Source organism: Rhopalosiphum maidis, chromosome 2 (assembly GCF_003676215.2).
Source record: "Rhopalosiphum maidis isolate BTI-1 chromosome 2, ASM367621v3, whole genome shotgun sequence".
NCBI classification, from domain to species: Eukaryota; Metazoa; Arthropoda; class Insecta; order Hemiptera; family Aphididae; genus Rhopalosiphum; species Rhopalosiphum maidis.
The window spans coordinates 64,720,759-64,792,847 of record NC_040878.1 but is presented as its reverse complement, the minus strand read 5'-3'; the positions used below and the strand labels follow the sequence as shown (position 1 = coordinate 64,792,847).

General features: G+C 29.7%; 5 protein-coding genes across 6 annotated transcripts; 2 read left to right on the top strand and 3 right to left on the bottom strand.

Annotated features, from left to right (window-relative positions):
* The first annotated feature begins 16,607 nt into the window (after positions 1-16,607).
* On the top strand, positions 16,608-49,632 carry LOC113551406 (peroxidase). Its single transcript, XM_026953636.1, has 13 exons — positions 16,608-16,771; positions 44,393-44,504; positions 44,631-44,757; positions 44,871-45,043; positions 45,211-45,387; positions 46,889-47,082; positions 47,233-47,428; positions 47,521-47,866; positions 47,954-48,110; positions 48,195-48,365; positions 48,439-48,637; positions 48,709-48,814; positions 48,890-49,632. Exons 2-13 carry the CDS (start codon positions 44,393-44,395, stop codon positions 49,014-49,016), a joined length of 2,085 nt encoding a protein of 694 aa, XP_026809437.1. The 5' UTR covers positions 16,608-16,771; the 3' UTR covers positions 49,017-49,632.
* Positions 49,633-51,365: 1,733 nt separating this feature from the next.
* On the bottom strand, positions 51,366-53,400 carry LOC113553408. Its single transcript, XM_026956723.1, has 3 exons — positions 51,985-53,400; positions 51,694-51,897; positions 51,366-51,611 (listed from the first exon to the last, which is right to left on the bottom strand). Exons 1-3 carry the CDS (start codon positions 53,260-53,262, stop codon positions 51,444-51,446), a joined length of 1,650 nt encoding a protein of 549 aa, XP_026812524.1. The 5' UTR covers positions 53,263-53,400; the 3' UTR covers positions 51,366-51,443.
* Positions 53,401-60,363: 6,963 nt separating this feature from the next.
* LOC113551004 (hydroxyacid oxidase 1) lies at positions 60,364-63,047 on the bottom strand. 2 transcript variants are annotated; one of them, XM_026952993.1, is made up of 10 exons: positions 62,932-63,047; positions 62,752-62,860; positions 62,539-62,690; positions 62,336-62,456; positions 62,111-62,245; positions 61,924-62,046; positions 60,989-61,121; positions 60,816-60,932; positions 60,634-60,745; positions 60,364-60,570 (listed from the first exon to the last, which is right to left on the bottom strand). In XM_026952993.1, exons 3-10 carry the CDS (start codon positions 62,669-62,671, stop codon positions 60,503-60,505), a joined length of 942 nt encoding a protein of 313 aa, XP_026808794.1. In that variant the 5' UTR covers positions 62,672-62,690; positions 62,752-62,860; positions 62,932-63,047; the 3' UTR covers positions 60,364-60,502. The 2 variants fall into 2 exon arrangements, with proteins under 2 accessions (XP_026808794.1, XP_026808793.1); XM_026952992.1 differs by having other exon boundaries at positions 62,752-63,027.
* A 345-nt stretch (positions 63,048-63,392) lies between these two features.
* LOC113551007 (60S acidic ribosomal protein P1) lies at positions 63,393-66,884 on the bottom strand. The gene is made up of 4 exons (XM_026952995.1): positions 66,687-66,884; positions 65,645-65,801; positions 65,481-65,570; positions 63,393-63,525 (listed from the first exon to the last, which is right to left on the bottom strand). The coding sequence occupies exons 1-4, from the start codon at positions 66,759-66,761 to the stop codon at positions 63,512-63,514; spliced, it is 336 nt and encodes a 111-aa protein (XP_026808796.1). The 5' UTR covers positions 66,762-66,884; the 3' UTR covers positions 63,393-63,511.
* A 300-nt stretch (positions 66,885-67,184) lies between these two features.
* LOC113551006 (protein archease-like) lies at positions 67,185-69,595 on the top strand. Its single transcript, XM_026952994.1, has 4 exons — positions 67,185-67,645; positions 68,663-68,687; positions 69,107-69,311; positions 69,391-69,595. Exons 1-4 carry the CDS (start codon positions 67,594-67,596, stop codon positions 69,568-69,570), a joined length of 462 nt encoding a protein of 153 aa, XP_026808795.1. The 5' UTR covers positions 67,185-67,593; the 3' UTR covers positions 69,571-69,595.
* The last annotated feature ends 2,494 nt before the right edge of the window (positions 69,596-72,089 follow it).

Below are 72,089 nucleotides of genomic sequence, written 5' to 3'. Positions count from 1 at the left end.
ATAGGTATGTGTGTATAATTCACAAGATGAAGTCGATATTAAAAAATCAAATTTTAGGATAAAAATATATATACGTATAATATACATAAAAAAATAAGTTTATATCGTCAAAAAATACTATTTGAATTCCATAAAGCATCGTGTATTCAAGTGTTAGAAAATTATATGATCCTTAAATAGCTATATAGTAAGCAATTAAAAAATTATCATTATAATAAATCAATTACTAAAGAAAAATTTGGAGGTGAGAATGTTTGGCGAATCTTCTTACATGCTAAAAATTTACCATATGCATTAGCACCTTTAACGACCTTAACCTGTGTTGGTTTCATATTATATTTTATTTAGGTACCTATTAAGACACTATAACATTAAAACATATAGTTCATAATTATAAAATTACATTAAGTTAATCTTGATAACAGTTATACTTTATGTTAATAATAATAAAGTAAACATTTTGTAGAACTAACTCAACTAAGTATCCATTGACAATTTAAAGTGAAAATTATAAATAACAAAGAATAAAATTAACAAAGCGACGCCAATGATTTTTTTCATGTCTCGAAACCGTTAGAATTTGTATAAAGAAAGCAATTTTATTTTTATATTACCAATAATCAACTACAGTAAGCATAATACGTATTTACAAGTGATTATTTATTAGGAATCGAAAATAATAATATTATACATCAATACGATATAATAATAATTGCTTAAATATTTTTAATAGTTTCTTATGATGGCTAATACCATGTTGTCTTAATAAACGAGTATATCCTCAATTTTTTATTTTATTGTATAATAGGTATGATACAATGTATTATTTTAATATTCATATTACCATATTAGTTATTATCTTATTATCTATAGGTATGATGGAATTAATTAATTTTATAACAGAATTGTACCTATATTTTTCAAAAGTATTTTTACATGCTTTACGGCGAGTATATAAAATAAATTTTACCAGTGGTATCAATTAAAGTTGCAATTATATAATATGTACAAATTAAAAAATAAAATAAAAAGTGAATCAAGTCAGTACTGTTTATTATGAGTTATTCGTTTATTATTATATATACACTTACTAACATAATATATTATTGTAACTGTTACGAATGTTACGATATAGTAACATAGTTGGACCTAGTTATTAAAAATGTGCATGCTTATATATCATTCATATATATATATAGTTCATACTTATTGCAAATGTCAAATATTATATGATTCGCCTATACAAACCGCGCAATACTCGTAACTTTTTGAAACCAATTTTCAAAATGTATATTTATATTAAAACACATTCATCTCAATAGTTGACGTAAATAAAAAATAAAATATTCCCATTTGACGACTGTAAATGAATTTCTTTAGCTTATTGTTTCAGTTTTTCGATAATAATCATGAAGAAATGTAGGATATAGTTTTGTCTACATATCCAGCCGATAGACGCGTAACAATCAATTATGTGAAAAGATGCGTATCACTAAGAAATTTCATCAGCTGAGGTTTACAATAATAATAATATAAAAATACGACGTTGAACAAAAAGCACACTTCTGAATGATTTACGACATAAATGCGTTAAAGACGTTTGTGATTATGTGTTCAATTATTGGCTAAATACAATTAAAATTAAATTGAAATCTTGTGTGCATTGTATTGTGCTATAAGAGTTTTTATTTTCGTTGGTACGTTATTGTCAGACGGAATTCGTATACGCAAGTAGATAGGTACTTTCTTGAGTGCCTCTACCTACAATAATAAAACCATTATTTTTATTTGTACATATAATATACTCTGAGCGCCACTTATGAAAATATTTTTTATATATAAATTTAAAACTACATTTTTGAAAAAAAAATTGTATTTTTTTATCTTTTTTTAAGCATATTACTATGCTTAAAAACATACATTTTTAAATTCTTATTAAAAACATAAAAGTTTTATAAAATTAAAATTTTGGATGAGTAGTTTATGAGATAACTTTATAAGTATTAAAATATTCGACCGAAATTTTTTTTTTGTACACCAGCCATCGAAATACTATACTTAATAATATTTTACTTTGGAATATGAAATTAAAAACGTGTGCTGTATTGCTGTTACTAAATATTAAAAATTATAAAAATTATAAAGATAATGTATTTTTTTTAAATGTATTGCAACGAAATAAATATATATATTCAAAAACGTCAAGTACCTAAAAGTTTTTGAAATAATTAATGTTTTATGTTAAAGCTGTTAGAATAATACAATATGTGACTATTGCTTTTGCATACAAGATAAATGTTTTGATAGATCAATTTTTACAGTCATAACAAAATAATAAAATACCATGATTGAAAATAAATCAGATGGACTTGCACTAATGTAGAACGCCAACATCGGATTCACGGTAACGGGGAACATCGTGCAAGCGACACAATATTATGATGATTATAAGTCATAACAAATTATGTATAATAATACTATCGTATAGGTAAAGTGATACAAAATTACCGGCACGGCGGCACATTATATGGGCTGCTAAGATTTGCACAAGTCAGTGTTATGTACAATATAAAGTTCAAAATGGATAGGTACATCATAATATTATATGAAATAAAGTTAAACTCTCGCTCGTCACCCATAAAACACATAATATCATATTACTCGCGTTGCGCATAATATATATAATTATATAAATATATTATATATATATATATATATATATATATATATATATTGTATTAATGTGTTTTGTAACTTTTAAAACGTTCATAAGGTCAGTGAGAACATGATAGATTCCAACTTTGTTGTACTACCGAAATGTCAAACTATAAATAATATATTAATATATATATTATAATATTACGACTGTCAATCGACTCGTATACTTATTTTAATAATCACGTAACGTCTAAGTATACTTAACATTCGTATAGGTTTGATTCAAATTTACATAAACATTTCAAAAATGTCATTACGATATGAGAGCTTTGAAAATATTATGTAATGTATTTGATACATCACCAACGTACATGCTGAACGCGAATGTAGTTCTTAATTTGTGTTTATAAACATTAACCAATAAATACGTGAATGTACATTTTTTTTATTATTGATATGACTTAAAAAAAAATTCTTTACGAATTGTAACGATTCGTTGAATATCGTTATCAGGGTTGGGATTCTATAGCACTTAAAATATATATATATATATATATATATATATATATATATATATAATATATATGCGCTATAATATTACTTTATATATCAGTTAAAGTTTTAATCACTTAAAAATTATTCGTATCAATAATTTAGTCACTCTGATTAGAATCCTAAAGGGCTGTAAAAAAAAAAGGCGAATGTGGACTGTATAAAATAAATTGACTACAACGCATTTAACGCTCGTTCGTTGATAATCGGCGATTAATAATCACAGTAGGTAGTAATCGACAAAATCAGCAGATAACAAAGATTAGAACCAAATACCTAATACGAAATTATCGTAATAATTCGATTGACGAAAATTTAAAAACACATTTACTAAAATATAATTTCATAAAATGTGATCGATTTTGATTCAAAAACATGTAAAAATGCAAAAAATTCTCAAAAAAGTCCAAAAAACACTAAAAACTGAAAATCAGAAAATATACAAAAAAAAGCAAAACAAAATTTTTAATTTGAGTTCTTTGTACCACGAAACACATTTTTAGCTTACTCTGCTATTTTTTAAGCACATCATAAGAAATATGCAAATGCTATAAAATCCCAATCTCGATCATTATTCATTATTATACAAATAGCCTAAAAACTATTTACAATTAGGCATGAAATATATAACGTTTAAGAGAGGGGAATAAAAACCATTATTCACGAACTTTTAATTTCAAATAACATTTGTCTAATGAATTTTATATAAAACAAACTATTTTGAACAACTTTCTAAGAGAAATTTTGCAATAACTATATGATTACTCAATATGGAGTGTAAAATATTATGTTATTTAACTCTACATAGATCATTATCATAAATAAGTTGCCTACACATTACGGTTTTTATGAATTATGTTATCCTACATAATATTAGTACATAATAAAAAATTATGATCGAATTTAAATTTCGTGTTTGTTATTATTATATTGATTCTTAAAAACCGGTTAAAAACTTGACAAAAATTAAATATACTTGAAATATTTTTCAATTCAAACGGAAATCGATTACACTAATTTTACCGAATCGTTAAGTGTGCCCAGTGGCTTTTTTAAACAAATAAGGTGGGTGGGTTTTTATCAGTTCCTCTAATTGTGATTGTAATATAATACTTAATCGGTAGTCAATACTTATCTGAAATATGATAAATTGTAGTATATTATTAATCATTATTTAATAATTATATCAGTTGATGTTAGCCGCCCCCGTAAAAGATGGCTTTTACGTCTACAGTGGTGGGTACCTTCTTAGAATACTTATTTTTTCTTGACTAGAAATTTTTCAGCCACGTCACTAAGTGTGTTCAATACTAACAATTTTAACGATATAAATTTATCACAATATATCTAATAAATAATTATTAAAATTATATATTTAGATTAAATTCTCTGATAAACTTATTGCGCCACGAAAATGTAATATGATTGTATAATAAAATTTGAAAAAAATGTCTTTATATCAATATTATTAGTAAATAATAAATATAAATATTACATTGTAGGTAAAGATATATTTTTTTGTACCTTTATTGTATTAAAGTATTCCAAACATTAAAAGAATACCTACACTTTAATGTATGTTAGCAGTATGTTGAAACTTCAAGTTGTATGTTACCTATCTATTTAATATAAAATAGTCAAAAGTAGTCCTGAATTTGACAATATACTAGGTAGTGTAATGATATCAAGTTTTTATATTTTATTACTTCCAAAGCAATATAATTTGAAGGCTCTTAGACCTATAAACTGTATTATTTCTTGCGCCTACCATAAACGTTGACTATAATTTAATACACATAATAATATTTTATTTTAATGTCATATTAAAAAAGAAATAAAATACGTTTAATGGACAATCAAAATATATATCAATAAAAATTAAACTAACCGCATAGTTAGTGAGAAAAAAATTAGATATTATGTCAATATAACACATTACCTGTACGCATTTTGAGTTGGAACGTGTTTTTTATGTAATTAATCTGAGAAAAGTAGGTGTGTTCATTTATTTCGTAAATTACACTTACCGTTTTAATGTGTTAGAAGTTGGACATTTATGTTCGACGTTTATTTGAACGACGTGTAAACATTTTACTCTTGTCTTATTATAAACATATTATTATTTACACTATAATATATTTTTTCCAGAAAAAATGATTAGATGTACCTATTATTATTGTTATTATTTCATTTTAATTTATTACAAATATATAATTGTAGTGATTTTTTGCTATAAGTATATACACTTATAGAATCGAAACGTCGTTTAAAAGTCAAATAATTAGTATGCATAGATAAAAATGATTTATAATGCATTTGTTGCATCACTAAACAAAAAACATTGAGACTATTAGAAGGCCTCTTTATAATATATTATACATAAAGCATAGTAAGTACTTAATATTTACCTAAATCTGAAATCTAAATATATACTTTTGATCTAAATTATGGTTTTTATACATTTATTTAAAACAGGTTTTTATTTTCTATTTTTATCACTAAATCAATATTTATGAGCAATAAAAACCTGTAGTTTTGACACAAATTATTGTTATAAAAAAAAAAAACGGTACAAACAAATATAATATCTATATAATTGTATTTAAAATTCTCTCTCCATTATATAATTTGAGAATTATATTTTTCTTGTATAAAACTGACTATATAAATTACTAATTAATATTCACTTCAAAAATGATTACTCTATATTTACATGACTGCTTGTTATTCGAATAGGAACTTGAATATAATTTGTAAGGCGTTTTCTCTAAAAAGTATATCATAATATGACTCGATCGTACCACCTAATATCAATAATTTCCAATTTGTTTAGAAGGACATTGCTTACATAATCTGCTATACGCGAGAATACGACAATAAAAGACGAATTTATAAAAAATAGTATAATATTTTCACTAAATTAATAATTGATGTTAAATTGTAAATTGTATATACCTAACTACTATTCAATAACGGATTTTTTTTTTTTTATATCATAAAATTTTAAAGAAATAGGTCAATCAGAAAACAAATTAAGTCGCTAATTCGCTATCCATCACACTAAATAAAATATAAATAAATCTATCCAACTATATTATATATATATTGTATAAAATTTAAATATTGCTTTAGATGTTTATTTAACAAACTTGAGCAACATAACTACGTTCATATGGTAACTTTTCCTGTACTGAGTTAAATACTGTAAAATGCAGTAGTAATTATTAATTAATAAGTATACAATATACAACTATTTAAAAACAAACAATTTATGTAGTATATACGTATATGTTTACTAGGGCTAACTGTGCATGAAAATAAAAATTATCATAATATGTTATGTCTCGTACATTCTTCGAGAAAAAAATCATTATAATTAAACTCATGGTATTAGTTTTTATAATAGTTATAACGTTATAATATAATATTATTAAGGCCACACACGCACATACTACATACGTGTATATACTCATAGTATGGATATTTTAAGCGAATCGCCTTGATAATAACTAATAACTAATAATAATATGTAACGCAAAATTTAAATATACTTTTGAAACTAGTTCAATATTGCTTCACAGCGGTTAATATATATTAAATACTGTAAAAATATTTTTAACATACCTATCGGCTATCGATACTGCATGACGGATATGTCATATTTTGTTAATTACGTTGCGCACCATATAAAAAAAGTGTGTGTGCCGTGTGGTTTGTACGCGCATTGTGAAAGCTCGCGGTGTAAATAATAAATACATACAATGCACAATACATCGCAATGTACGATTTCGAAAAATAACATGAAAATCGGTAACAACATTATAACATTAGGATTTTGTGTGTTTTGTGTGTCTTCCTCTTTGAAGTGCGGTAGTGTTAAGAATTCAAATACCTATATATAATCATACACACATACGTTTATACGAACATCGAAAAACTTCTCCAACCGGTACGGATCGCCAATCGTTTTAAGTCATTATACATAGTCATTAGTCCATTACAGTATATAGGTACATCGCGTTATTCGAGTGAAACATTTATTATTATTATGATAACGTCTTATTACTCGGTTATTAGGCACGGTGAACTATGGGTTTCCATATTATAACCGTTGTCTGACTACGTAGATAACTGAACTAAACAGTCAAATGTGATTTATATTAGTTATTATAACATTATAAAAACCAAACCCATAGGGCATAGGCAATAACATAGGATAACTTTACTAATAAAACGATACAAATAATAATTATAGATTGTTTATGGATATAAAAAAATAGTTATAATATTTTTTTAAATAAATGTCGTTGAGAACATAGTTTCAATAAAAATAAATACGTAATATATTATAGAAAAAAATGTATTTTATTTTTTATAATTAAATATATTATTGTATATATATATATATATATATATATATATATATATAGCACTCGAGGATCGTAAATAAACTATACAGAGGGAGATTCGCCGTAATTATGCCTTTTTATCTGTTATAATAAAATACGACTATTTATTAAAATTCAGATTTTTTAACATTTTAAGAAGTGGCTTAATTTTTCTTTTAATCCATTTTTTCAAACTATAAGCTCTTTATTTTTAATGTAAATTGTTGAACATATGATTTTTTTTTCAAAAATGTTAATGCATTTAAATCAAAATTGAATGAATAGTTTCTAAGTAGTCAAACTTTATGTATACTAAGGATAAAGTTCTTTAATAATGATTTAAAATATAATATATATATACAAAACAGTTGTAATATTTAGTAGTACATTTAGACGATATTTATTTTTTACTAATTATAAAATGTTAGTAGGTTATTATTATTTTCCATGCTTTCATTAAAATGTAATTCGAAAATTACTTGTTTAAATGTCAGCTGACAATTTACACTATAAAAAGGTGGTTTTTATATTATTTAAAAAAAAACCATTAGTTTAGACACTAGCCTATCTTAGGTCTTAATAAATAAATTATTAAAGGAAAAATGGGTTTGAGCTGATTGTAGGTATTGATGGATAATTTTTCCTCAAAAATGGTTGCATTTTTCATTTTTGTTAATTATAATAATTGTATTGAAATTTTATATGTACTACAGTCAGTTATTTCCTACTCTCGATAATAATTTTAAAATATTTTTTATAATTCAACATTGAAATCAAGGGCGTACTTACAGTAAAACATTTTTATTTATTTTTGGGAGGGGGGAGTTTTAACAAAACTGCAGATTAATAGGTACTTTATTATAATTGAGAGAAAAATATTTCGGGAAGGGGTTCAAGAACCAAAGTCCCCCAGCGTTTGCCCTTGATATAAATAATCGCATATTTATTTACATTGAAATAACTCGTAGTTATATAACCTGAGGTGTTACACCCTAGACATGAAGTTGCTCGTTGCATAGGACAAGAAGTAGACTAAACGATAAATTTTGGACAACAACTCGTGAATTGTGAAATTGCCAGTCTACTCAGTCTAGTACCTACCACGCATGACCTAATGATTGACAACGAATTTTAGTTTTTGTGTATAATATGCTGCGGTTTTAGAGTACTGCGCATAATTTAAAATTGTCCACAATGAGATTGTACATATGAGTAATATTACACGTCTAATTAAAAGTAATCGAGACACAGTAGCTCATTCTATTCAAGTGAAATGTATTATTGTATAAATACCCATGCATATACTATAAACCTATCAATTTCACTTATCTATATGTATACGATTGTTGAAGTTTCCCGTCTATCGCCTAGGTATTTATTGTACTAGATCGCGACCGGAAACGCATTTACCTATATAGGCAAAAAGTAACAACAGATGAAAGTTGTTTGTTTTAGTGGGTTTTAAACTTAGCGCGCGCGCATAATGGGAAGACAAGAATAATAATTATTGGTTTCAGTTGTATATGATATAATAATTATGGGAGGTTTACGAGCATTTATGTATACCATAAGAACGATAATACATGAAATGGAAAACGTGTACCTATACGGGCTATATCTACCTAGTGAAAAAATATCTTATATTATGGTCACAAATGGAGTCCTCACGATGTAATCCAGTCCGAGCCCACTACGAGGCGATTAGAATCCGGTCCGTCTGTAATATAGTATACCTATACGGTTATATTATTAATAATTTATAACAATTATAATCATATTGTTGTCCGGTCCAGTTTCTAAAATGTAAATCGTGTGTGCTCAAGGGTAAGACAGTTACATACTATAATATCATTCACATAATATATTGCACGGGATAATTGAAAAAAAGAGACGGACGAAGAAATGTTATTTTTTTACGGAAATCCAAAAAGCACAATAATAAAACGGTGTCTATTTAATTTTGCCGAAATCAACATCATAATAATTATAATTACAGCGAAACGATTTACATATTGTATTATGCGGGGGCGATCGTGCGCACAACATCGAACTCGTAAATATAATATTATTATACTCATGGATTACGTAGTGCTGTAACATATTGTAATAATATACATTGGTGGCTTAGAGTCTGCCTACGCGCAAAAATATAATAATAAATCGTAATCAACGAATATTATAGGTTTTCGTGCTATAAAATCTAAAAAACGAAAGCTTATGCGATCAGTGGTACTAGGAAAGCACTAAAAATTGTACTGGATGTATGCTATAATATGACATAAAAAATCTTAAAATATAGGTACGTTATTATATAATATGCCCTAAAACCAACAAAAATAGGAAGAAAAGTGATATTTAAAAAAATGTATTTATTATTTTTAAGAAATATATAGGTGTATAAAATAAATTATAGTCAATAATTAATAAATGAAAAAAAATCTGCAATCAACTAGAACGAAGACATCGATTGAATTCAATACGATGTGGGTATTTTCTTATCTATATTCACATATATTATTTTCTTTCTACTTTCATTTAAATTACACGATTTAATCATAAATATAATAATAAATATAGCACTAAAACCAAGAGAAAAGTACTAAAAATCTGAAATGCCTAAAATATGCAATATAAAACGTTATCCTACTACTACTACTAATATTACTACTAACAGATTTAGAGGCAATTGTGTCATTCCACAGTAGTAAAACAAACTTCTTAAGTTCTTCTCGTGTCATCTCTCTTTGCAGAGCTATTTCACTAGCATTACCTATCCTTATAGTTTTCTTAATTTATTTATGCTTTTACCAATCCATTTTTACTTCCGTCTTCCATTCAGCTTCTTACCCTTAATTCAGTTTAGTACAACATTTGTTATTGATTTAACATTAAATATACATGACCGAGCTAGCTCAGTCTTTTACGTCGTATTTTAGCTATTATACCTACTCGGTTTAAAAAACAATTCTTGGACTTCAATGTTAGATCTAGTTTCATATGTTTAAGTCTCATCTCTTTATATTATTTTTTTTTTTTTATTGGTCGCCTGTAAATAGTGTGAATCCTTCTAAGGAATTTGTTCTCCGTGATTTTCATCTCCCTGAGTTGTGAACCATATTTCACATGCGTACATTATTACTGGTCTTGCTAATATTCTATAATAATCGTTCTTTTGATTTATTTGATATTAACTTTGACCCCATTGTTTTCGAGAGGACATAGAAACATTAATTGTTCCCCTATGTGATAGGTTTTTTAGTTTCTTCGTGATAATAGTTTACTGACGGCGCGAGTGTATTTAGTTTTATTTAATGTGTATTCATCATAAATATATTATGACAAACACACCTTGGTTTTATTCTCGTTAATGTTTAATCCCAACTGTTTAGCACTTTGTATCAAAAATTCTAAGATGCTATCCTCGTAACGTAAATAAATGTACAGCTATTTTACTGCTATTTTCATCTGTATTATTCTATCCTACATAATAATTGACGAAACATACCACAGAATCCGAACTCTATATCGACCAGCATAGTTATATTGTCTTAGGACGCGTTATTCGAAAAGCAAAAAAACCCAATCGGTTTAATGTAAAAATGTATCCGTACAAAACCACTCGGAATGAGGAACGAAATGCCTTGATATTATATCCGAGTGTTTATTACTCGTGTTATTATAATGTCAAGTCACGTGCCCAAAACGGGGTATGTAGGGCTCGGGAATTTATACAGATGGATGGCGGTAGATAGCGAGCAATCTTCGTTGGAGCGACGAAAGACAGTGTGAAATTAGTGACATAATCATACTATGAACATTAAGTAAACATATACCTTTAATAATACAGGGTACTTTTTTCGTAACGAACTCTGACGATGTATTTTCGCGGTCTCATCATTGCGTATTATTTGATTTTTTTTTATTATTTAAAAAATTTACCACTGTGAAAAATAAATACTGTAATGAGAAAATTACGTGCCTATAAACGTAAAAAAGTGTACTCTAATGTCGTAAAAAGAAATGATCCAGTCTATTTAAAATAAAATGTACCCTGTACACAACATTGCGGCCGTGGACATGTTACTGCACACGCCGTGCGTATATTACTCTCTTATTATTTGATATTATTATATGATATAGGGGTCGAAGAGTCACGTCAAATCGCGTCGGGAAAATCATAACACAGACGAAATCACGGTTGGTATATTATTATTATGTACTGCACAGCTGTATAGTGCTACACATACACACACACATACATAGTAATAAAGTCTATAATATATATATATATATATATATAGTATATGGCTTAGTGATTTCATTAGGATAACAAAGCGAAATCGTTGAGACCAAATACGCTTATACCGCGTGTACGCGACAATATGATATGGGCTGTGACGTAGTATTACCTGGTGTATATAAGTATGATGTCATTACATTTTATTATTTTATACATGCATATAGATAAAAACAGATCTGTGAATGCGATTTGATATTTCCCGACGCGGTTATAATATTATATAATACATTTTATACTATACAAGATGATTCAACAAAAGCATTTAAATTTTGAATTCAAACGTATAATGCCAGAGTTATTAAACTATGTACATACTAAGAATAATGATTCTTGGTCAAATTACATCTACGTAAAAAATAAAATAAGGAAAAATTAAGCTGAGCAATGCCCGGCGAATCACTCTGTATATAAACATAGACTAACTCTCAAATTATAATATTACACGAACGGAACCACAAAAAAAAAATCAGTACACAATAATAATAACGGGGATTAAATTACACAAGAGCCGATGCGTATAATGTAAATATGTCTCCGCAGTTTTTTGGCGTACCTACAATTTAACGACCCTGCTTGCATCACATTAATTCGCTCGCTCCAACTGACAATGTCATATTGAACTTGGACTCGTGGGAATGACTTCTACCCGACCGAATCCGGTAAACATTTCACACGTGATAATATATTATATATTTTTTTTATAAATATCTACTGCTTACCCCTGAAAAGTAGTGTATAAATTACGACCTATATATTATTATATGTTTAAATTATTTCAAGGCTATGCGCAGTCATTGACAAGTCTGCAGAGAATAAAATCAAGTTAAAATTTGAACCGATATTATATAACGCTTTACTATTCAGTTAAGTGATCGATGAAGATTATAATATGACATACTATATACATGTTATATACATTATAAATAATCAAAACAAATATGAATGATTTTTCAATTATTTATTATAGTTTAGTTACCTCCTAACTTAACGCTTTTCCAAAGCAGGTGTATGTATTATAATTTATTAATTTCTTCTTATAAATTAACCTGAATTACGAACATTTACCTAAAAAAAAAACATAGAGCATATTTTGAAACAAATAATATATTATCAGTTAATTTAGTTGATAATTTTAAGTTTTCAACTTAATCGAAAATCCCATTATTAACAAATTGAATTGGTCTAAATAATAGTTTTTAATAATCTTTTTTATACTTTAATAGATTAATTTATATGAATAATTAACTGGATCAGCCTTGTATTACTTTACAATCTCGTATGATGGTTAAAAATGTAATAAATTACATTATTATGGGTTGTAAATAGAGCTATCGAATTTGAACGTAAATTAAGATTCACGTAATCACGTGATTTTTTTCACGTGTATTTAAATTTAAAAATCTATGAACTTAATTCGCGTGTAATTTATTGGTAAATCACGGTTAATTGTTTCATGTGTATTCAAAACGTAATATTTATTAAATTTATTAAGCTATAATAGGTAGTTAATAATTTTAACATATGTATATATATATCTGTACCTGTGTACCTAATATTCTAAGAAGACATTTTTCATAAACAGTATTATCGTAAAAAGGCAGAAGAGGTGAAACAACTGCTTCTGGTTCGAATTAAAAAACTGTTCACCGATCACCGTTGCAGTGCAGAAACTAGAAACCGTTGAAATGTACTTAGTATATTGAAAATAAAATTCTACAATTAATAATAAACACTTGTATTTAAAAAAATTCACGGATTCACGTGAAATAAATAGCCGTAGTCATTTTCCTTCAAAAACGAGATACCGTTTTCCTCCAAAAAAGGTTGGTTTCCATTTTCCTCCACATTATTTTTGACCAAAAATATGTCTATTTTCTTCCAATATTTTAGCCAGTGTTGTATTGTTGCGTTCACCGTTCAGTTTATAAAAATAGAGTATGGCTAGGATCACATTTTGCACTTATCCGTTGATTAAATTCTGGTCGCTTAATTTCTAGGTATGTAATTAAAAAAATTTAAATAATTATTCATATTATGTCTCATTTTTATTTCCTTTAAACAGATATTAATTTGTTGCTAAAATGTCTTATAATTATAATAAAATAAATATAATATTATATACTGCAGTGATTTTATTATATTTTACATATTGTCTGGTCGCGTTATCACCAACCACTTATTATTATCTAATTTTTTATTATTATTTTATTTATTGATTGATGCATCTTTATCAACGTACGCACTTTTCTATTATATTCATTCTCTTTTTTACTTCTCGCCAAGTTTGGCGTATACGGTGTATTATTATATTATAATTATACTTGAAATATTTAATTTGTTATTTTATTTTTTATTTAACATTCTGACAACGAATGGCGATTTTATTATTTTATTTATTGGAGGAAAATGGACCCACCTAAATAAATTTACAAACTCGCGTGAATTCAATTATACACAAAATAGAGACTTCTAGCTGCAACCCATTCAAAAATGTATTATTTTTTACTTAACAATTTTACAAAGAATATTAAAATAACATACAAATTACATAATAGTAGTACTACAATAGTCATATTGATATTATTTTTACTTTTGTTCAATACCACTACGACTAATCCTACAGGTAGTGAACACCTATACCTCTCAGTTCTCGATGACATTCCAGCGAGTTCTTCAAGTGTATGATCAAGGACGGTACGTATATGCGAGTATAATTACTATTATACTATAGAGCCAACATTGACGTATTAAGTAAGCATACGTGAGCAGCGACAAAGTTTGAAATTATATGATCGCAGTGTATTATTTTCTAAGTAGTACCTACCTACGAATAATATTAGACCGTGTGTGGTATGGTTAAGGTTAATAGCTATAGGGTGAGATAAAATAACAATTACTAAATCATTTCGTGTGAAATTGATTTTTAATATCCCAATAGATATCTATGTAAAGATATAAAATAAAATAAATATATTTAAGCGCACTTGTAATGTTTAAGTATAACATTTTCATCTGTGTAATTTAACCCTAAAAAATACAAATGTATAAAAAATCATTGAGAGCATACCGATAAAACCGGTGTAATAATTTTTAATACGAATAAATATTGAACTTTTATACATACAATACAAAATAGTGAAAATAAAATAATTTTAAAGGTAACTAAAACATGTATTTATGATAAAACTTGTCATAACCATTACAGTTGAACAACACTTATAGTTTATAATAATTTTTCGATAAAAATAAATCATTATGGACTATAAAAAAAAATTGCAGCAAGCTTTACCAGCATATAGTAGATAAAATAACTCCAGCGTTTGCTTAGGTATATAATATAGTCACTATATACCTATTCTGGCTATTCCATATAATATAGATATATATTAAAAAGGTCAATACTAAAAAAAGCGTTTGATTATATAATTCGTTTAATGTTCGTAGTAAGAATATAAAATGAGTAAAATGTAGTATAGCATTTTTTTTTCTGTATGTACCTATAATTGATATCACTAGAATAAAACATATATTATACTACACATATTTATTTACATTGTCATAGTTCCTTTGATGAATGTAGACATTTAACAAAAAACTTGAACATAATATAACCTATATAAGTCCATTTATATTATTAAATTTTATTTTAGGTATGTGCTTAATTATTTACAATCTACTATTTGAGTACTTATTATTATTTATTTACTATAAAAATTAACAATATATTGTCGATTTGTATAAACGAGTTTGCCATGAAAAAGACCTTTGTTGTAATAAATAAATAAAAATGTATTTAATTATTTAAATTATTTTTATTTTGGATAATATATTACTAATTTTTAATTAGTTAATTTTAAATTAATAATACAAGTAATATACCATTTAAAAAAATTAAAAAAATAAAAACTTAAAATAATCGTTAATATATTCAATTTCCAGTCACAATAATTAAATTTAATACATTCGTAATTAATGATTATTTGTTGATATAATATATTATACTACAGTGTATTGTTATAAATATGTACCTATATCACTTTTTGTAATGAATAAATTAAAAATCGAAGTATATAACCGAAATCTGAAACTTAAATTTCTGAACGAGTCTAATTATTAACAATCTCTACGAAATAAACCTAAAATTCAGTCTGTTTTTCGGGAAAAAAATGAACTTACTATGCTTCTTGAAAAAAAATATTATATAATTAGATACTAAATTCTCAAACGGCCTTTACGACGTATTACAATATATTATAAATACTTTTGCTTTTATCGTGTGTACAACGCATCTGAATTTATATAAAAGCTATATCCGTTTTACAACGTTTAAAATGTTGTTGGAAAAAATTGTAATTACAATTTTTTAATTTTTTATGTCTTATATGTATCTGGTATTTATATATTTATAATAATAATACAATTTATATAATATACACAATTTACACAAATATTAACACGAGACACACACACACGAGTGCGCGCGCGCGTTCGATGTCTATTATGATGTCAAGAGGACAAGGTGTGTCGAGTCGAGTGTATAAACCGCATAGTTGAGCAGGACCTCCACGGGAAAAAAATGCACACCAAAAATCGAACCAAGAACCGAGCAGCTGACCCTGCGAGATGAGAGAAAAAAACACACCACCAAAACGGCGTCACAATCACCTTGGTACTTTCACAAAACTGATATTATATGAACAGAATCGCAAATCCCAAGAGGTCCATTCGTTTCCGAACCGGTGTTGTGGTTAGGTTACGACGCGCGCCGAACGTTATAGTATACAAGACGTGTGAGGAGTAGGTATAGTATTATATTGTGCACCGATATTTTTGCCGAACACTCAGACGACAATCAACGCCCAACCGCATTAAGGTAGGCAAATCATAATGCAAAGTCCAAGTGATATGCTTTATTATTTATTATTATCATAATAATATTAAATTTATAAATTATTAAAAAAAAAATAAAAAATAGAAAAAAATAAATACGAACAATTTATTATACTTATTGCTTTAATTTAACGGTTTTCTCAAAACGAGTTGGACAATTTGACAATAAAAGGTACGTAAGAAATTTTTGATCAAAAATTATTATTTTACACTTCGTATTTTTTTCTTCTATTTTTTTTTTTTTAGTAATTCTAAGACGTTCGAAACTTTAAAACTAACTTATGTTTATGAACAAAAAACTACCTAATTAGTTTTACACCTTTATTTAATTAATTCGAGTAAAATTAGATTAATATATTTGATTTATGGAATACATAATTAATTATAAAAAATGTCTATAATTAATTTAGTCCTTCGTGTTTTTATTATTTAGATTTTTTTCGTTATATTTTACACCACCATTATAATTTATTAAAAATAACATTTACCAGTTCATAATAAGTAAGTTTAAATAATTACATGATTCGAACGTTTTAGTATTAAGGATGTTACGTTATATTAAATCTTTATGATATAATCAATAATGGACGTAAGCTGTAAGAATATAATACGATTGATAAAATTACAATTATTGGAAAATGAGCTTTTAAATGAAATATTATATTATTTAGGTAATTACAAAACAACCAATAAGAATATTTAAATCGTTAAAAAAAATAAAAATTGTTGTCTTATAAAATAAATCAACATTGTGACTATTGTAATATTTCAGCGATTAGAAATTTATTTTTTTGATTAAGAGGACGCCATACCCGCATGTGTTGTTTCTGTCTTACTAACGTACATCATAACAAATTTTCGTTCAGTAGAATACGTTTTGTGACGTTAGCTTTAATATTAGAATAAATTTACCTATTATAAAATTTTAAGGTAAGAATATTATCCAGACATGATCAATGACATATGCTTTTAATGATATTATCATTTTAAAGGGAGTTATGAACATTTTAAAGTTGTTATATTTTACATAGCTTTAATTCACTTTAAAATAATGATATCATTAAAAGCATATGTCATTGTCTGGATAATATTCTTACCTTTAAATTTTATAATAGGTAAATTTACTCTAATATTTAAAGCTATCGTCGCAAAATGTATTCTATTGAACGAACATTTGTTATGATGTACGTTAGTAAGGCAGAGACAACACATGCGGGTATGGCGTCCTCTTAATAACGAAAAAATTCTCACGCACCTATAGATATAATAAAATAATGGTATATTATTTCCTCCGATATAACTATACAGTATAGATTGGTCTAGGAAAAGAAATCGAAATCCTGTCTTACCACCTTATTGCTCCTATTATCAAATGTCAATCACACATTTACATTGTTATAATGCATTAGTGAACCTATCACCTTTTCTCCGTCGGCATGTCAATATTCCCAACGTAACCATATAGTTTGAAATGTTATAAAAGGAGAGTTGTAAGTGTGTGTAGTGTGTGTTCAGTGATTTCGCAGTCGAGTAAAACCCGAACGATTATGTTATTATACATAAGTATAATATATATATTTTTTTTAATGAACTAATAGCAATTCAAATACATTAAAATTGAAAAAGTTCTCATAATGATTTTGGTTTTTACTAATTTAATTGTTAAACACGCATATATGGGTACTAGCAATCGGTAATAAAAGTGACATCTAAAGTGTCTAATATAAAATTCGCATATGATTTATATTACATTAAAAAAAACTTATGCAAAAATACTAAAAAATAAAAATAGAAACTTTCACATCTAATAATACCAATCGTCTACCGACGTTATTCGTTATTTTTCCCATAAAAATCATCCTAGTTATTTTTTTAAAGAAAATTTTAGTAGTTTCTATATCGCGTTTTCGAACACTAAGTATATAGTTATAAAATTTCAATATTAATAATACGTTATAAGAAAAATAATATCCCATGCATAATAGGTACTTATTTACTCGTATATATTAATTATACGCACCTACGTCAATAATTACGGTTTACAACGGATAAGTAAATATTCTTAGACAATTGAATCTTTGAGAAAAGAATAAAATCATAATTGAGTAATTATTAATGTTTGAAAAGTTAAAAATGTAAAAAAAATTCATAAAACGTTAAAAGATCACGTAAACTGTAACGCATTCTGTAAACTTCATTTTAAACGTAAATACGCGGAATAAAATAGTCATTTACGCACACTTCTATGTATAATCATTTATCAAATATTAGACTATTAAGAAGAAAAAAAAAGATGCAAAATATATGTTTTCGAAACTAATAATAAAACGCACAGTTTATGGCAGGAATGAGTAAACACGTATCGACCAGAAAAATATTATATTATATATTTATGTGTGCCCAGCAGCCATATTTCACATTTTTGTAATGAACGCGTGCGCGGATACGTTCAAAATACCGTACCCGTAGGTGCCCGTCGCGGATGAAGTCATATCGGTAAAAACTGGACTTTCACTACTTACGTACATTTCGACGTTTTAATAATATATTACACTATTTATATACATGCATAATATTTGACGTGCACCGTCGCGGCCGGTCGGCATATGCACCGTGAATTTAGGACCGCTCGTTAAAGTCCGTGTACGTTCGTATAATATATTTCGTATTCGATGATGATACCTTCGAATAATTTTTTTTCGGCGTATTCACTCGAAATATAATATCATAACGGCATATCGAAAGCTAAACGATGGGCGATGAGTTTGCCCGCGGACATGTACCCGTAAGGCAAAATTAATTTGTCTGCAACAATTCCTCACAAAACTATACAAAATGCACTAGTCGCCCTAAATTAATTGTATGTACGACCATAACATTACATCTGGCGTAAGATAAAAGGAAGGCAAATATGTGTCAGCGTGACGTCGTGGTCGCGAGACTTAACTATAATTATTAAATGATAAAAATTAAAAAATCATAAGGTGAAAGAATAAATACAACATTTTCAACAATAATAATAATAATTGGCAAACATTGTAATTTGTCAAAAAGAAATATTTTTACGTTAAAATTACTCGAGTAAGTGAAATTATCTTCTTTATATCCGATGCGTTATTTTATTTTTTGAGCAATTATTGATACATTCACGGCTCAGGGTAACTGATATTGGTTAATACTAACATTGCTAACTGGTATTTTACAAATATTAAAAAAAGCCGCTGATGGCAACTGGTCAACATCCTGGCACGCACGTGATATAATAAAATTATTAGTGTAGTACCAGTACAACCATTGGTACTACACTATAGGTCCTGTGTAAACAGTACTGCACACGCATAACATCACAGTGGAAACAAAATATTTACAATATTATTTTAATTATAATAACAATATTGTAATGCGGTTGAAAAAAATTGAATATATACACGACTTGTATATAATTATAATTTTCTAACGTACACAACTGCAACAGGTACACATTATAAATGCGTTTGAAAACGGCGTGTGCCGATCCAATGTAGATTGTATAATACACTATATTATATTTGCCGACAGCCATGTATCTGATTAAAATAATACGTTCATAAAAGAGATTAAAAAGATTAATAATTAATAATGATCTCTGTTGTATACTATAATATATAAGATACTAAGATGATCCATTTAATTGGTGGATACACTTATTATTTCGAAAAGTAATAAATATTACATATTTAAAAATATTATTTTTTTTAACATAATTAATATCATCGCCAGACACTGCAGCTTTTGGTTAAGTATTTTTTATAACCATTCAAGCTTTCGATTTTTTTTAGCGATATTACTTACATTTTTATACAGTTTAATATTCAAAAACAGATATTTTGATTTCTGAAAACTGAATTTCTTTTCAGAATAACAAAAAATTTAAAAATTATATTGATAAAAAATATAATTTTATTAAAAAAACTTTATTTTTTAATAATTAAATTATGTAAAAATATCCATAAAAATATTAATTATCATTATCGAATAAGCGAATAAATACTTAAATGGATCAACTTGTATAGTATGATATAGCCATGGGGTTATAAAACTGTTTATACGGTCTCCCCATCACGGCTATATATTTATCATATAAATATACGATCGTTACATTGTTTAGGTACAGCCACCGATAGATAGACGCGTAGTGTTATTGCGCACTTGTACGTTAATCGACGATCCTTGAATTTCGATTTATATGGCTACAATATACGATATCGTTTTATGTAGTGCAGTGGTCGTGGGGTCGAGTCAATGTCGTCCAATATCGGGTCAGAGCGGACGATTAAATATCGTTCAAGTCTCCGCGCGTGGATGACCTTTATTTTTCCATCCACGTTAATGTGTTATAATTGTGTTTGAAATCAATGCATTTCACGATATTTATGCGTATAGAACTGTCGTATGTGTGCACTCGGACACACGAATTCATCAGTCCATGGATATTATAAAATGCCAAAAATGAATAAGTACAATATAAGCGTAATTTAAATAATACCTATATAATATATTAATATATATGTATATAATATCAAATATACTATTTTTGGTGCTTTACGGAATCTCAAAGATTAGGATCCAATATTTTTAATTTTATTCGTGAATATATTGTAACACACGTTTGGCTTCAAGCCTTCTTTGCGCCGATTCCCGAACCATTTCGTAGTTTGTGCTAAGTTCGTGCGTGTGTCTACAATACATATAGCACACTACCCAACCCAAAAAACGCGTTCAATGTGTTTATATTTTAGTTTTTACATTCGAGGACGTTACCGCATACACCCGAAAACACACACACTTACACACGTGTAAATAGTTTATGTGTATTGTACATAAAATATTATATCGGGCTATTATGATCTTAGATTTTGGCCGACGGCGATTCGCTCCGGTTATTGTTGACGAAATCGCTACTAATCGAATATTGTTATGTTTGTTTATCTAAGCATCTGCGTGGCCATTAGCCTCGGGCGCCGTGGCCTGTGATATTGCAAAATTAACCTTTCGCTCGTTCGGACAGACCTGTATAAAATATACGCGTTTTATTACGGGTAAGTATGTGGTGATGCTGCGTGTGTGTATATTATATACTGCAAGTGCCTAACCTGTACAGATGTTTAAACTAAAATCCCACACGAAATCCAATATCGTCTTCATCGTATTATAGCTATAGATTTTAATATACTGCGGGCGTATGCCTATATTAAACGCCGAAATACTGTAGAAAAGATAAATCGTAATAATATTCAATAACGACGTTATAATAATATATTCTATTGTTTGAGTAGAGATTTACTTTTCATTCTTAATCTCGTACGAGGTATAACGACCGCTCACAATGTCACGTATATATATATAACGAGTAATAATTAAGATATATACGAGTCTATAATTGATATTGTACCACACCGCCGTAAATACGCTGTCCCATCGCGTGCGCGAATATTTTATTGTTTATTTTATTATATAAATCGTTTTGACGTCGATCACAATTTATAAAAATATTTATTCATTTTTTTACAATTACGCCTTTTCCGTTCACATAATAGACATACTAGTCATACTACTATTACTATTATGTATAATATGTGTATGTGTGTAATATATATTTGCAATTAACACGGGGGGGCCAATTGATTTTTGTTAAAACCTTGCTGAACAAGCGCAGTTAGTATAGTAACGGGCATTGATTAATTTTTTTAATTGGAAATTTCATAACGTTTTCAAACGTGTTATTAAAATAATTTAGAAATTTTATATTATTCTATTATATACCTACATATATGCTGCTTCAAACGGATGTGCGATTATCAAATTTTCAGAGACTATTCACTGTGAATCCCTCGCGAGTTACGCGCGCATGCAAGATCCCGGTACGACATTGACAAATATAATATATAGGTATTATGTTTTGCCGTCGTTTCATAGTCATGCGTCTAAATTGACAGTCGGCGTTGGGAAACACACTGAACCGAATAATTACATAGGTCATCGCGGCAGCTATTGTTCCGCGGGTTATAAGGATGACTTGAGGACGCGCTGTAGCTTAGCGGTGTTACGTCACACATACATTTTTTTATGTTTATATAGAGTGCTCGTGTAAAATTGGTACATGTACTAGCCTACCGTAAATCGCAATAACTGTGTCCCGATAAATTGTAAATCTGTAATAACTAATCATCGAACGTAATACATAATTTCACTGTTATCCTGTGTACTGTGCACCTGCGCAGGATGTAGGATTTCTAATATTTCTATACATTACTCGATGAACAATGCAGGACAACATGTGTTAAATTAAACGAACAAAAAAAAAGAAACGTCACATCATCGTTTGGTCCATTAAAAGAGCCGAAAAGAAGAACAGGGTTTTAAAATATTGGATTTCTCGGAAATGTGTTTTTTTCCAACAACACCTCTATATACACACGTTTAAGTGCTACAGATATAGAGTCACTCATTACACAACCCGTCGTAAAATCGTAAAAAAAATGTTTTATTTTTCCCGAGATAGTTTCACTCGACCGTTGTCATTATATTTATGTTATATATTTCATATCGCTCATAAAGTCATAACTTGCAGTTGTAGCAGTTGCACCAAATCGTTTGCACGATCGTGTTACTATAACTCGCGTGTGTTATTAACGAACACTTAACATTTACAAGAAAAAAATACGAAAAACCCGTTCCTGTAGTAATGCAAACACATATTTTCATTTTTATTTTTCGAAAAAGAGAAACCTACGATGTCATCGATGAATTTGTTTTTAGCCAACCGATACTTGATGATGTCGGAACGGCGTACATCAAATGCGAATCACATTAGATATTACAGTTTAGAAGGTGCTGTTAGGTTAACCTATGACCCAACGTAACATAACCCGACGCGCGTCCGAGCTACGCGACCCATTTAGCGCATAATACACACACTGCACACATTGACGTATACCGAGGGCGTACGTTGGTTCGTATAAAAACAATTGCCATGTTCGGATCGCTCGTTAATATATACATTTCTTCTCTACCGCGATAATCCGGGCGAGGGCCGAGCTAATTGTACAGTAAAGTACGTATAACAGTGTAGTATCTGTGTATCACAGCGTATACTGTTATAAACTTCAGTATTATTATGACGTGTATTATATGAATACGTCTATATAGTAGTCGAATGTAGGAGATTTTTTTTCCAACCGGGTCATCATCAATCACACGCCAACCGGCTGATTGCAATCCACATATATTATAATCAAGTAATATATAGGCAATGTAGGCAACCACTACTGCAGCACGGTTGCACAGCTTCTGGTCTCGAGGCGTGGCAAATGTCGAAACGGATAATTTCTTGTAGACGACGGACATCGATGGGTATGTAATCGCAATGCAATAGCTGCAACACACGACAGACGACGACTGCAATGCGATCCATTGGTATCGAAGCAGAGTAAAAAGTTTACGTTGAAGCTCATCTTGACGTGTCTGTACTGATAATCGGAGCGAGCTTATTTACACACTTGTAGCCACAATACAACGTACACACGACAATACAATCTTAACAAATTGTAACAATATTGTATTATAATATACAATAATTATATATGGTATTGTCACAGAATGCATTATACAATTATTTCATTTATTCTGTGGTATTCTGTGAAGAATGGAAACGGAAACTACTCGGGGACGAAATTATATATGTCTATATTTATGAATTTATGATATATAGGAGATATTGATGCGTTATGACGACTGATTGTTCGATCTCGAAAACACAATATTGTCATTATATTATTGGGTCCATTGTCGTCCGGAAAGAGTAAACCTCGCCGGAGAGGGATGAGCCTGTATACATGAGCATTGCGTCTATTAATATAATGCACGACCGTGATACCGTCGCCTAAATAATAATACCCATGTGTTATAATATCGTTATACTGTTGTCGCTGTTATGTACAAAGCCCTGGCCAAGTGAAAGGACGTAAAATGTTTAAGTAGATACGTAGCAGGTGCAATAATATAACATACACGAGTTACCTGCAGACCTATATGTACAACTGCATCATAATGCAGCGCAGTAAATTCGGCCGGAGAACCATCGAAATGTCACGAATATTTTCTTCCGTTTTTCTATATATATATATATAATTAATAATAATTATTATTCCCGTGTAAGCGTACACTCGAAACACACCGCGGTCGTCATGTAACATATCAGTATACGTCTGCATGAATCATGATGATATATCATATACATCATACCGACAGATGTGAGTCCCAGCGCCGTTTGTATATACATCACAGACCTATAATTTGGTCCACGGTGTACATGTAACCTAACGTGTATACTATATAAGCAATATAATAATATGATATATGACGCGTCTCGCATAGTCATGTACACCATAAGTCAGGTACACCGAGTACTCCAAAAAGACATAATACGGCGCCCCGTCGTATAATATTATATCATAATGGACATAATATACTATCTGAATATAGCGCCAGTCACGTTTCGCTGTTCGTTATCATTTAACGCCATTGTTTTGGACCCAACTCGCGAGCAAGCGCCGAGCTGTGTGTACTTACACACACCGTCGTCGGTCCAGTGCTGAGCACCAAACATTTTAACGCCCGAAAATATGATATAATAATAATAATATCATAGTATAAATCGTGGGCGTTTGAATAAAGCACTAACTCGGGAGAACGAAAACTATTATGATATTTAATTTCACGTGCTCTGTCTCTCTCGTAGTGTGTGTGGACGTTTTACTGATTTACTTTGGCGTGGTGTACGCAGGAGAGCGGGTCGATCGTCATATTGTTATAATCGTTCTGACAGACATACTAGCGCCGCCTGCAGAGAAGAAAATACCAATTCAAGTATTCAAAGATAACAATATATTATATAACAGTCATATAATTACTATATATTGAAAACAGTGTTTGAATTTTCCGAGATAGCTCAACCGTACACTATTCAACCAAGGTAATAGTCTGTTCGTTGTACAATAACGACAATACTATACAATCCGCATCACATAAAAAATCTATTTTAAATTTTTCCAATAACTCTATTAAAAAATACTTAATGTATTTTTTTTTTATAAATATAATATTATTATAATTTATAATCATTATGCAATCATCGGTTTCCCCGAGGTCGGGCTTATTATTGTGAGTGAATACGAACAACTGAAAAATTCGTCAATTCGTCATTATCCCCGCCACCATGCGACATCGTATACAGTGTTGTATGCGAATTAAATATATTTGATGTTATTGCTTATTTTGCTAAATATAATATTAATTTATGAAAAACATTATAAACTATAGGCCATAGGGCGTCAAATCTCTAAATACATCTCGATATAAGAGTCTCGAAAAAGAAAAAGTTAAATGCGCAACACTTCTATACAACGTATACTAATATTTAATAATACTGTATAATGTTGACGATTTCCGCTATATCTATGTATACGTACAATTAATATAATACTATGTGTCCGTATACCAGACAGTGTGTACGTGTACGAATTAAATCGTATATGATACGTGCTGTTGCTGTAATCTGTAAAGCTCTTAACGATCGCGTGTACAGAGGTGCTTGAGAGCGAAATACACGATGCGAGTACGATTGAAAACGACTCGTCCCAGAGTTTGATATACGACGACGATTATCGAATTATCATCATTACTTTCAACAATCAAATTTGCATTTTATTTTTCAACGATTCCGTTATTCACTATACATTATAATATGTCATCCGGCGTGTATAATATACGAAATCGGCAGAGACGTGTACAAACGCAGCAAATTATTATCATGACTGATTTTTAAAATGCTATAATATAATAAATTAAACTTTTATGGAAATGGTTGCTATTTCTATGTAACTCAGTCGTTATGGAGAAAAATACAAAAACTTACAAGATTATCTAACGATAATTTGTGTACAATTTAAAAACAGATAATACATTATATTATATAAACAATAATTGAAACGTGTTTTTTTCTGGAAATTACGGGCTACTAGAAATATTTTAGAAATGTTTAGACATTTCTCAATTGGAAATTTCTTACAACACCTGTCTGGCTATATTATACACGGTTTGCACTTATTGCTAAAATATATATATATATACCAAAGCGTATTTATATTATTATTAAAATCGGTCGTATTGAGACGTCGTCGCGGCCGACGACGGCCCAGAGAAAAGCTCCGCGACAATAACAATAAACATGCGCGTTAATATAAAATTATACATGCCGCAGTCGTTTGGGCGGACGCATAAAATTTACATGCGATTATAAATACTCGCGCATCTTTGTGTATATGTGTTTACGAGGAAAGCGTCGTGTTTTTCTGTATATATATATATATATATATAGGTGTACTGTACCGCACACGTATTATAATGACGTAAGTATACATATAGGTACACGCGAAACGAATATTATGCGCACACGCTGCATTGGATGATTGTGAGCAGAGCGTCGTAAATCCGTAACATTCATCACAAAAAAATATTGTGTACACGACAATATGTATACAATATATAATATCTATATATATATATATATATACATACAATGTGTATATGACCTCATTCTTAACACAGCTGTATATATACGAACACGCTGAAGTGTATAGGTACGCAGCACACGACAAATAACGTATGAGACCGCGCGGGTCCCTGTACCTGCATAATATAATAACGATCACGACTATAACTCGGTCTTGGATATAAGGCGGTTCCATTTATCGGCGACTTGTTATTATAATATATATATATATATATATATATTATCGTTATTGTAACATCGTCTTTATTATCTGTACCACATCATCAGGAAACGTGAAATGTTTCTGAAGTGGTCCGCGAATGAGAAAAATTTGACTGCCCGTTAAATTTGACACAATTTCAATATGATATATACAAATCGAGTGACGCCCGCGGCCGATATGCTCGACCAATCTATATATGCGTGTATAATAACGACATATATTTTCATCGTTTACCGTCATATTACCATAAAACGTTTTAGACCCGTAACGCAGCATAAGCACACGATAATAATGTACCTATATAACGTGAGTGATACATAATAACGCGTATACTAAGCGCTGCAGTGATGATCTCATACAAAAGTGTTTTGAAAGTATACATAATATGTACTAAGCCGTCGGAGTGTCCAACCGCACAGATGTTGACGATCACGAATAAAATTCAAGCTAAAATTGTTCTGAACAGTTAACACCTATGTACTATATTTTAATAAAACCAATGAATTAGATGAATTGACACAGTAAGTTATATGATCATCGAACAAGCCAAACGATTCATTTTTGCTCGCAGCCGTAACAATTCCAAGTTATAATCCATTCGGAGTTCAGACGCGCGAGATTAACCGCCATGAGTTCGGTGGGAAACACCGGCGGGACCTGCATCGCGTCAAAGAATTATTTTTTGTCCGACATTAATTATCATTTTGATCCATCAACAAAATATCGAAAACACACGGCGTACTATGCAGTAGCTACCTATACCTATATATCCTATGGGAACGCACCACTGCGTGTAATATATACAATCATATAATATGACGCATATACAACGATATGTAATAACATTTCGATCGTGTCCCGTGTACAGCAGCATTATCTAACGCTCGCGTGATGCATTTTGACGAGATTTCGCGCTCGGCAGCCGGAAAGCAATACATTACCTATCGTTTGTCTAATGAGATTTTCGGGAAACGAACGACTACGTAATGTGGCGTGTGAGTAACCACATAGGTATATTTCGTATATTAAATGAAACCGACGTCTCTGAATAATAACAGTTATAATAATAATAATAATATGATTTACTCTCATATCCCGATCTGAAAATCCATCGTACGCGCACATACTATATAGATCGTTATAAATACGTTTACGGACAACGGACACGATTTTATTCGACGATTTCGTGTACGCTAATATATAACGCTAGGTACAATAATAATAGACGCAAGTACATGCATTGTACCTATATTACATGCACACATTATTATATTGGTCGGATGACGTTTCGGATTAACGAGGAGAAATTAGGAGCTCATTAAAACGGATTGTTCGCACTTATGCGCGCGTTTCCCAATTCGAATTTACCCGTGTATGCATATATTATACATAATAATTTATTATATTCACGACTACGCAAATTATTGTATAATAATATAATATATTATATACATATACATATATACGAAAACATTTATCGCTATACGCGTTTGTATGTATACTATCGATATGTGTATGTGTGGTTGAAAAGTTAATTAAATCCGTTGTGTAATAAATAATGTATAATATAAAAGAGCACGTGAAATATTGACGAACGATGTAGTAAATACATTTAGGCTGCACAGTATACACGACGTGTGTGCTGCAGTACGCGTGTGCGGTCGTGAGAACGTCTCGTCGGCGGCGAAATGGCGCATTGGCCAATTTAAATACTGAATAATAAAACGTATTGAAACAACATCGTAATCGATCATTTTTTCACGAGCACATCGCGCGCGGCGTGCTGCTGCTGGTCCTCGGCGGTATTTCGAAGGACTCGTTACAAAATCAAATATTTAGAAGAAAAAAATCCGACCGGCGGTCGCGACACGCGAAAATTGTGTTTTCGATTCAGTGCGGTTTTCACGACCCGTCCTTGGGCCCGAAGACTATTGTATAGTAGTTATGTGTTTTACAGTTCATATTATATAGTCGCTGTACACACACATACATTTTGCATATATATATATATATATATATATATAGAAGCAAAACCTACGAAAAATAAGAAAAAAAATCCAATCAATAAATAATATCTATGATATCGTTGCGATTATGATATCTGCATGAAAACCCGCCGAGTATATTTATTATGCAACGCGTTTAAAAAATATGAATCGGTAGCGCAGATTTTCACGTTGTCACGTTCGCGGATCATATTCTATTATATCGCACACCGCGCTGAGAGAGTATAATATATATAATATTTAATGAAACATTTTATTTCTACAATATATATCTCCGCAATACTATTATAGGTTTATAATCTATATAGTTCAGTTTAATATCGCTCTCGGCGGGAGCAGATGACACACACAGCAAGCCGTATTCAATATATACCGACATTAATCTACATAATATATTATACATGCATGTGTTATATATATATATATGCTGTCGTGTGTGTGTTCATTTACGGTGAAATATACATGTATATAAACTATATGGTATTACAAAATGGGCGCACTCACACACACATATTAAAAATATAAATAGGCGTTATTACAATATTACCATGTTACAACTATGATGAAACCGGTGCAAATTTCTTATGATACACAGCAGCTCGGACACGATTTTATAAGATAATATATCAATGTAAATATATAACTGCGGCAGCAGCGGACTTCGATCCCGGCAACGGCCGTGCCCGCGCGCTCTCGGCCATCGATCGCAGCTGTATAGCTAGTATTTATAATATACTGCTTAAAGTATTTGTGCGCACTAAGCTCCGGGGTCATTACGTTCACCGTCGGACGACATTCCACATTTCCACTGCGTGATAATAATGGATATCACATAATATTATACACATACATTTATAAACTATAATATATATATATAAGTACGACATCGACGTCACCGCTCATTACCACGCACGATACCGACGGTTTATATTATTTCACGGTCGAGTTGGGCGCGAGAGATATTTCCCGATGACAATATATATATATATATATATATATATATTAAACACGTGCTATAATATATTATTGGGTGTATTAACGCACACCTCGTGCTGACGACCTGCAGAATTTCGCAACACGCTGCGGAAGAATGTATACAGATTACATACGTAATTCAGATCGTACCGGAACGACGACAACATATATAATGTATTATTCTATATAAAAGTTTATATTAACTTATATATTATTATACATATTGTGTATTTTTCGTTGCAAAAACGTTGTACGTTTTCGGTAAAATGTTGTGTCAATTTTTGGTGTTTTACTTTTTTTTAAACAAGAATATACCTTTACGTATACCTTCCTATTCAATTCATATAATGTTATTATTTATAAATTTCACTCCAGCAATTACATTATGAGTTTATAACACATACGTTGGTTTAGCGGCACCCACTTGTCACGCCATCCTGCTCTCGTATATATTATACATCATCGCGGTTAGATACAATAATAGTAGTTTATAATATGATATAACAGTCGCTGGAGACTTCAACGCTAGTCTCGTTTTTGTCACGACGACCGCGACGTTGCGGCACACGCATGCCCGCAATTGCGGCAGCGCGATAAACACAATCAATCATCTCGACGTAGACCACATATTATTATTATTATTGTTATTATTATTACTGCACTTGTCTAATTTGCAACAATTGCAACGTTGCGTTGCGTTGCGTAATGGGTATTGTCAACGGGCGCATATTGTAAGTTTATAGGTACCTATATAGATGCGTGCCCACACGGCCACACGTACATATTATAATAGATACGTCGGCGGGCACGCGAAACGTTTCGTATGTGGGTCTTATAGGTTCCCTCTGTCGTGGTCATCGTAATGCGCGGCCTGCGTGACGGATATAATATTGTTATGATTTATGAAGTATCTGCATATGTTATCGTTAATGCCACGCTGCGGGATGAAAGACTATACTGCGTGTGGGGAAGTGAATGATAAAATTAGTAATCAGAATTTAAGTTCCGTCATATACTAGCAAATTAATCGATTATTTTTTTGACATTACATACATACGTAATAGATAATATTTTATTATATTATTTAAAACAGTTGAAAGTCAGCAGAATGACCCTCTTTTTATTGAAGGTTTAGAAGGTCTTAAGCCGCGTATGTACACAGATATCCTAGGTTGCGCTTAAGGTTGCAAAGTGCGTGTCACCAAATACTTCACGGTGATCCGAAATGTGTTGACCGTAAGAAATCGAAATTTATCGTTATAATAATATATTCGCATGGACCGTAATCGCTATTTTATAAATAGTAATTGATATTAAATAGAATATAGAATATAAAATATAATAGAGATACTCTATATATTTATACATACAATTAAATAATAATAAATACGAAAAACCGGACTTTCATTGTTAAATGAAAGTGTAAACGAAAACCGGTCCCGGCAAATAGTTGTTTGATCAATGCCCTCTTGTTTGTTTCATTATGGAATTGTTTCAGCTAAGTGATCCGATTGTATAATATCCAGGTGATAGTAAAAACGATTGTGAAAAACTATACCTTGGGATCTATTCTGTGTCCTGTTTAGCGTATACCACACACACGCACGCTCACACCATTCTGATGTAAATTTGATATTAAATACTCTCAACTTACCTATAATGTATTGCACGTCGTATAACAATATTGTATAACATGTAATATAGGAACACATCTGTTACTCGATAAGCGTTAAGGATACATAGACACATAGTTATTAGTTTTACTTATTGTTATTACTTATAAATATCATAGTGATATGACGTATAATATACATTATATTATTCTAAAGGTGTAGTATATCAACATCTACATATATATATATATATATATATATATACCTATAATATAATGTATACAGATCATTTATAGTATCCAAACAAATATCTTTCATATACATGACTTACAAAGCGTTATGTTTCTATTGGTTGATAAATTGCATTGAAAAATAATCATATATAAATAATACGAGTATTTTACGAGTCAGTTTGCATTACAAATCTATAATATATAATGATCGATACACATAATAATAATATATTAATGACCTTATCCGTGTTCCATTTTTTATTATATTTTCAATAATTTGGTACTTAAATTATCACCGCATACCGATAATAAATTACATACTCTATAGATATACAGGCACTTAGATATATAGGTCTAATCGAAGCGATAAGCATTTAAGTCTAAGGACATTATATTGTAAGGACGCATATAATATTATGTACGATTTTTTTCATTGTATAATTACCGATATCACCCTCATAATAATCTTATTTACACAATGACTTTGTTATAAAAATGACCTTATAAAGCAAAACTAACCAGTGAGATAATTTTTTATGGTATCATAATTCATAATAATATTTTTCGTCTAATTTTCAATTATTTATAAGTACAACATATTATAATAATACATCGAGTAGATATATACAAATTACGAGGTTTTTGTATGTTATAACGGTGCGTAGCATATTTTCAATACCATTATTAGAATTTAGAACTATAATATATATGTAATAATGACTTTTTACTGCGCCTTTTTACAAATATTTTTAGTTAGTGATATCCACGAATCACCTCATATATCAACACAAATGATTTATCTATTTCACATATTTTAGCTTTATGTTGCATATTATTGTATATTTTAACTAAATAAATACGAGGAATGCATATTACGCCTTGCGATTTATTTCAATAAAATACGCGATAGATAACACGTCATATTACGCTGATAATGCAAATTCCATAAAATCAGTTACTCTGTCTTGGGCATAAAATAAATTTCTATAAAAAATTCTATGGATTTATTAGAGAGTACTTGAAATGATTTAATTTTAAGAGTAACTTTGGTTTTTCCACACAATCTACATTTTAAAACTATAGAAAATGCTTCACCATTTTTACTTACAAGTAATATAATATAATGGAAATTATTGATAATTTCATGGTATATTTTTATAACTTTATTTTATATTTTTTTTATTCCATTTTAAGAAAATTAAATACATATTTAAATAATTCACTATTTTATAGTGCACATAAATCCTAGCCCTATAATCATTATACATCATGTACAATTAATAATATAAATAATATGAGTATATTATATAATCCGTTGTCGACCGTGCTTAGTTAAAAATCGTGGGCTCGTCATTCTACGTAATAAATCAATCACGCATTGGATTACCCTACATTTACTTTAAAAAATATAATGTAGTGTACTTTATGTACAATGTACATAATATATTGTGATATAATAAATAAACACAGAAACGTTTACTAACAAGAAGATTATATTGTCGTTATTTTTTACGACACACGACAACAGATTATTTTATAATGTTCTTATAATGCCCATAGAAACACACATATACACACGCATATTATGCACATATTAATGTATATTATATACCTATATACATGGAGAGAACACAATAACATAATGTTATGCTCGGAGCGCACAACTTTTATTCACGCTTACACACGTCGCATTATAATAATAATAATAATAATAATGATAATATTAGATACACGTAAGTGACAGTTTATAATGTGTAAATCATGCGGAAAAAATGCCCTAGGACTACCGTACAAGAAAATAAACGAGTTCGATTATGGGTCACACAGACAAGGTGAGCTATGTCTCGGCGACTCGATCGGTATCTCCTACAAGAGTTCGTATATATATATATATATTATACAATATAATTGACGTAGATTAAATCGTTTTGTTTTGAAATTAAAATTACAACAGAACAGTAGTAGTTGTTACACATATTATAATCTCATATTTTTTTCGACCTCGATACAATTTATTTCTATAACCTTGTCGCGAGGTAGGTTTGTCAATAATAATTAATAGCTTCGCATAAATTCTTTAAAATGTTTTGCGGGTCGAATATTAATTATCACAATGGAATTCTGTCCAATTATATATTTGCGATATTCAAGTACAACCACAAAGTAAATAATAATATAATATAACTTTACCCGCAGGGTATCGATTTCCGGGAGTGGTTAGTTTTTATTGTGATTATTAAACAATAATTTCACCACTTAATAATCTGAAATACTTATCTTACGGTATAAATGAAATATGGCATTGCTAAAACGGCACTGAAACGCCTTTTACGTACACGCATATAATGTATAATATCATTATATTTATATTTTTTACAATCATTAATTATTAACTATATACTCGTACATAAGTCATTATATATCATTTAAATAATCGTACAGTAAATTGCCCCGATTTAATTTTTTGCTCAATTAATTAATAAGATTTAAAAATATGACCAAGGAAAATAATATAATACGATCATAACTGATCGCAGAAATATATAATATTGACAACGATTAATTTCTAAACGAATCAAAAAATAGTAATAAATCGCTATTATATTTTTACAGTGTGCCATCGTTTTTCTAATAAATTATTTATGACATTGTTTGGTGGTTTGGATTAAAGTGTACTATCTGTCTATCACTTGCAAACATCAAACAGGTATTCTTATTTTATGGTTACTTGATCGCAATAAATCGGTTGGACAACAATAATTGCGGTTCGCAAGGGATTATGCCGGTTATGGGTTTAAACGTCAATTATAATAAAGTCACTTGCGTTGATCGCAAGCGCGTTTCTTATAACTGTTTTTAGCGATTTAAGCCGCGATAATCCTGGTAACACGTATTTGATTTAACCTTATTATTACAAGCTCGGGGCGAACAAATATTATTCAATGACTTGGACTGGTCCGACGAAAGCCGGTTCAATGCTATGAACTTTTGGGGGTTATACAGTTAAGTACTGTAATACATTAACGCAATATGGTGCCAGTTTATATATTATAATATACTACGCACACATACGAGTATTTCGTAAAAAGAACATTAATAATTATAATATAAAAACTCGCGTAATTGCGTAGTCAATTTTTTAATTATTACATCGGTCAGCAGGTCTACATGTACGAGTTTAATGTATATCATATTATATTAATACGTGTTCTATACACATTACGATACCCATAATACGAGTATATTATAATATATAACAGGTCACAGGACTTTATTACTCTACAAGTTATTTGACAAAACGTTTGGCAACGCGGTCGTATACCATCGTAATATATTATAATCATATTATATAAAATAATATTTATTAAATATATAAGGAAACAAAATAATATACTGTGGACATTATTATGAAACAGTAACACATCAATTAAAATACTGCCGCCTACGGGTAATAATATTATTATGCATATTAATAAGTTATGCGTATGCTAAAGAAATGGGTTCCCGAGTGGTTTTGAATAAACATCAATGCACCTACTTGACTACTTAAAGATAGATTACCTATACCGGCTATACCTATTACATTGCCGACGGTGTGGGTCATCGTACCTATACGAGTATATATAGTTTACGCGCGTAAAATTAATGTATACAAGCCGATCCAGACGAGGCTGTTCGTCTGGCAAGGATACTGTACTCGGTACAGCGCGTCTAAACTACATTTTTCGCTAATAAGAAGGCGAAAGCGAATCTCCCACAACGCGTGCGCTTCGTCAATGCTTTTCCCTCTCGAATCCTCGTCCCCCGCACGTGGTATATGCGTACATCATCATCATCATCACGATACCCGCACACTCGTAATCGATAACTACAATAGTACACTCAATAATAATAACAACATCAAAAATCATAATAATATTATTATAATAAATAATAATAAACGAACAGTTGGTTTTAACGACTAGAGTTCCACCAGTTAATCGATCGACCGCCGCGCATCGCATTTTCACCGTGACGACAACGCACGTACAATTACAGGAGCGGGGTAGTGTCAAGTTGAAGGCCGACTGCCGTTAAAACGCGTGTCGATTATCCTTCCATAACATAAAATATTATATTATTCTTTTACGTACACATAATATCCCGAGTCCACCCACCCCTACTCACACGTTACGTATCGTATTTATGTGCGTAACAGCAGATTCCGTTAAACGATTGGAAACGATGACGACAACGTGTGACCCTCGTCTCGGCGAATTGTGCAATCCTGCGATCCAGTGGTAGCGAGAAATTGTCGCCGTGGTAATGTAATATTGAATCCTTAGATTTTATTAGATGAGTAGAAAATGAGTTTTAACTGTCAACGCCTACCTTGAAAGCTTAAAATTGTGCATTCGTTATTCGTAAGTCCAATATTGGAATATGACTCTAGCCTTTAAGACCCTAGTGTAGCTCCTACTTTTTGTCAACTTGAAAGAGTCCAGTGTACATTTTTGAATTTTCCAGCCATGTTCTTAAAATGTATTCCTTCTACCCTCTCATTGTGATCACTCTCTAGTTTTAGAAAATCTAGTTTAAAAAAAAATTATCAAATATCAACATTTTACATAAATATATATCAAGTTAATTAAATTTAAATCATTTTCTCATTTCACGTACCAATGTTTAATCCTCACTATGATAAAATCATAACACTGTCGTTGCACGTTAAAAACTAATTTGGTCCACTCCTTTTATTTTTCTAAAAATATTAACTTGTTTCAATTCAATTATTAATTATTATAATATATAATATGTTTTAGGTATTATTTACCTACTTAAATTGTATTACTTTTTGTTTTTTAAAAAGGCTGTATGGCGTTTATTGCAGTTATTTAATATCTAATAACGTCGGCAGTCAGAACGGAACGATCGGGCACGGTCGTTTCGGGACGGAAAAAACGCCAAAAAATAAATCTTGAGACGGGAGAGAAATAAAAACATTTCGCTTTAGGGCTGCCTCGCACTCACCGCTCGTGTTGATTTCGAATGTTGCGCCACTATCGAAAACCCGCTGCGACCACACGACGCGCCCCTTCGAAAATTCGTACACGCAATATACGCGCATATATGTGCGTATACATACAACATGCATGCCGCCTCAGATGTATTATGACGACGGCGTGTATCGACCGATTTTAATCTGTCTGGGGCTCGGGTCACACGTCGTGTATGAACGTGTTTTTTTACTCGCGATTAAACGACAACAATGAATTATTGTACGTCTCGTTAAGGCGCGATTACTGTGATTACATCACATCAACTGGGTCGATTTTCGTAAAAAAAAAAAAAAAACAAAACAGCCTCGACTCATGAACCGCCGCGGCGTGCACGATCTCAAACCCGAAAACGGCAAAAATCTGCGGACGTACGTCTACGCCTCTCGTGATATTGATTTTTGTCGAAACTACGACAATCTATTGCATCCGACCTATAAAATTTCGCGAGTTTCGCAAGTGCCCCGCCGCAGAGCAAACACGAGCGAGGTTTAATATATGTGCATGCTGCGTATATATGATGCGGCACTGAACCAATGACCGCGGCTTTAGATCTAAAGCCGTGACCAATGACCAACACATATGACGTTGTAGTTGTATCATTATTATTATTTATTATCGTGTTTAATCGGTGAATCAAAGAGCCCGGGTGTGTTCGTATGGTGTACATACTACGCGCATAAACCTATACAGTTGACCACAATATAAAGGTACCCAACTACTTATAAATATATGTGTGAATTTCAAATATTCATTGCTATATTTTGTCAATATTTTTATTTAAACAATTTGTACGACTGTACACGTGTATTCAACACTTATAACAATTAGGATATTATAATATACAACATGATCAAGGCAGTCCATAATTTTTAGCACAGATGAACGTTGATTGACAATAATAGTCAATTATTGTCAACCTGCACAGTCCATGTAGCTAGTCCAAGTCTGCGAGGAGGTTTATCAGGCATATTGAAGTCGAAATCAAATCAAATCACTATATTTAAGTTGATTCCGTGACGTTTCTTTTATACTATCAAGTCATTAAGCACTGATAGAAGTTTGTCAAATATTTCATAAAAAATCAGTAATAGTGAGGAAATCTGAATCCAAATTCGAATATCATGTATGAATTTATTGATGGGGCGTGGTCTATCATTATTATTTAGTCAAATCGCGGACGAAGTCTATGGTTGTATTTTTTATTTAAATACTTTTGTTAGCACCATGTAGACATTTATAATAATACATAGCATCTGATAGTATTGCTGCTAGAACATTTCACTTTTGTGCAAATGAAATCTTCACTTTTCGCAAGCCTTTTCCGACAGTTGAAATCCGGTCCCGTCATCATCTACGCCTACTTTCGTCGCCTCATCTATCGGGAGATAGCATGCAGACACTATCTATAAATAATAATTTATACCTATACAGTCGACGCAGTCGAGACTACGAAATCGTAAAAGTAACGAAAGTAATTATTTATATATAAATACCTATAGCTATTACATCGGCTGTCCCGCAAATTGCAGTGGTCTTTTACCTATACGACTTGTATATACGACTGTGCGCACATACAAGTAGCAACGGCCGACGAGGAAGTCGTAGAATTATAATTGGCACTGTCCATGCGCGCAGCCATCGTATATCTATGTTATATACCTATTATATTATACACAGCCACAACACTGAATGTTGGCACATTTCGAGTTTAGAACTGGTTAAACAAAAAGTTTCCTAGTCGGGCACGCCGTGCGACTATAATCCCGCCCACCCCGGGGATTCGAACCGTATAATGATATAATAATAACTTTTTGTATTTAATCACGTTTGGCCGGCAGTATTTCAGTCACATCATCGCGGTTTCTCAAATCCGTAATAAGGTTGATAAATACGCGTATACATACGACTAACCAGTAACCAGTATTATTAAACTAGAACTGAATATGTACTACAGTAATCATATACCATATACCTAGTACAGCCTCAGTGTACGCCACCACGCACGTATTATAATATATTGTAGGCGTTTTGAAGTTTCGGGTTAACTGACGTTCAATTACATACAAGACAAATGGGCGAATTCATAGACATAAGTAGGTACTATAGGGCTAACCAAGCGCATACTTCTGAAGCCGACGTCATGAATCTTACAAAAGACGTAGTATCTATATGTGTTACTTTTGTTTCTTACATCACACACGTAACATAACAAATACGTACCGGATTCTAATTACAACTCAACATTAAAGCAAATTAGCATATTATTGAATTTTCAAGAGAGAAAATAAACTGTGCTCGAACTAAAAGATTTTCTGTGAACTCGTTTTTGTTAATATATACACCGTCTCAACGATCCCTAAATAAATATCGGACAGTAGATTAGTGGGAAAGGGTTATGCGCCAACTAGAATATAAAATAATTAATTTTATTATAATTTTCAAATTTCATACCGAAAAATCAACACCGTGCATTTTATAAAACATTTTATTATTTTCACTACCGCTCGCAGCAGGTGGTGACCTGCATTGGATCCCGTCGTACGGAGTAGTAAATATTATAATTTATATTGAAATGTGTAGACTGTAAATCGTGTATACTTACTATTAGGCCCTTCTAACTATGGAATTATATAAATATTATAAATTATAATTATATTGTAGTATTTGCCACTTTACCTGATCGATTACGAAACGATTTGGTCGTCGCTGCCCGTAACCTTGACACTGCGTCACTTCTAACCCATAACCTCCGGCTGAGTTTTTATTGAAAACACTCCGCTAGGTACTTATCGCGTACGGTAATCGCGGATAATGAATTATTATAGCCATAGTCTAAATTGCGCGCTTTTTGTTATATACCTATATTATACGTGTATTGCCTATATATGTACAATGTACTCTTATAATTATCATCGCACGCATAAACATGCACGCATACCTTACCTATACGTGTGTAATATTATTATACTTAATATAATAGTGACCAATTAGCATAAACACATAAGCTGTAAGCGGCGTTTTGTAACGAACGGAGGCGAAACTTGTTACATGTATATAATACATAGACATTATGTATATGCAGCTGTTGTATATAGTGTGACATAACTAGGTTACCGTCATTTTTGAGGTGAACGTGTTAATAATACCTATGAAATTATTATTGTCGTTCATCAAGACAAATGCCGACACAAGGTATACGGTATACCTATGGGTGTGTGATGGCTTTGGGCTATTAACACTTTCGGTTGTCTTGGATAATAAATAATTCTCTGCTAAACCGCGAGGACTTAGAAAACGTATTATTGATCATGAGAAGTATATATATATCGGAACAACAACATCACGCAATTTTTTTCATTACGGTTTTATTAATACGCGTTTACGGAATCCTTATTCGCTTTTATATATAATTATCATAATTCGGATTCTGCAATGAACGCATGTGTTTCCTGCTGTTTGATTCACATAATAAATACCGTCCCGTATGTATAAACACTGAAATTCGGTTCGCAACCTAGCCGTCGTACAATATAATACATAGGAGATATGTTATAATGTTATATGTATAAACAATATTGTATTTTATTTTAAATTTCTCGTGGCCTAGATTCCTACGACAAGGGGACACACAGTCAAGGACGGAATGCGCGCGACTTACCGTTTTGTTTTTTTTTTTTTGGTTCCGTTCACAATCCGTTTGTTGAGAAGGTCTACTCCGACGAATACGGTTAATGTGTATTTAAAATCATTTTAAGCATTATGCGTACAATAATGTACAACTCGGGTCGTCAGTATGACATAAGCCAACATAGTAACAACATAGCTATAGTCTTACTATTATAGTATAGGTATTTTACACCATTTATATACTTATAAGTTATAACGAACTTATAGTGTTGTTGTAATACACACGCACGATAAATCGCAAACGACGTTTAATAACATTACAATTTTCAATTTCCATCGTGCAGTTGGGTACCTACTACCTATGGAATTTACAATATGCATAATTAAATGTATCTAAAATTGTATTACATACATATTATGGACCGTAACGAAACGGGTTTCTCATTTTAAACGTTCAAAACTCGGTTATTATGTTGCAGCGCTACTCGATATTTTATTGTGATATTAATAGTATGATGAGTCCCCGATAACTATAGACGTACGATACATAATATACAATATTTGGTATCTATACAAATTACGGAAGTCAATGATATCATAGTCAAAGTATTATACACTAGCTCAAATTTCACTTTCTAAAATGTTTAATAATTACGACAACACTAGTTTTCAATTAACGATTTCAGTGTCGACGTGTAGTTTACTAGCTTTCAATCTAAACAATATGTCGCGCTAAAAAGTAAGACCGTCTATAAGATTACGTACTTACACAAATATTGATAAAATTATTTTATCGTTTGAAGATATATCCTACCTAGGTATATTGTTATGGCTGAAAAGAAAAAACATACGTTTTCATCGCTCAAACAAGATTATCGTTTATAAAAAATATATTTAACGTTCGCTTTAAATAATATTTTTTTAAATATTATGTTCGTCGCAGTTCATAAATATCATTTAAGACTTGATCGATATTTATTGCGTGACGGAAGATCTGTAATACCTACTAATATTAATACGTCAATATGATATTATTATAAGCAATTATTCGCTCCATTTTCAATATTTTATTACTACATGCACCGCTACAGTGTCCGTAATGATTAATTGGACGATTAATAGTATATTTTTTTTATTATTAGTAGGTATCTACTGAGAATTATTGTGGCGGAAAAAAATTAAACAACTTTGTAGTATGTACCTACGATATACCTATACGGGTGCTTTATAATATAAAATGCAGTTTATTCCTTTCAAGTACTTATATACTAGGACGATTTTTTTCGATCCTAAGATTGTGTAATAATTTTACATTTAACCGTAATATTATTACATAACGCGTTTACATGGCGAAGCGATTTTTTAAATGCATTAAACATAATATAGTTACCGTTTAATTTATTCGATACATATTATGATAAAATAGCTGCACGATAAACGACTACCTATATACGTCATATATTATAATTAGCACATGCACCACGTCTCCCGTTCGTCGAACCCAAAAATACGTATACTTGTATGTGTATATTGTATACATACGTAGAATAACATAATATAATAATATATATATATATTTAGGCAGGGCCTTATATAAAATTAATAACGTAGGAGCCTTTATGAAAAAATTAAATGTTCACAATACAGACTTATTGAATATGAAACTATCGCATACAATGTATGTAATTTTAAAATGATAAATATTTCATAATATTCTATCATTAATACATTTACATAATATAGTATGTGCATATTACAGGTATTAAATTTGTTTTTATAAAAGACTAGTTTAATGCAATAAATTAGAACTGAATCAACAACAATAAGACATCAAACTCAACTTATTATGTAAGTTAATCGAATACAGTTATAAGTTCAAAAATAAAAATACAAAATAATTAGAAACTAAGTAAGGTATAAAAAATAAAAAAAGTAAATAGTAACTTAAGTAGCATTTAAAAATTGGTACGTATCCAAGGATAAATTATAGCCTGAATAGTAGGTAATAGGTATGTACTATATATAACATATATTATGGGATACAGCGAGTATAATAAAATTGGCTCTAAGTATAGTAGTCGATTATTTAACATACTGATATCTTTATTAAATTTTATCGATAAAAAACGTTTGCTGTTTACACGGAACCAAGTATAATTATGTGTATGTATATCAATATAAAATAATAATTTGAATGAAAAATTGAATATTTGTTTTACACTATCATTACGAATGCGAGTATGGGACCCTGAGTTAAAGCAACTGTCCCCCATCCTCTTGGAATTTAAGGTTGGCTAAATCGAGACGTCATCGTACCGAAATGGAAAAGTACAGCGCGAGCGTCATTATAACTACAATGCAAATATAAATAATATTATAATTATCATTATTGATCATTTGAAACGATACGAAATCGACGACGTATATAATACATGGTATTGAAGTCTTATGTATTAGAACTTGTGATTCTATGTATATTACCTATATTATGCGTAACACGCTCTGATGTTTAGATATACAAAATATGATCGGTGGGAAAACGATCTACTCGCGGTTCGGGCTATAGCAACGACAATAATAATAATAATTATCATTATTATTATAGAACACCGCGCTAAAAAAAATATTTAAAAACACACACACCCAAATCGCAGGTTAATCGCCCTTGACATGATTATTAATAGCCGCACGATATTATTATATATTTATTTTCGTGTACATTTGCAGATCATTGGGCGTAATTCTTATTGTTGTTGTTCTCTGGCATACGAAATATTATTTTTTTCAAATAGTTACACTACCCCATATACCGATCAAAGTCGTGAGATTCCACATTAGAAAAAAGTCTATTATTATAATATTATATGTTCATTTTGCTTGTTTTACAAACGACGAAATGGGCGAAAGTAAAATGTACTTTAAACTAGCGATTAATATCGTTCAATAGATTTTTACAAAATTGACGATCTTTATCGCCGTTTGTTGTATATTTAGTACCAACCTATTATAGTATACCTATTATAAGTATAAAACATCTATTACGAGACAGCTACATTCTCAACAGCTACGTTATAACGTGAATCATATCGCATGATTGTGCGAGTGCGCAATACCCTAAGAATTTTTGAAACCTATTAGAAAAAAAATATAGAATTAAAAAACGTATCTTAAAAATAATAAGTAAATAAATCAAATATTGAATCTCAATGCCAAATTTAATATTTCGTTTTAAAAAAATATATATAATTAATTTGTTTCATAAAATTAATTATACTATAACGTTAATTTTACTTACAGATGACGCTGAACAAAATGGTCGTCTTGTTGACGGCAAGCCTGTTCTGTTCGGCTGCAGCCATATTCCACCAGCCATCGTACTACCCGGCCGCTGATCCGTATAACTTCACCGGTAAGTTGCAATAGTATACATAATTCACGCAGGCGGTTGTAGATCTGATAAATTATCTACATAACTTTTGTAGCATATGTTCAAGATCGTAGGTATAATAATAACTTTTGTATTGTGTGATTCGAGGTTATTTGCCACAAGAATCGTACGGACAGCCCCTAGTTGCGTCCCCGTACCAGGCACCGCAGCCAGGTTTCGGTTTCGCACCGTCGCCCGCTGCTCAAGGTCTTGGACCCCGTCCCGGACCCAATAAGTAAGTTTTATATACTTACAATACTTACATATATTAATATAGGTAGTCTTAAAGTCAAGTGTTTTTCACGGACCGTTGTAAAATATTTCACGCACGTATGCTTACTTTTATAGTTTTGGTGAGATACCCACAGCTCCACAAGGCGCCGGATGCCAGCCACCGATCGGCCCTTGCCCCAACAACAAATACAGAACCATTGATGGATCTTGCAACAATCTTAGGTACACCAACTGGGGTATTCCCAACTCCAAATATGCCAGACTTTTGCCACCCAAGTACTCTGACGGTAAGTTCGAGCATATATACATACTAATGGTGTAGGTACTCACGTCTATCAATAGACGCTTTAATCAAATTTGTAAAATCGTTTAAACGATAGTTAAATAATAATAATAATAATAATAATTAATAATAATTGTACGTGTCTAATAATAAAATATATTAATCGTTAAGGCATCCACGCTCCACCCACGTCTGTCAGCGGTGAACCACTGCCCGGTTCCCGTCTCATCAGTATTGTCATGTTCCCGGATGTCCCAATCCCTGATCCAGTATGGACTCTCATCACCATGACCTGGGGTCAAATCGTAACTCATGATATGTCCATGTCCATGGGTACAACACAAGCAAGTAAGTGTATAAAAATAAAACTATAACTGAGTAATTCATATAATCATACAAGGTATTCTAGATAATATATTATTACGATTGAATTTCGTACGTACTTGCAGTGTAGGTATAACGCCTTTTAGTTTTTTGTTCTCGACATATGAACAAGCTTAATGATGAGTAGGTGGGTATTTTATTGCTTATATATTTTTTCAATTATAATTTTGAGCTTCTAGCGGAGAAAGTGATTCTTTGACACGTACCTAATAGCATATACACTACGCCGTATTACGAAGATGTATACACATTAAATATAGATGAGCATGCAATAAATGTTTTAAATTTATATTTTTCCCAAAACCAGCCTCGGGGCCGGTCGGTATATTACAAAACTGAACCGGTTGATTTTTGCTTCCTATTCGAAAGCCAAGTTAAAATATAGGACATTTAAAGATTTGCGAATTTAGAATCAGCTACCTATAAAGATTACAATATTTACCCATAAACACCATGTTATGTCCTAAAAAATTCATATAAATCTTGAAATTAACATGGCAAATCGATTTAATGGCGTAATGTACATTACGTATGGATGACCGACAATTAACATCAGATACGTTTAATTTTTTTTTCTTGAACACGAATCTTTGATAGACAAGTGTTGTTTTGCTTAACTCGTTTTTCATAATAATTTGCTTCTTCTCCTTGTCACGCAGTAATTACACAGCGAAAGGATTTACTAACAGCATAGGTACAAACATGACACATAAGTGATAACTAATTTGCACAGTAAGATTGATTTCGTGACGTCAAAATTTTCACAGCAATATTATACCGTCTCAGAGTCGCGATCATGTTAGCCTGCAAGAACTGATAAAAAAACCTATATTATACGTTGTGACCGTTGTGTTACGGTCATTGTAGGTGTATAATATAATATATTCTACAGGTAATTATATGTTTAGACATACGTTCTACGCACGATCATAGGGTATTTATTAACTAAAATTATTAGCTATAGCCAAACGATAGTTGGAACATGCCAAAGCGGAAGTAATGACCATGTTCATGTAGGACATTCGCTCGGAATATTAACCGTATTACGACAGGGAATCAAATTCCAAATAATCTTGCGTCCGTCGATAACTGTATCTAATGATAGTCGATATAAACACTCGGATAGTATTTAAAAAAACGATAATATACTTAAATTATTTTATAATAATGTTATTATTCAAAATGTTATTTGAGGATAACTAGAAAATTATGAAACATTTTAAATATTACCTATACACAAAGTATAAATGTCTAATGGTCAGACCAGTCGTAAATTGTTATTATAATTTTAAAAAAATAGTTTAAAATAAAGGCGCTTCCATATAATTGTGAGTCAACCATACTCTCGATAAGGACGTTTAGTGGATTCGATTATTATATTATACTAATAATACCTGTTGGTTGTAGTTGTTTTGCACTTGAGATCGAAACACATTTACATGTATACATTTTCCTTTGTTTGTAGAACGTCACTCAATCAGATGTTGCGACGACAACGGCCGTTTGTTAAGTAACAACCCAGATGTGCACTGTTTCCCGATTACGATCCCCGAAGATGACCCAGTATTCTCCAAGTTCCACAGAGAGTGCATGAACTTTGTCCGTTCGACCACTGATCAAGAAACTGGATGCAACGCCGGAAACAAGCCCGCTGAACAAGTAAATAATATATTAATAAATCTCGTCTAAATTGTTCGTTTTGATAGCCTCGCTCAACAGACTATAGAATATTACCAAAATAGCTACGTTGTGTTTTTGGGACGCGAAATAATGCGTAGTTATAATATTACTTTTTTTTGTTATTTACAGTTAGTAGTTGTTTCGCACTGGATGGACGCTTCTTTCGTGTACGGTTCAAGTCAACGGTTAGCAGATACGCTCCGTGAAGGAATTGGCGGTAGGTTGAGAGTGGAATTCAGAGACGGAAGACCGTGGCCTCCAGCAGCGGCAAACAAGAGTGCCGTATGTGATCAACAAACAGATGAAGAACCATGCTACCAATTCGGTCAGTATTTTTGATGTTTGAACGACGAATGGTATTGGGTAAACAATTAAAACTGTTTTTATGACACAAATCGTTTTGTCTCGTTGTTTCAGGTGACCGAAGAGCCAACCAGAACCCACAGCTGACTGTTTTACAGATCTTGTTCCTTAGAGAGCACAACCGCATCGCCACAGTGCTGTCACACATCAACCCTCACTGGGATGACGAAACACTGTACCAAGAATCCAGACGAGTGTTGATCGCTGAATTCCAACACATCAACTACCACGAATGGTTACCCATTATCTTAGGTACAGAAAACATGTTGAAATACGGTCTGCTATACAAAACCAAAGGATACACAAACGATTACAAAGAGAACGTCGACCCTAGTGTCATAAATGCTCATGCCCACGCCGCATTCAGATATTTCCATTCGTCCATCCAAGGACAATTCCAGTAAGTTTTTCTTATCATATGAGCGTCAGCCACGAGAATCAAAACAATTAAACGGAAGTATTTTTTTTTTTTTTTTTTATTCTATAGTTTAATTGGAGAAGACCGTAATCTTTTGAGCGCTGTAAGGTTATCAGACTACTTTAACAGGCCGACAATCATTGAAAAAGGATACAACTTCGATCATTTGTCGAGAGGTTTGACAACACAGAGCCAAGAAGAAGTCGATCCGTTCTTCACCAGCGAAGTAATTATTAGATATTTAGATACTTTAAGACAGGTCATAGTACGATAATTATACCATGATAACTTATAAACATTGTGTTCCTAGATTACAGACTTCTTATTCAGAGCAGGCCGTCCATTTGGTCGTGACTTGAGAGCTATTGATGTACAAAGAGGCCGAGACCATGGTCTTGCATCTTACAACGACTACAGAGAATTTTGTGGACTACCAAGAGCACACAAATTTGAAGACTTTTCCGATTACATCGATGTTGAAGTGAGTACCTATATACTTATACAACTTGAATATTCTTAACGACTTAATTAAATGTATTTTATTCTTATTTTAGCGTATTGAAAAACTCGCTCTTCTCTACAACCACCCAGACGATGTTGACCTTTCTGTCGGTGGTTCTTTGGAAGCTCATGTACCAAACACATTGGCTGGACCAACATTCTTGTGTCTTTTGACTGAACAATTTTACAGAACTAAAGTTTCAGATAGATACTTCTACGAACTGGGTGGACAAGTTGGATCCTTCACACCAGGTAATAAAATACACAATTATTATCAATTCTTAAATATTCTTAAACAAAAATATTGTTTTTTTGAAATTTAGAACAACTTAACGAAATCCGCAAGTCTAGTGTTTCAAGAATATTCTGTGATAACAGCGATGATTTACACACAATCCAACCTCAAGGTTTCTTGAAGATTTCTGAAAAGTGAGTAGTCAATATTAATAATTATAATAGTATAATGTTATCGTTACTTACCTACCACATTATTTATGTTTATAGGAATCCTTTAGTAAGTTGCAATGATTACGATAGAATTCCATCTATCGACCTCAACTTCTGGAAAGAAGAAGCTTACAGTCACGCAGCTCCGCAATACGGTTACCAAGAAGATTATAAGAAGAAATAAATTAAACCAAACAACCAGTATTTGTAAATAATATTCATTTTCTTCTATAAGGTTTCTTTAATTTTCTTTCTTCTATTTTCATCTTTAGATTCTTAACGTTCTTTAAAATTTCTTTGAAGATTCATCATTTTGTTTTTAACGCTCAAACCATATTTTTACGTATATTAATTATTATTTAATTGTTTTATTTTACTTAATATGAGTATTATGTATATAAGTATTTTTATACTTATGTCATTAGTTTGTATTACATATTGTTTATTTGTACGGACAAATCAGCAATCTTAAGCATTGCTGCCACAACCTCTATGATATATATAAGTACCATAATGTTATTAAATAAAACAAAGTATTTTTATATATATTATAAAATATATAAAAAATCTAAAATAACAATATATAATAAAACATATATTTTTATTCATCAAAATCAATTTTAAACCTGTTAAAGTGCCAGTAGACGTCCAAACTGCATATTCTTGTAAAGAGCATTTTTCAAAATTAGTTGTTTGAATGTAGATATCTACATTTATTATGTAATTATATAATTAAAATTAAGAATATTTTATTTAAATTATACACAATTGAATTTGAAACACACATCTGTATTATACATTATTAGACAAAAATTTAAATGTAATAAAGTATAAATTATACATCTTATTACGTCTGTTTGTTCTTTATTTATAATATAAATAATATATTATATTATTATTTATTAATTAATTGGTCTGTGTATGAGTTGTAGATTGAATCTGTTACAATATATTTACAATTCATTGGGTCTTCTCAGTTGAGTGGTTTAAGTTAAATATTTACATGTCAAATTGTTTCATAATAATAATAGTTACACCTTACACAGTAGGTCTATACCTACCTAATACATTTTTGATAGTGATAACAGATTGATAAATTATTATTCCACAATAATAAAAAAATGTTTGATTATGAAATTTACACTTATGCACATGTATCATGTATGCATTTTTCCAAAAAGAACAAGAACCTTTGCAACCACAGCGCAGCCTGTGGCCGTTAAATCATGTGACTCATTACGAGAAATTTTTTAAACATTAAGTCATTAAACTTTTAGGTATATTAATATATTATTATTATTTATTATACACAATGCAATTTTTAAAAGATTTAGATTGATTTTAAGGTTTTGCTTATATATACTACGAATCAATTTGTTCCCAATCTACGGTAATTAATTATTGACTACAATGTTAATAACAATAATATAATAAATGCATAAATGCAATGTTTTTGCCAACAATTAAATCAACCCACTTTATAAGTGATTTACTAATAAAATAAATTTATTTAAATATTTAATAAAATATACTTAGTAGTTAGTAATAATTTCATCTATTCTGTGGTAATGAGACTCACAAATTGTCTAAGCTCAGAATTTTTTTTTATAGGTATGCAATGCTTTTTAGATGAACTTGACACCTACTCTATGTTTCTACCTACAATAGAGCATGACGTTACCTATGATTTCCACTGTACTACTGTACTGACATAAAATAACATAATTTATTATTAAATAGTAAATACTAATAAAAATGAACAATCTAATCTAATAATCTTCAAATATTATCTGAGATAATTAGGGTTAGAAACATACCTATATCAGTTACTATTGATCTTTGCTAACTGTAACTAATAACAAAAAAAAAAAACAATATAATTAATTAAGCTATTTTTGAAAATGTTTATTAACATAGGTAATAGCTCAATAATTTTTACAGTAATTGCAACTAATACTTATATAATTTTTTGACTAAATGCATTTTCAATGTTTAAAAATCATTAATAACTTTGATGATTTAAATAAAAAATTAATCATGTATATAAACATTTGATTTGTTCATTTCAAGGTAATTTTAATTTTTTTTCCAACTTTATATTCATAATGTTCTTTAAAATTCATTTATTAATCCTCAAATCATAATTTTTTGTATATTAGTATTTTTATACCTAGGTATGTCATTAGTTTGTATTACATATTATTTCTTTATACAGACAAATAAAATAAATGTAATACTACTACCACAACCCCTATGATATTATAAAAGTACAATAATGTAATTAAATAATACAAAATATTTTTATGTATATTTTTATGAATACTCAAAAATAACAATGTATAATAAAATACAGGATTTTATTTATAATATATTACATTATATATATTTTTTTCAACAAAAACAATATTAAAACTGTTTATGTGCCAACAATTAATATTTAATGTTTTTACTGCATATTTTTGTAAAAAACATTTTTCAAAATAAATTGTTTTAACTACAGATAATATATAATTAATAATTTATTATATAGTTAAAATTAAAAATATTTTATTTAAACTATATACAAATTAATTAGAAACATAAAAATGTAATAAAGTATAAATTATACATCTTACGTCTCTATTTGTTCTCGATTTTTATTATTATCATTAACTAATAATTGGTCGGCAAATGATTCGTAGACTGAATCTGTTGCAATATATTTACCACTCATCAGTTCTTCTAAGATTGGTTTAAGCAAAGCACATGATTCTCTAACCACCGTTTCTCCAGTATTCATCTAGGAATAATAATAATAATAAATGTTATACTAAAAAAACTTAAACTCAAAACATAAATTGCTAAAAGGTTATTGTAATTACTTCATAATCACAAAACCGGATTCCAGTACAATATGATCTAGAAGCTCTACCGAGCACTGCTGTCATGGCATAAATGTATACAATTACTGTAGACAACCTTTCCATAAGCATTTGATTATCAGTGTTCAGTTGACCAGCAGCATGACATTGATCAATTATAAATTGAAATTTCAATACGTCATACTCAAGAAATTTTGCAGCATGCTAAAATGGAAAAAAATATTATTAAGCAAGATTAGTTCAGTAACAAATCCTAAAGAATAGTATAATAGATCGATAAAATTACGCTACCTTAAGTGCAGGATGTAGAAATTGTTGAAGACCATATTTTAAACTTGGTTCATTTCTTTTCATCATTATATTTCTATAAGCTGCAGTCAGGAATGAAACATTTTCTTTATAATCAGATTTATTAAAAAACTCCACACCTTGACTACTAATAAAATTAGCTAGTTTCATACTTCCTTCCAAACTTTCAACTAAATCCTCTACCTCGTTGCACAAAGATAAAAACTGTTCATTTATTGAATTTCTTCCATTTACCATTTTTAAATCTAATAATATATTGTCAACAGTTTGACGAGCAAATAGCTGTATAGAAGCTGATTCTAGCTCGATGTCTGGATCATCAAATCCATCAGTCATCCATGTGGTTAGATATATCATACTTTCAAGTGTGTATATATTAATCAATGATTTTGCTAATATTTTCAGAACAGAATCATATTCTCTTAATTTTAGATTTAACCTAGTTTTTGGTATTATACTTTGAATGGTTGATTGAACAACTCTCTTCATCGACGTAGTCAATAAGGAACACGTATATAATTTACTCTTGTGCATAATTTTTGTTAAATTAACATTTTCCATTACATCATCTGGATTAACGACCACCTGTCTCAATTCTAAATTTTCTCCATTAACAAAAGTTTTATCCTTTTCTACTATGTACGCTTTATTTCCAATTACGAATAACAATAAGACATCTGCAGAATTTTTCACCGACCCAGTGAGTTCCCAACTCTCGTTGGGCAATTGTGTACCCATTACAGTATTGATATGCAACGTGCATACAGCGCCCGATGCGAGCAATGGTAAATATTTAGATTTTTGATTAGGTGTACCAAAAGTTTTTATAATATCTACGCAGAGTGTGTGATTAAACACGGATTTGAATGTATTGGAATCAAAGTATTCAAATACACGAGCGATTTCAGTGTCAGATAGGTTGAGGCCTGAACATGGGTATGGAGCACTCATGCCGAATAGTCCTAGTTGCCGGACTGTTTCAATTTTCGTACAATTGTGTTGGACTTGTTGCACTCGGGATTCCAGGTCCTTGAACCTCTCCAGATTAAGTGTTTCTGGATATGTAAGGACTTCGATATCATACTGACCAGCATATATTGATTTCAAAAATGGTAAGCGCGCTGGTTTTCTCACTATATCCGGAACAGGTATTGATTTGATTTTATCTAGTCCGTATGAATCGTTTGTAGACGTGCAACGAACAATGAGTTGCCGTTCGAATTTCCTGAAGAATACACGTCGGCTTATAACACTCCACATTGTAAATTAATAAATTGAAATTAAAACATATCAATGAAAGAATTTTATATCAATAGTCAATACTCAATACCAGAATACCAGATATAAATCAAAAGAATTATACTAAAAATTAAAAATATATTTTACTTGAATTTTTTATATTATTTAAAAAAATCTGATTTATAATCATATAACGTGACCGACGGTCCGATTACACTATCATCTATCACTATTTATTGTTTGTGATAAGACAAAATATGATAAAAAAAACCACGAATATAAATAATAATAATATTATCTATATCTGTGAGAAAAAATACTTTCTGTTTAAAAATCACATTGATTTGACCACGGTTTTTCTAGTGATTTTAACGGTTACACAAAAGTACAAAACTATACGTATATTTAAATAAATTAAAAGTAGGCTTGGCTCTAGTTAAGATATATCTTAAACCGTGGTTTTAAGTTAAAACTCTTAACTGCATGTTCCGGTACCCCGACCGCGGCCATATTACCATTACCAAATGGCAAATACCATACCAAATTACCAAGATATGACTTGAATGCCAGAATGCTTAATATAATATTATTTATATTATTTATTAAATTAATATACTATAGTCTGTAGTACATAGGTGTACAATATGTACATAATTAATAAGCAAATTAAATTAACTACCAACTAAAAAGACGTTTATGGGAATATGTATGAATGTATTATCTTATTTCCAAAACCAATAATATGTAATAATATATTCAGATGTACATCATTAATAAGTTTTTCATTAGTTAAACAATGGTTTAAATAAATATAACAATTACATAATTACATTTGTATTACTTACATAGTTACATTGTATGCGTAGCTATCAAGGGTGGCTTGTTATAAGAATACCTACTAGGAGTGATTGCTCCTGCCCCGAAAATGGGGGAAAAAATGTTTTTTAAGTTGAAACGGTTTAATCATAATTAATAACAGAAGATTGATCATTCGAGTAAAAAATTAATGTATTGGTCCTAGTAAATCTAGTTGATGGGTGAGTGGATTTTTACTTGTTTTGAAACTTGCTCCTTGAGTTTTGAAGATTCAAGCTACCACTGATAGCTATGTATACATTTGTTACTTTGTGAATATTCATTGACCGAAAATGTGCATTCCTATTTGCAGTGTACGGCATGATAGCTGTATTAAATTTTTAAATACTACATTATTTACAATGTAATTACAGTGAGTGTGAGCAGTCCCATGGACAGATAGGCCTACCGGGAAACCAGGTATTTCCCGGTGAGCCCACATCGTATTTCGGTAATGGGCCCCTTTTTAAAATTTCCCGGTAGAACAAAAATGGCCTATCCAGCCATGAGCAGTCCTGAACTCAATCATCAGTAGTATTCGAATTAATTTGATCATTAATAAAGGGTAGTTATGTGAAAGAATTGTGTGCTCATCTATAATATTATGTATATATATATGTATTAATTATATATTTTTTTGGAATTTGTTGCAATTCTGCCGTACAACAATATAGCAATAAACTAACAAATAAGGAACATATAATAAAAACACGAAAATACGTGTAATGACGAACAATATACAACAATAATAGGAACAATTATTACTATAACGGCTTCTGGAAGTCGGTGGAATACTAGATATTTTCTGCGAGGAGCAAAGCATACACGTTTATTACAAATGCTTCGTTGAATGGAAAATAACTAATTAAAAAAAAAATTTTAAAAAATATTATTATTTAATATTATTTATTAATTATCGTTATCATCATTGATATTGTTATTACATATTTCAATATTTGTATTTTTATTACATAAATTGTATGCATAGCGCTACATAGTAGGTATTACTGTATTATTAGTACAGTTGACGCCGCTTATAAAACTCACAAATATAAGGTTCAGTCGCTTATTATTAGACTCAAAATCGTCTGGAACGGTCCGGACGTATCAAAATACATTAAAAAAAAAATTGATTATAAGTCTCAAATTTCGTAAAATAAATAGTAGAAAATAAATTTTTTGGTTATAATTTAGAAATAAATTGGCATTGAAAAATTAAATAATATTCGTGTTGATTATTTCTAGTTTCTGTTGGTACCTTATAAATAATAATAATTTTTATCACAGATAAAAGTTCACATTTATCGCAACGATTATCGTTATTATATTTTTGTAATATTAGAACAAAATAAAAAACAAACTACAAATTACAATTTTTTTTTTTAAAATAATTTTTCAAAATAAATAATTATTATATTATACATACATCCTTTATAATTTTTTATTAATGTATAATTTTTATAATATTTTTATATGTAATATTTACCTATTATAGTTATAGTTTTTTTTTATCAGGATTATCAAATTTATTCAATAATAAGCATGTAATATGTAATATGTGTTAAAGTATTAAAATTAAAGCATATATATTATACATTATAAGTGAGTCTTATAAGTGGCGTCTACTGTATATAATAATCAATTTACACGAACACATTTTTTTTAAGTTACAACTTAATTTTTGTAAAATACATAATGAATACAATGGTAACAACTTTGTTAATATTTTTTGACCGTATGTGGTATATCTGTGTGTGTGTGTGTGTGTGTGAATATCACAATCAAATTCATTATTTACAGTGCAATTATAGTGGGTGTAAGCAGTCCTGTAGGTACTCAGTCATCAATAGTGGTCTAAATAATAAGAATAAAAATCTTGCACTTATGACTTAACAATAATCCTAACGAAGCCCATCAATATACAATATAGTTATATAGATAATAAATAATAATAATAATAAAATGTTTAAAACGGTAACAACGGGAGCTCATACACACAAAAGGCGCAAAAGTATATATATTCATGTCGACATCCGGTCACCGACAATGTCGTGCATCTACACGGTACCCGGAGTATTTCTGTTTCAACATTAAAGTGACATTTATTTCTCATGCAACTTATCCCGTACGATCTATACCACCAATTAATCACACATTACCGTCATCGGTTTGTCCCTCGCCCATGCCTGTACTGTTAACCGTCTTACCACAGCCGACCAAAATTCGTTATTAAAGCCGATAATCGGAGAAAGTGCGTGATCAATTGCGAGTTGAAAACAAGTAGCTTTCTTTAGCGCAAACTAATAAATTTCATATTCCAGTCATCGATAACATTTATAATCAGGCATCAGTATACAGTGAGTAATATTGTAGCCAGCCGCCCAGCCAGTCAGCAACAATTGGATAGAAATTGTGTAACTTTGAAGTAAGGTAATTATTTTAATGTAGACATAAATAATGTAAGTAAATAAATAAGTAAAGGAAGGATGACGGTCCTTTTTACCCGCTACCACGTTTTTAGAGTCATCGCGTGTATGCTTCCATCTTAAAAATATTGTATGTTTAGTTTTTTAAGTGAAAAACGTCAAAAAATACACAGAGGCCGTGGGCGGCTGTAATATAAAATAAAAATCTCGATTATTTCGTGTTTTTTGCGCGCAAACCGTTTCGGCAGTCCGTCTTACGATGCGTGTAAAGTTTAGAGTCGAAAAATAAATCCTTCACCGCCAAATCTTACATACGAATTTTTTTCAAAAAAGTGGTTTTTACCGTACTTAGTTGGTTAAAATTTGGATTTTCGGAATTTTTTTGATATAGACGGAAGGTCCCACGGTCCCTTGTACCCGCTACCACGTTTTTAGAGCTATCGCGTGTAAGCTTCCATCTTAAAAATACGTATATTTAGTTTTTTAAATAAAAAACGTCAAAAAATACACAGGGGCAGTGACTAGTGTAGATGATAAATATTATATGATCGCAAAACGCAATTCGTTTGTTGCGATGCAGATACACGTAAAAAGATAACGGCAGACGAGTGGATAATATCCGGAATATACGGGCGCGCGGTAACGGAACTGCAGTAACGCACGATGTAACGATCGCCGGATAACAATGTTGAACGCGTATATTTGCAGTGCTTGCGACCACGAGTAAGCGAGAAAAGCGGCGGCACACACTTCGATATTGATTTATTGCAATAATGTAACGTACCACGTAATACGCTATTTTGATTAGTCGTAATCGAGTTGTCTCTGCAGGATGATTACATCAATATTTTCCATTAAACTATTAAACTCAACATTTATTTTGTAATTGTTAATACTAAATTGTCTACAATAAAATTTGTATATTAATTACACGTATGTAATTCTTAATTGAATGTTGTTATTTTTTTAGTGTGTGTGTGTGTATATTTATCCTAAATATACATATAGTTATTCAACTGAGCTTTTTTTAGCTCATAACAGTCATAACAAACTATGCGGTTTCCATACTCGTGTTTTTTAATTATTATTACTGCATGTCTGCATGTACGATTTTATAAACTCAACACACGCGCGTTAAAGTAAAAACTACTTGTCGTCCCGCTGTCCTGGTTTCCGCCGACCATGTGTATTCATAGGTAAAGATGGGGGGGGGCTTACGGGGGCTTAGCCTCTCAAAAGTAAATAATTTGAACTTAAAGCGCCCTTAAAAATATTAAACAAACAATACCTTAATTTTGTACGGTTTGTAGAATTTTTATCACTATTTTATATTTTTATATCCACAATTATATAAATGTACCTATTGTCCTAGTACATTACGTACATACTATTTACCAATTTAATAATGGTGATATTGATGATATTAAAAAGAATATTTCACCTCAAGTATTTCTTAATCTTTATAAAATGATACAACTTGCTTGTTCTGCTACGTGCGAAAGAAGTTTTTCTGCTATGAGAAAAATAAAAACACGTCTAAGAACATCTGTATATAATAAAAAAATTTAATGAATTTTCAATATAATATATTTAAAAAGATAAAACTAAAGCTTTAAATTATGAAGCTAATTTAAATACTTTTAATAAAAAATGTAATAGAATAATAATAAATTAAGTTAAAAATGGTAATAGTATTTTATTAATTATTCTTTTTTTTATGTTTGTAATTATTTAAGTTATTATGATAACGAGAATAATTTTTATGAGTGATTTAATATAAAAATTAGTTTGTTGGGGGTGTGGGGGCAACGCCCCCACGGGTCTATTTGACATCAAATATTTGAGCCCCCCTCAATATTTCACAGGATCTCCGCCTATGTGTGTATTGTACTATTGTGTATCACATTATCAGGTTGTTTTTTCGTGACGAACTCGTGGTTCGAAACAAGACGATTGATTGCAATTGAAGTCGCGCCAAGATTAAAAATATTATTTCGATAGTAAATATAGACTCATCCGAGGAATTATTTTAATTATTTTTGGGTGTCATCAAATGACTGGGTGGCCTTTTTTTCTTTTTATACGTCGATTATTACGGTTTATACTATGCAAGTATAGGTACGAAGAAAATACTTTTTTCAGTTTAACAAAAACTAAATGAATATCGGCTGTCTTACATATTTTTATGTAAATTTAATGCAACACATTTATATGATGTTTTCGGCACAAACAGTACTTTCTTTTTCCACGCAAGATAAAATAAACAAATAAACTACAAAAAATCTGATTTGAGTTCATAAAAATAATAAGTTGTAAACTTATAAAAACCTTCTTATTAAAACATTTTAATATGTTTTAATTGTAGATACCTATTACCTATACCTATGCCTTTAACTAATTCGACTAAATATAGCAGCATTGGTAATGTAATTATATACTCACATATCGTTTTACAACAGCTTAAAAATAATAAATAATTAATGGTTAAGTTATAGCGCGCAGATTAAAGTTACTTCCAAATTTCCAATATAATTACATAAATCTTCATCACTATTCACTAATGAAAAGGACGACTAGCATTGTAGTCACTGACACACATATTTTTTGACAATAATGAAGTGCAGGACATGTGACTTTTTTTCGTAACTCTTCCGTGTCATCTTTTTTACCAGTGCACCTGCAGTAACCAGTCGCATTAGGCATTAGCAACACTGGATTTTGTGAGAGAAAACTAGAATTTATTTTTAACGAGCTAAATTAGTGTTGTATTTATTTGAATTCACAATTTGTAGACAATATGCTTCAAACTAGCAGTTTGAGTAAAGGGGAACCCTAAAGAAATGTAAGACAACTACAACAAGAATGATCGATACGATACGGGATACCTGGGAGCAAATTATTTGTATGACTGTTCATACAATTTCTTTTAGAATACTTATTTACCAAATTCAAATTAATAGAATAAAAAATTTATAAAATTACGAAAGCAACATAACTCAAAACTTTAACTAATTGTAGTGTCTACAAGAATACACGATAAGTCATTCAACATATTATTATTTTATTTAAGTATTTACTATTTAGGCCTAAGGTTTAAAATTTACATAATATAACAACAAACTAACACTATAGTAGTAGATATTATATAATAAGCAAAACTTTGCAGTAACTAGTTTAAAAATAAAATATTTGTTATAAAATAACTCATTTAGGTATATATTATATTATTAAAATTAAATTTATTTTACAATTGGTTCATAATAATAATATAAAATAATATAATATAAATTGTATATTTTTTTGCATTGATTTATGGTTATTTTTATTTTATCACATATTGAAATTGAATAATATTATAAATTGTTTTGTAAATATTATTGTCTGTTAATTACACATTTTATTTTTATTTTTACAATACTATTTACAATCTGTTACAAAATAGAATAATAAGTAAAAAAGAAGGATGAATTTATGGATTGGAAAAGAAGTCTTCCAGTTCCGATAAAGATACTTTGTTAATAATTATAAATATTAAAATAATATTGAACATTATAATACTACAACACTAGAACTAGTCATTTATATTTTGATGAGAAAAATGTTGATGACTATGGTTCAATATAGTTAAAATAAAAAATAAAAATGTAACTCAACTTTTTACTTATGTAAGTTATTATTTTCCTGAAAATATGCAATTTCAAATCAATTTAATTTTAATATAAACTTTAATTTAGCTTAGTTTTTTTTGTTTTTAGAATAACATAACTTAAACTAGTTTAAAAAATTGGTGAACTTTCCCAGCTATTACAATGAGGAATTTCAAACATAAAATGCTATAAAATCATTAAATAAAAATATATTATGTTATAATAATATTATAAATGAATCTTGAATATTGTAAATTTATCAAATAACAAGTTATAACTATTGCATGAAATCTATTTGTATAATAAATTAGTATGAAAATTATTCAAAATCAATTAAAGTTTTGAGTATACTGATTCGTGTACTACCATTTCCTTCTTTATTTGGTCTATTGACACACAACCTGAAAACATCATCCAATTTAGTTGAAACTCAATGAGATAATATATTGTATATAAATAAATACCTGCTAAAGCCATAGTGTTATCGAATTCATTAACAATAATACCAAAAACATCTTCTGCGCCCTTTTGGCCATCATATGTCAAACCCCATAATATAGGCTGTGCTAAAAATACCTAGAAATTAAATTAACTTTTTATAAAAAACTTATAGATATATTATTATTGTCATAATTTTGAAATTTACCATTTTAGCACCAAGAGCTAAAGCCTTGAACACATCAGTTCCATGCCTTATGCCACAATCAAGATAAATGTCAACGCGATGTCCAACTTCTCGTGCAATGCTTGGTAAAACCTCAATCTAAAATAAAATGTATGCTATTCAGAGTTAATACCTTTTAATAATTCATCACATACAGTTGCTGGAGCTGTATCTAACTGCCTTCCACCATGATTGGAAACAAATACACCGTCACATCCTAGGTCAGCAGCAATTTTTGCATCAGCCGCACTCAAAATACCTTTTACTATTATTGGTAAACCAGTAATGCTGAACAATAAAATATGTATTTTAGATTCTGAACAGAACAATTCATATTGATCTTTACAATGTTTTGTGTTTGTATGTACACAATAAATAAATAGTCAATAGAGTACTTCAACCTTTAACTTTTAAGGTAGTTTCTGATCGAAAAATAAATCTAATTTGTATATTAAAAAGGTCTAAATTAAAAATTCCTTGTATTTTTTCTAATAGTTAGGAAAAAAAACAAAAAATTAAGAAAAACCAAACAATTTTTTTTATGTAACTTAAAAACAAATAACCTTAAATAATTTGTACTAAATGTTTTTATTAGTATTACCTGCATCCCACACAATTTAATTTTTATTCTGTTTTTCAATAATTGACTATAAAAAATTATTCATAGTCAAAAATATTGACAATATAATACAAAATCCCTCAAAGTGTTTATCATCTCTAACTATATAAATCGCCGGTTGCCAACCATTTATATAAGTACCTAATAAATGGAATTTTTTTTTTTTTGCAAAAATTAAATCAACCTACAGTAATATTAATAATAAAGCTAACAACTGTGATAAAAAATATGAAAAAATGTATGAACATTTACTTAATGTAAATAGGATATTAGGATGACAGATGACAATCTCCATTTAGAATCATTTTTCGTATATAAAGATATATTTTTGAATCCAAATTTAATACAACCATTTCAGTATTCCCTATATACATCTAAATACATAATGTACAGCGGAGTGCATTTTCTAACTTTCTTTTTATTTGCTTCAGTATTAATTGTCATATAAAAATAAATAAATTATACAATAACCTTTTCAGCCATCTTATGTCATCCCAAACCAAACGATCATCAAAAAGACTCATAACATATTTTGTTAGGCCTGAACCATTAGTTTGGTTCATTTTTGACAGTTCTTCAGAGAAATTCCCTAACCTAGAACATGATAAGTTAAACGACATCAATAAATTAATGGTTTAACTTTAAAATGTCATCTTACTTCAACCAACTTGGTAAACTAAAATTATTTTTTATGTCTTTATACCGAATGCCAAACACTGGAGCATCAACGGTCAACACAAGTGCCTTGTAACCAGCTTTTTCTGCTCTTCGTATTAATGATGTAGTTAAAGCCCTAAAATTGTCATATTTTCATACTATCTCTAACAAATAGCTTTATAAATTTATATTTGATTTATGCAAATAATTATAGTTGTATACCTACCTATCTTTATAGATGTAGAGTTGGAACCATTTTACAGTGTTTGGTGCCGCTGTGGCAACTTCTTCCAAACTGCAAGTCGACAAAGTCGAAAGTATAAAAATCGCACCATGCTTTCCAGCAGCTATAAGTGCCATTCATTATAAGTACTAGTTTATATAAGAAATAGTAGTGAACTACTACTAATTTTTACTAAGTTATAATACCTCTAGCAGATGCACACTCTCCATCTTCATGAGCCATTTTGTGCATTGCACAAGGAGATATACCTATGGGAACATTTACCCTATCACCTTGAATGGTGATACTTAAATCCCTATTTCGAACATCACGTAACATCCGTGGTACTATACGCAATCTTCATACCATATTGTGAAATTTTAATATATATTAATAATTAAAGAAATAAACAGTCTTACTTATTAAATGCTTTATTATTAATTGAAAGTGTGTATTCATCACACGCACCACTTTGATAATAGCCAAGAACAGTTCGTGGCAATGTACCAACAGCATAGTTTTCAAAATCTTTGACAGATATAAACTTATTAGTATTAGACATTTTGCTTAATTGATGAAATTTAATTCTTTACACTGACATTAAAACACCCAACCTTGTTAGCTGTTACTAAATATTATTTAGTAAATAATTATAGAAATGAATAGATGATCATCTTTAAACAATAAAGATAAATAGTTCAAAAGTCAAGGATTAATCAAATTTAGATAAAATATTTTAGGTTTAATAATTAACTATTATAGGTAAAACAATATTTAATCTTTACCAATTAGTCACCTGATACCATAAACTAATATCATAATACATTAATATTATAATTAAATCACATAACATTTTGTTCTAACCTATAAAATCTTTATCAGTATAGTAATCTTCTTTTAGTAATATAGCAGCAAGTTGTGTATAAATTAATGGTTTATTCTTCCATCATATTTTATAATAGATATGTGTAGACAAGCAAACCAAAGAATGAACATTGGATACCAATAAAATTGTGTTTCAATATTGGAAAATATAAAGGAAAAATAATAATAACATAAATAATAAAATATAACAACATATAATTTAATCTGCATAATTGTATAAATTACAAAATAAAACAAATAAAGTCAATGTTGTTATTTTTGAATGAGGAAACAGTCAGTCGATGAAGTAGATTTTTATTCAAATAGACCTGAAAATAAGAAGTAAATTGTATGTTAAAATTACTTAAAAATCAATGTAATATTAATTCCATTTCATATATAACTAAAGTAAAATTCAATATAATAAACACTTCCTGTAAATATATTTGTTGTTTATGCAAATCTTTTTAGGTTGTAATGGTTAAGTCTTAACTAATTGTTCTTGGGTAATAATTTCTATACTGTTTCTTGGGTAAACATAGCTATTATACAGAGTATGGGAAATGGCAAGAGGGACACATAATGACTGACATGTGCTTAGTAGAAGACTTCCAATAAAACAATAGTGGACTCCAGGATCAGCAAACACCGGCACTTTTATATTATTTATACATGATCTGTCTTAAAATTTATCAATGGTACATCCAGAGTCTAGACCAAACAAGGAGCACATGAAGCAAATTATGAGACATGGGAAAGAATAACTATGAGATAACTTATTCCATTCAAGTTTAGCTATACGACAATAAAAATCAGTAGTGCAAACCCCCCTAAAATGTGACAATCACTGATGTCTAACACTGTGACAGTACTAGGTGTTGTATAGTACACCACAGTTAACTATAATGCCAGGAGTTTTACCACACTATGCATATTTAATTTTTATATTCACATAATTGATAATATATTATTCAATAACTTGATGAAACATAATTCAGACTAATATCATGTTTGTCTAATTATTTAGTTTTGTTATTATCTGAATACACACTGACAGTAGTGGCCACAGACCAAAAATAAAATTAGTTGCCTACCATCAGCAATCAACCATGAAACCCCTCCCTTGCATTGACCAGTGGGCCTGACCATTTTAGTTGTAAAGTATGTGAGAAAGTAAATAACTTAAATGGAATAGATACAGAGTTGGCCTGGCATACCAAAGGCCCATGGATCACTTTTTTAAAGGGCCCCCAAAATGTACATGACATTTTATTAATACATTATGATACTCCTATTATACATGTAATTTATAATCAACAATCAACTGTTATAATATAATATGGTATAAATACATAATAATCAATAATCATGAATTAACTTAAATAGAAAAGCAATTTCACAACTAATTATTTTAGAAACAGTAAGAATTCTTTAAATAATAAAACAGAATTTTTACAAAAGTAATTTTTTAATTCATTAGATGAATAAACTATTGTATTGATCAGATTTTGAGTATCAATAGCTATATTTTTTTCTATAGCCATCAACATTAATGGGGTAAGATTTAAATAATATTAATGCAAAGCTAACGCAGTTTAAAAATTAACTATGAAACTACAAAACAATAAATAATAATTATTAATAACATAAAAACTAAAATTATATTTCTATTATGGAATTTCAACTTTGGAGATAAATCCATAAGCTATATTAATATAATATTATTTAACTTTCAAAAATAAATGTATTATCTTCATCATTATACATTATATAAGTAGACATACCTATAATATTATAAATTAATACACTAAACATATTTTTACATGCAATATTTCCATAATCGCTGAATCTCACAGGGTTGGGCAAGCAGTCCTCATCCGAGCGCATTGTTTTCAAGATAAAACTAAACTTAACTTGCAGTAGTGCAAGTACTCTAAAAAACTACTCTAACTTGTTACTTGACAATGGTACTATTATCATTATGTACTGGTCATACTATAGATAATGGGCTAGCATCTGATTAATGATTTAATTATTAATTACCTGGGCACCAAAAGAAAAATTGCTCCTAAAAATTACAGATGAATATTTTACGGGATCCCTATTTCCTTATCAACCAAGAACTAAATAATTTACGACACTTAAAAAAATAAAATAAAAAACAGAGGGGTCCTGGCTGACGCTGAATAAATATATGCATAACCACATTAATATAGTTTTAATTATATTTCCAATACCATTATAACTTAAAGAGAATGAGTATTCAACAAAAAAATGTACTAACCAAAGCCCATATCATCATCTTCCTCTTCACTCTCTTCTTCCTTCTTCTCTTCTTTCTTTTCTTCCTTGGCTTCAGATGCTGGGGCAGCAGCTGAAATTTTAAATTAATTTTTACTTACTCACACTTCATGAAAATATTATACTATTCTGATGAAATATTCATACCTGCGGCGCCTGCAGCTGGTACAGCTCCTACTGCTGATCCAATATTAGTGATTAAATCCTTAACATTGGCATTTTCTAAAGCCTTGGCAAACAAACCAGGCCAGTATGGTTCAACTTCAACATTGGCAGCTTTAAGGATTGTTTGGATTTTTTCTCCCTATAAAATTATCAAAAATAAATTATACACACTAACTGTAAAAACTGTAAAAAAGTGAAGAAATAATTTGTTTTTAGGACCAACTAATAAATACTAATAGATAATTGTAAATATTCAAACATAAAAAAAATCAAAATTGGATAAAACAAATCATGGGATACACACTTTATACAAATAAAGACACAAAAATAAAATACATGTTAGCAAACAATTTGGAAATGTGCACTTGAAAAAATAATAAATTTAGCAAGGGTAGTATTTAAAAAAAAAAATGACCTAATTTATATACTTACAGAGGAAAATTAGCATAATATATAATCAATTTGTTTAAATCGAAATCAAGTTACATTCCATCGATATATATTGAAAGAGAATTTAATCCTGAACACCTTAACTTAACCACACATATTGATACAATACAAAATATGCATTTTAACCAAAAAAATTGAATGATGTGAAAAAAAGAAAACATAATAAATTTAGTTGATATCCATATCAAGTGAATTAGTAGTACGATGAAAGGCACGCTTAAAAAAATTATCAGTAAAATGTAGTGAAAATTGGTAAAAATACAAGTTGCCATTTGACGAATACCGCTAGTTAAAATTTTTTGCGGTTAGGAATAGGGTCGGCGGAACGGCCAACGTGGTCCAGGCTATAAGGGGGTACACACTTCATTGTTTTAAATACAGAGGCGATGTTCGGAGCTCAAAATTTCCGGTAACAGAATGGAAACATGCCACCGAATTCGAAAGCATAGATAACAAATTAAATTAATGGTAACGGACGTCACGCATGTAAGTGTAGGAAACAAACAGACCCAACGCTGAAGTATCTTCCATTGAACACATTACCGACAATAGATGGCGATCGAAAAATAATTACCGTAATATCGATGTCATCGTCAGCCAAGATTAGTGAGGCGTAGACGCAGGCTAATTCGGGTTTTGAGATGGCCATCGTTGGTGGATTGAAACGGATGAAAATTCGTTAAACCTGAGAAATCGCAAGTCGCCGTCGGCCTTAGCTCTGCTGAGAACAAGCAATTGACGCGAAAGAAGAGATGTAGCGTAGTTGTGCTCGTGGTGTTAGCGCTCCGGTTTGTTGTTGAAGGAGTGGGGATGCAGAACGAGGCGTCAGACGTAGGTGTAGCCAACCTGGCGATGTCGTTTTTATAAAATATTTGTAATACGTTTACATATTAAAAAATACCTATTATTAAGTCGATATAATATATCTCATATGATTTAAATTAACTATATTTTTTAATAATATATTATAACGATATATTTTTCTATTTTAATAAATATAAGTGTATAATTAATATTATAACATTTTCGTAAAATCACTTTTTTGTTTTTTTAATGTTTTGAAAATAATTTAATGACGTGCTAGCTGTTTTCGATAGTTTTTTCATAGTCTTAATCACGATGAAATTTTAATCTTCATCTACACCTAACTTGGCTAACTTTATTCTTAGATCATTATACAATTTTTGTTCAATTTATGGTTAAGTGGTCTTTTTGTTATGCCTATATACCACGAAATACGTCATATAATATACTATATTAAATATATCACATAGTTTTTTAAATGTGATAACAGAATTATGATACTGTTAGGTATTGATAACATAACATCAACTTGTAAAATATAAAATACAAATAATTTATAATTCATATTCTAGTACATAACAAAATATATTTTAAAATAATTTTTATATTATCTAAAATAATTTGTTAGTTTGTACTTCATTAAAAAATAATTTATTTTATTAAATTCATATTTTGACATGGGTGACATTAAAGAAGAAGACTGGAATTTACCAGAATGCAAATACGAATGTGAGGTCTATCAAAATGTTTTTGTAATATACCTAGTTATGGTTCGATCACAAATGTAAGTTAGTTTGTGTACTAAATTTTTCTATAATTAATACTAAAGTAGAACATAAAAAAAAACTATAATTTTAAAATAATTAGATCACATATTTTATATATAGCTATTGTTTATTTATATTTATTGCTAATTTATTTTTACAAAAAAGTTAACTGTCCATTACTTCTTTAAAAAAAAAAAAAAAAAAAAATAGTATTTTTATAAAGGAAGTTTCTAGTAATTGTACTCAATTTTTCAAAAAAAAATGTTTTATATTTTACACTACAATTCATCATTAGATTTTTTTTTAAATAGTTATTTATTGAATTTTTAAATACTAGCAAGTATTAAGATATACCAAAAACGTTATTAAACTGAACAAAAAAATTTATTAAACAACAATACAATTTATAATTAATATCTACCATTTAATATGAACCATGTCAATTACTATATTTTATAAGATAAAAAATCATAATTAGTTTGTTATTACTGTTATTAGTTATAAAAATGAATAAGTTTTCAAGTAGAAAGAGTTATTATACACATTTAGGTTTAAATTATTCTATCATCTATATTGTATTGTATATTGAACATTACCAAATGTGAAGCAGTATTTTTTTTTTAAAGAATTAAAAATTGTTTTTATTATATTATTTAAAATAATATTTTAACTTGGTTAAATAATACAAATTAATTACATTTGTGATAGAATTGTAGACATTTTGATAATTTAATACCTAACTTAAATTATTAAAGAGTATAAAAGTTAAGAGGTATCAGTACTTTACAACCTTTATTTCCATTCTCCCTTTTAATTCATTACCAGACAATCATTGTAATTTTAAAGGAAATTAGTCATGCATTTCCTTATTAGGTACCTGAAAACATTTTGTAATTGTTTCATTAAGTTATTACATTAATAACATTGGTTTTAAACTACAATATAATTACATTTTATCTAATCAACATGTTTGTTTTAGATTTGGACCATACAGCAGACATTCAGTAAGTATTAAATTAAGAATATTTATTAGATCAGTAGTCTTCAACCAGTAGGTCACAAGTCGCAACCTGTTTTTGGGTCGCGTAAGCTTAAAAATTTGGTTGCGATAAATCTTATTTTTAAAATTAAAATTAAATTTAATAGATGAAATAAATGACAAATAAATTAAAATACAGTTTATATAATCTATATTCCATAATATTATAATTTGTTATTTATTAAATTATTTTAGTACTACCATAAAGCACTAACCAATTTTAGCTATTTTTTTGTTTTTCTACAAAGCTTACACAGGTTGCGAAAAAGGTAGGCCTCAATGGGTCATGATTCCAAAAAGGTTGAAGACCGCTGTATTAGATTATACTTACAAATATCGAATAACAACAATTTAAGATTATAAATATTTTTATTATTATTGTAGAATACATGCATGGGGAAGTACTTTATCTGAAGCATTTGAACAATGTGCTAATGCTATGTTTCATTACATGACAGAGGTGGATTACATTGAAATGAAAGAGTCATATGACATAGAAGTTGAGGGTCACGACATGATGACTCTTTTGTATAATTTTCTTGATGAATTATTGTTCATTTTTAGTGCTGAACCTAATTATATTGCTAGAGTAAGCTATTTAATTCAGTTGTTTTGAAAATTTTCAATAACTGTGCTATGTATAATTATTGTGTAATATTTTTATTTAGAAAGTACAAATAGAAGAATTTGACACAACAACATTTAAAATTAAAGCTAAAGGCTTTGGAGAAGAGTTTCAACTTGGAAAACATCCTCAAGGTACAGAAGTTAAAGCTATAACATTTTCAAATATGCAGATACATGAAAATGAAGGAAAATGTGAAGTGTTTGTAATTTTGGATATTTAATAAATACTTAGATTTTTGTTTATTATTGTGTTGTTGGATATATTATGTTGTTATAATTAATATAACTTATAAGATCATGGTTAATAAAAAAGCTAATGTTTTTTAAATATATTAATTTATATGTATTGAAAACATTAATATTTAATAGTAAAGTAAGCCTAATCCAGACTCATAATATATTCTCTTGCTCTTCTTGATATTATTATTTTTGTATCAATTTGAATTCTTCTTTATTCTTTGACTTACCCTATTGTTTTGCATACAAAAAGTAGTGTCAAGGACCTTACAAAGGATTTTTTCCTTCAGGTGACAACTTTCTAGACACTTTTAAATTACCTACTCTCCTATTGAATTTTTGATGATATAATTTTCACTTTCCCCACTTCAAGGCGCTGAAAGTGGTGTGCAAACACAAGGATCGATTTATACCAGACCCTAGCCCCCCAGGAGTGACATTTGGAAGGAGGCAGGGTTTACTTTGGCTCCCCTTAATTGTTTCCCAGTCTTATTGGCCTGGATTAAAATTTACAATGGGCCGACGGCGCACAGGCGATGGCCTATGGCCCTATGAGTAAAAAATTATAATATATTATTAATTGTTATGAATACTATCTAATGCGTAGGTTTAAAATATAAATATATAGTATAATATTTATTATTTTTAGATTCTTATCTTATTAGATTAGGTATAGCATGAACTATGCTCGTACCTCTATGATCATTGATCAAAGCTGTATCCAACTTTCCAGATAATGTTTTTTTCGTTTGTAAGTATAAATGCGGTATAATAAAATATAGTACAAATATACAATAGGTACGTAACGGCGTATGTGGGTATTCCATTTTACAATTATGCTTGTAATTCAGAATAATTCTATATTTCTTACATTTCTATAAAGTTGTTAGAGACTACCTATACGGTTACACTTAGTATAATATTATATCTTCAATGGGTGACAAACGATTATCTAAGTGATTTAATGGTCATAGCGATAGAAAAAGAAGATGCTAACAAAATAGATTTAAACTAAGAAGTAGATAAATTTTCTAAAATTAAAATTAGAAAGTATAAGCTAGAACAGCAAAATTAATTAAAAAAAACTAATGTATTTTGTATGGAATATAGTATTATTATTTATCATAATATGGTAATAAATAAATATAATTTATTAATTTTATTTGGAATAAATTGCATTGATTAAATGTAAGTACCTATACTAAATATTTTTGGATCTATACCAAAAGGCGAATAAATTATTAATGAATAATTTGAATTCATTAAAATATACCCTTCAAGACTTTGACCCCATACAAGCGACTTCACACAAACTATATCTATATTGACTGTGTCTTCTATTTTAAAAAAAGGAGCCTGCTTAAATGTTGGCATCCCTATTATAAAACTAAAATGGCGCCATTGTTAGCCCCAGTAGCCCCTATTATATAGTTTAGGTATAATATTATATAATTTATTACACATTGTTTCTGTTTACAACTATTTGTTGTTTAGGTACTCGTTAACAATAAACTGCTGAATGTTATTGAAAAGATAATAGAAATTGTTATTGCAGTTAAAAGTTAAAACCCCAAATAGGCCAACTTTAAGTAATACGTACATAACATCAGTAAAAAAAAAAAAAACTTCAAGAATCAAATACTACAAAATATATATTAAACAGACACGGCATAATATGCAGTTATGTACCTATTTTTAATTAATTTAATCCCCTTACAAATTTATAAAAGTAACTGTTGACAAATATATTTTAGTAAAACAATCATTAAGTCTTAGGTATTGTAAATTTTCATTTTATTTATTCGTGATTGTGGATACCTATGAAATTAAATAATATAATATTTCCCCTGTGGACTGTGGCAGTGTCTAATAATTTAAATAGATATTATATTTATTTTATTAAAACAATTTAGAAACTGTTTAGGTATTTGCCTTATTTTAGATTAGGTATACCTAGCAATTTGTATTGCCTGTATTGGTCTAACAATTACAGATATATATGTTAGCGGTAATGTATATAATACGTTATTTGGTTATTTTATTAAATAATTAGTTATTCTATAAAATTTCTAAATATACTCGTTAATATATAAATTACACTGTTTTACTAATGAATATATAAAAATAAATACCGATTGGGTTTTTGCTAATGTCTGCAATTTATATAATTTGGTAGATGACCGGGACTGGATTGGATAACATACAAGATTTATTACCGTTGTGGTTTTATTAATAAGAATAATAACCTAACCTAACGTCTCAGATGTAGATATTTGTCCTCGAAAGGCATCAGAATCCTAATCACTTGGTAATAGTCAAGGGTTTTTCAAATGCACATGCCAACAAAAGTGCACCACAAAACGGTACATATGTTTAAAGTTCCTGTACTAATAAATAAACTGTAAATTGTAAAAAAAAAATAATAATTTAATAATTATAATAATAGATTTTTCATTTTAATTTGTAATTTATCTAAAACTAAAATAATTATATTAATAAGTTG

What these genes read in the sequence shown, in the direction of transcription:
- LOC113551406 (XM_026953636.1), top strand. Translation starts at nt 44,393, where the DNA reads ATGACGCTGAACAAAATGGTCGTCTTGTTGACGGCAAGCCTGTTCTGT. An exon ending in ATCCGTTCTTCACCAGCGAA is followed by an intron (nt 48,111 to 48,194) that starts GTAATTATTAGA and finishes TTGTGTTCCTAG; the next exon opens with ATTACAGACTTCTTATTCAG. An exon ending in AGTTGGATCCTTCACACCAG is followed by an intron (nt 48,638 to 48,708) that starts GTAATAAAATAC and finishes TTTGAAATTTAG; the next exon opens with AACAACTTAACGAAATCCGC.
- LOC113553408 (XM_026956723.1), bottom strand. Translation starts at nt 53,262, where the DNA reads ATGTGGAGTGTTATAAGCCGACGTGTATTCTTCAGGAAATTCGAACGG. An exon ending in TTCTACATCCTGCACTTAAG is followed by an intron (nt 51,898 to 51,984) that starts GTAGCGTAATTT and finishes TTTCCATTTTAG; the next exon opens with CATGCTGCAAAATTTCTTGA. An exon ending in TCCGGTTTTGTGATTATGAA is followed by an intron (nt 51,612 to 51,693) that starts GTAATTACAATA and finishes TATTATTCCTAG; the next exon opens with ATGAATACTGGAGAAACGGT.
- LOC113551004 (XM_026952992.1), bottom strand. Translation starts at nt 62,894, where the DNA reads ATGTCTAATACTAATAAGTTTATATCTGTCAAAGATTTTGAAAACTAT. An exon ending in AGAGTGTGCATCTGCTAGAG is followed by an intron (nt 62,457 to 62,538) that starts GTATTATAACTT and finishes TGGCACTTATAG; the next exon opens with CTGCTGGAAAGCATGGTGCG. An exon ending in TAGCTCTTGGTGCTAAAATG is followed by an intron (nt 60,746 to 60,815) that starts GTAAATTTCAAA and finishes TTTAATTTCTAG; the next exon opens with GTATTTTTAGCACAGCCTAT.
- LOC113551007 (XM_026952995.1), bottom strand. Translation starts at nt 66,761, where the DNA reads ATGGCCATCTCAAAACCCGAATTAGCCTGCGTCTACGCCTCACTAATC. An exon ending in ACGATGACATCGATATTACG is followed by an intron (nt 65,802 to 66,686) that starts GTAATTATTTTT and finishes ATAATTTTATAG; the next exon opens with GGAGAAAAAATCCAAACAAT. An exon ending in ACCAGCTGCAGGCGCCGCAG is followed by an intron (nt 65,571 to 65,644) that starts GTATGAATATTT and finishes TTAAAATTTCAG; the next exon opens with CTGCTGCCCCAGCATCTGAA.
- LOC113551006 (XM_026952994.1), top strand. Translation starts at nt 67,594, where the DNA reads ATGGGTGACATTAAAGAAGAAGACTGGAATTTACCAGAATGCAAATAC. An exon ending in GACCATACAGCAGACATTCA is followed by an intron (nt 68,688 to 69,106) that starts GTAAGTATTAAA and finishes TTATTATTGTAG; the next exon opens with AATACATGCATGGGGAAGTA. An exon ending in AACCTAATTATATTGCTAGA is followed by an intron (nt 69,312 to 69,390) that starts GTAAGCTATTTA and finishes ATTTTTATTTAG; the next exon opens with AAAGTACAAATAGAAGAATT.